This window comes from Oryza glaberrima, chromosome 1 (genome assembly GCF_000147395.1).
Source record: "Oryza glaberrima chromosome 1, OglaRS2, whole genome shotgun sequence".
Lineage (NCBI taxonomy): Eukaryota > Viridiplantae > Streptophyta > Magnoliopsida > Poales > Poaceae > Oryza > Oryza glaberrima.
Genome location: NC_068326.1, coordinates 36,622,668 through 36,690,967, shown reverse-complemented (window position 1 = coordinate 36,690,967; position 68,300 = coordinate 36,622,668). Strand labels below are relative to the sequence as shown.

At 41.3% G+C, this 68,300-nt stretch overlaps 10 protein-coding genes across 12 annotated transcripts in view; 6 read left to right on the top strand and 4 right to left on the bottom strand.

The window, feature by feature from the left end:
* Positions 1–3,429: 3,429 nt before the first annotated feature.
* On the bottom strand, positions 3,430–4,227 carry LOC127764184 (uncharacterized). The gene is made up of 2 exons (XM_052289025.1): positions 3,981–4,227; positions 3,430–3,845 (listed from the first exon to the last, which is right to left on the bottom strand). Exons 1-2 carry the CDS (start codon positions 4,225–4,227, stop codon positions 3,430–3,432), a joined length of 663 nt encoding a protein of 220 aa, XP_052144985.1.
* Positions 4,228–10,108: 5,881 nt separating this feature from the next.
* On the top strand, positions 10,109–25,728 carry LOC127763995 (THO complex subunit 2). 2 transcript variants are annotated; one of them, XM_052288810.1, is made up of 34 exons: positions 10,110–10,373; positions 10,498–10,623; positions 11,605–11,646; positions 11,777–11,836; positions 11,939–12,001; positions 12,199–12,279; positions 12,746–12,820; positions 12,911–12,958; positions 13,058–13,126; positions 13,273–13,406; positions 14,009–14,084; positions 14,804–14,994; positions 15,135–15,215; positions 15,368–15,566; positions 16,032–16,220; positions 16,302–16,382; positions 16,475–16,594; positions 17,803–17,862; positions 17,988–18,115; positions 18,263–18,359; positions 18,442–18,573; positions 18,650–18,753; positions 19,155–19,332; positions 19,442–19,593; positions 20,028–20,634; positions 20,726–20,830; positions 21,564–21,719; positions 21,790–21,870; positions 21,975–22,050; positions 22,132–22,397; positions 22,557–22,787; positions 22,893–23,609; positions 23,817–24,106; positions 25,301–25,728. In XM_052288810.1, the coding sequence occupies exons 1-34, from the start codon at positions 10,224–10,226 to the stop codon at positions 25,368–25,370; spliced, it is 5,235 nt and encodes a 1,744-aa protein (XP_052144770.1). In that variant the 5' UTR covers positions 10,110–10,223; the 3' UTR covers positions 25,371–25,728. The 2 variants fall into 2 exon arrangements, with proteins under 2 accessions (XP_052144762.1, XP_052144770.1); XM_052288802.1 differs by having other exon boundaries at positions 10,109–10,373; positions 22,557–23,609.
* An 888-nt stretch (positions 25,729–26,616) lies between these two features.
* Positions 26,617–29,336, bottom strand: LOC127760146 (uncharacterized). Its single transcript, XM_052284365.1, has 3 exons — positions 27,343–29,336; positions 27,091–27,254; positions 26,617–26,893 (listed from the first exon to the last, which is right to left on the bottom strand). The coding sequence occupies exons 1-3, from the start codon at positions 27,567–27,569 to the stop codon at positions 26,853–26,855; spliced, it is 432 nt and encodes a 143-aa protein (XP_052140325.1). The 5' UTR covers positions 27,570–29,336; the 3' UTR covers positions 26,617–26,852.
* Positions 29,337–31,228: 1,892 nt separating this feature from the next.
* Positions 31,229–33,138, bottom strand: LOC127760145 (glycine-rich RNA-binding protein 4, mitochondrial-like). The gene is made up of 5 exons (XM_052284364.1): positions 33,009–33,138; positions 32,315–32,453; positions 32,160–32,228; positions 31,957–32,063; positions 31,229–31,663 (listed from the first exon to the last, which is right to left on the bottom strand). The coding sequence occupies exons 2-5, from the start codon at positions 32,439–32,441 to the stop codon at positions 31,514–31,516; spliced, it is 453 nt and encodes a 150-aa protein (XP_052140324.1). The 5' UTR covers positions 32,442–32,453; positions 33,009–33,138; the 3' UTR covers positions 31,229–31,513.
* A 3,056-nt stretch (positions 33,139–36,194) lies between these two features.
* Positions 36,195–39,641, bottom strand: LOC127784857 (selenium-binding protein 1-like). The gene is made up of 7 exons (XM_052312265.1): positions 39,325–39,641; positions 38,439–38,634; positions 38,108–38,335; positions 37,548–37,779; positions 37,353–37,460; positions 36,968–37,240; positions 36,195–36,675 (listed from the first exon to the last, which is right to left on the bottom strand). The coding sequence occupies exons 1-7, from the start codon at positions 39,449–39,451 to the stop codon at positions 36,391–36,393; spliced, it is 1,449 nt and encodes a 482-aa protein (XP_052168225.1). The 5' UTR covers positions 39,452–39,641; the 3' UTR covers positions 36,195–36,390.
* Positions 39,642–42,822: 3,181 nt separating this feature from the next.
* Positions 42,823–48,940, top strand: LOC127760271 (uncharacterized). Its single transcript, XM_052284502.1, has 14 exons — positions 42,823–43,113; positions 43,614–43,968; positions 44,052–44,086; positions 44,171–44,249; positions 44,352–44,430; positions 45,138–45,218; positions 45,299–45,429; positions 45,795–45,848; positions 46,192–46,357; positions 46,744–46,963; positions 47,259–47,357; positions 47,507–47,632; positions 47,801–47,852; positions 48,369–48,940. Exons 2-14 carry the CDS (start codon positions 43,663–43,665, stop codon positions 48,513–48,515), a joined length of 1,575 nt encoding a protein of 524 aa, XP_052140462.1. The 5' UTR covers positions 42,823–43,113; positions 43,614–43,662; the 3' UTR covers positions 48,516–48,940.
* A 596-nt stretch (positions 48,941–49,536) lies between these two features.
* LOC127779619 (AP-4 complex subunit epsilon) lies at positions 49,537–56,462 on the top strand. Its single transcript, XM_052306449.1, has 11 exons — positions 49,537–50,406; positions 50,932–51,117; positions 51,211–51,426; positions 51,522–51,632; positions 52,074–52,271; positions 52,373–52,504; positions 53,019–53,075; positions 53,162–53,278; positions 53,723–53,800; positions 54,592–54,735; positions 54,971–56,462. The coding sequence occupies exons 1-11, from the start codon at positions 49,804–49,806 to the stop codon at positions 55,976–55,978; spliced, it is 2,850 nt and encodes a 949-aa protein (XP_052162409.1). The 5' UTR covers positions 49,537–49,803; the 3' UTR covers positions 55,979–56,462.
* A 3,972-nt stretch (positions 56,463–60,434) lies between these two features.
* LOC127759913 (glycine-rich cell wall structural protein 2-like) lies at positions 60,435–61,995 on the top strand. The gene is made up of 2 exons (XM_052284127.1): positions 60,435–60,516; positions 60,969–61,995. The coding sequence occupies exon 2, from the start codon at positions 60,971–60,973 to the stop codon at positions 61,625–61,627; it is 657 nt and encodes a 218-aa protein (XP_052140087.1). The 5' UTR covers positions 60,435–60,516; positions 60,969–60,970; the 3' UTR covers positions 61,628–61,995.
* Positions 61,996–63,937: 1,942 nt separating this feature from the next.
* On the top strand, positions 63,938–65,635 carry LOC127759838 (glycine-rich cell wall structural protein 2-like). 2 transcript variants are annotated; one of them, XM_052284057.1, is made up of 2 exons: positions 63,938–64,096; positions 64,216–65,635. In XM_052284057.1, the coding sequence occupies exon 2, from the start codon at positions 64,278–64,280 to the stop codon at positions 65,082–65,084; it is 807 nt and encodes a 268-aa protein (XP_052140017.1). In that variant the 5' UTR covers positions 63,938–64,096; positions 64,216–64,277; the 3' UTR covers positions 65,085–65,635. The 2 variants fall into 2 exon arrangements, with proteins under 2 accessions (XP_052140017.1, XP_052140016.1); XM_052284056.1 differs by having other exon boundaries at positions 63,939–64,096; positions 64,212–65,635.
* A 1,542-nt stretch (positions 65,636–67,177) lies between these two features.
* LOC127759634 (uncharacterized) overlaps positions 67,178–68,300 on the top strand; it is a 1,754-nt gene continuing 631 nt past the window's right edge. Inside the window, exons 1-2 of the mRNA XM_052284003.1 lie at positions 67,178–67,230; positions 67,465–68,300. The exon at positions 67,465–68,300 is cut by the window's right edge and continues 631 nt beyond it. Of these exons, the coding sequence (XP_052139963.1) occupies positions 67,537–68,300 (764 nt within the window). The 5' untranslated portion in view covers positions 67,178–67,230; positions 67,465–67,536. The remainder of the gene's footprint in view (positions 67,231–67,464) is intronic.

Sequence of the window (68,300 nt, the reverse complement as noted above, 5' to 3'; positions counted from 1 at the left end):
AAAATTTCTCTCAACAATTAGACCAGAAATTTCTCCCAATAAATTACCATTTTCTCCATCCGGTCGTAACACGTTTTTACAATCGATATCCATCAGCAAATTATATAACTTTTAGTGTCTTATAGTAAAATTCATCTTTCATATATTATAGTTCAGGATCAAAAGCAAATGTCTCAAATTAAGTCTAATATTAGGAGTATGCGCTACAAAGCAACAGAAGCCATCCCATCTGTGCTCTGGTAGACTCCCCAGCAACAATGGTAGCATATGCATCCTGGACAACAAAAGGAGAAAGACACATGCTAAATGACATTCCCGATAATAGAAATAGGAGAAGGGGGGAGAGAGTGGTCTCTTTGTAAGAAAAATGTTAAGTTACTCTATAGTCTGAGCTTAAAGCTTTCATCCTGGGTTGTGGCAGACTTGAGTGCTTGGATTTGAAATTGGACTTCGGAAAATTTAGAAAGACTGTGTTAAAACCCGAGGGATTTTAAATTGGACACACCTCCATATATTTCGAAACACCGGGTATGGAGTGTTATCGACCTTTCACTTTCTCCAAAAGTTCCCTCTCCAGAATATTACGTGCGTGACCATATATCCTAGCATCCTCCCTCTCTTTCAATCATCAACTGTTATGGTATATTCAATTCCACCACTTTATATATAATCCCTACTCTGTGTTTTTCATCTGTGTTCCATATATGTATTTCTCAAAGAAAGCACCGTTACGGAGATTGAAGGGCACAAAATCAAATGCATTCAATGGTGAATGCATCCGTACATTGTAATATTTTTCTTAGACCATGTATTGGTATCCCTAACAAATTCTTCCCTATTTGTTGTACTCTCTATTCACTGTTTACATCCCATTGTGTATTTTACATTTCCATTGTGTATTTTACATTTAGATAATTAATGGGTAAAATAATATATATTTTTTAGTGTAGGCTCCCATGGTCACGGGTGGTAATGGATTCAAAACAGGGCGGATCCACTATATAGTTACTGGTGTCAGATGACACCAATGATTTTTGCTAATTAAACTACTAAATATGCTTAGAACTAATAAATCACTCTTACAGTTAGGCATTTGCACCATGGTATGTGAAGAGTGACCCAATGCTATTTTTTTTTAGCACCACCTATGTCAAAACGCATGGGTTTTTTCACAACCCTACGTAGCCCTTGTTTTTCTATGTAAAAAACAAATAAAAAATTCAGCGCATCCCATTTTAAGTCAAACTCTTCAGTTTTATAGGCTAACATGTTGAGCCTTTTACCAGCCTAGCACCCTCCCCCCCTCCCACCCTCTTTATGCTTGCATGTTGTATACTATAACCAACGTCATACTCATCTCGATCATCGTTGAGTGAGCCTTTAGCTATTTCGTAGTTTCGTAATATAATAATATTATAGTGGACTTTTTATTCAAAGTTTATATTCTCCTTGTAGGTCTTTTTAAACAAAATGGTGGGGGCTTCAAATATTCATATGCGTAAATCCAAATGACATCCAGCTAGTACACGCATCGGTTACCTTTAAAAAAAGGAACAGCATTGACTCGCTGGGATAGAATTAGCTATACCCACCAGAAATCCCATGTATCTGCACAGACTAGCATAGACTCCATGCGTGCATCGATTATGCCTGCTTTTTACATCATCGTATCTGCAAGGCTAGCGCTACGTACGCAACGTACGTATATACAAACAAACAAACAAACAACAATCAATTCAGTTCATTCATATACTACCTCTCATGATTTTGAATTTTGAACGCTCGCATATTTGGCTATTTAATTTGCAGAGGTCAGGCTGAATTAATTCACATAAACCACATTCATCCAAGAGTGTGTAGTTAGCTGTTTGCATCGCCAAAAATAATTAAAACACCGTGTTAATATTACTCCAGCTACCTAGCCGCTATAACCTGTAAATTAACAGTTTGTTGCGTTTGCGTCAACTACATGAACAACCAAACACTGACGATGTGTGAAATGAATCGAGCAACACACGTGACGTGAGATATCTCCAACCGAGTCACGCGGCGACTGCGGCTACACGTAATGGGGCCCACATCTGCATGGACACGTAGGCACGCACGAGGCCCAAGAGAGTGTACACCCGCCACGTGTCACCATGCATCCGTGGGCCCCACCACCTGGAAGCAGGGGGCAGGCGCGCGTGGACCCCACCGCGCACGATGCATGCAACGGCGTTCACGTTTTACGCCCTGGCGATACAGCCATACAGGCGTGTGTGGTGGTAGGCGTGAGAAGCGTACGTATTTGGCCTCGGTATTGTACTACGTACATGGGCGATACTTGTACAGTTGTACAGTACTGCTTAGCCTTTTTTACGAGAATACTTGTAGTCAGGCGGATCCAACGTAAGTGCTAGGGACACAATCCGTCTACCTTGTTAGAGATGAAGATAAATAAAAAAAGTAGAGGATTTTTTTTTCGAACGAATGCGTATGGGATTAGAGGAGGAAGAAGAAGAAGAAGAAGAAGAAGAAGAACCCTCCTAAAAGATAATATTGGATATGCTCTTGGTTGTATTTGTAGATGTATTGAGGGGGCTGCAATATGTATGTGACAACTTTTTCATGTTTCTATAGTGTTATCTTCGTACAAAAATATTTTACTTTTGTATACGAATGTGGACAGTGTGTGTGTGTCTAGGTTTGTGTAGAACACTCATTTTTGGGACGGGCAGTAAATATTTTAAATCATTGGGTTGTAGTATTCCGGTATTTCAGTGGCGTGGCAACTTTTTTATGATGTAGGCTCTTAATTGCAATAATGTTTTGCCATTCTTGAACGTGCTCATCTATGCGAAAATCGTTCATTTCTGTGTTTCCATTGTTTCTCATCAGACGGGATTATTTGTGTTTCACTCACTCTCTCTCTCTCTCTCTTAACTGCACTTTATGTATTTTCCATTCTTGGTCACATCGGTGAATTATGTATATACCGTTTATGGGATCTCTTATGATTGGAAGTTCCATTTCAACCGTGATAGTTAGATCTGTCCGATGGATATTCATATAGGCTATAGAGAGAGAGAGCTCATCATCATAACAATAGACTCAAAATTTTCTTAAAAAACAAAGATGCAGTTTTCATATTATTGATCCGGGAGATCTAGAGCTATTACATCGATCGACGATTACAACTGATAATTTAGAAACATGAAAGTAAACTTGCGAAAATTAAAGATAAACTTGACAGTCAGACTGAGACAGCAGTCAACTGCAAGTAGCTAAGAGCGAAGACTGGAATTGAAAACGGACACACTGCATCAGATCAAAGCTCTCCCCGGACCATGCGTTGCTCGCCGCCGCCTCCGCCGCGCGCCGCCGCAGACGCCACTCCGCGGTCGTCGTCGTCGTCGACGACGACGGCTGGCCACCTCCGCGGCGAACCTACAGATGGGGACCGCCGGCGCCGGGAGGAGTCAGCTCCATCTCGTCGCCAAGCCACGGGTAGCCGGTGACGTTGCGGCCTAGGTCGGTGCCGCCGGCGTGGAGCAGGAACTCGGCGTGGGTGAAGGGCGCGCCGTGGCAGCTGCACATGACCAGGGCGCGGGCGCCGCTGATGGCGGCGGCGCGGGCGGCGGCGTCCTCGCCGTCGACGAGGGTGCGCGTGGACGTGAGCCTCCTGCAACGGAAGCCCGCCACCGTGCGCCCCCCCGGCCCTTCCCCCGTGGCCGTGATGACGTCCGGCGGGCTACCCACCATGTAAAACACGCGCTCCACCACCACCGCCGCCGGCTGCTGCGGTGCCGGCGGCTCCCTCTCCGCCTCCTGCACCACCGGCGGCGACCTCGTCCGTGCCACGCCTGCGTACACACAAACACACAACAAATTAAAACATCAGATCTCCGTCAAGAAAACTCAAAGCACGACACATCAAATCACAGATCTACCGGAAATGAAACCGAAACATGCATTCGATCGAGTTCGTTCTTTCTTACGGCGGGGTCGGTTGGTGCGGCGGCGCCCATAGTCGGGCGGCGACGCGTGCATCCGCAGCGAGCGGGTACCGGTGCGCGGCGGCGCCGGAGCCGGGGGCGTCAGGACAATCTCCGGCAAGTCCTCGTCGTCGGACGTGTAGTACATCGGCGACGACGCGCGCATCCTGAGCGCGCGGCGGGGCGGCTCGGCGGCGGCGACGCGCCTGCCCCTCCTCGCCGACGACGACGACCCAGCACCCGGCGCCATGGCTAACACAGCTAGCGATCAAAAAAAACCACGCGATCTCTCGCTCTCGCTACCGTTCGCAAAAGCTACCACTACGTGCGTCTCTCGTTCTCGTTCTCGCTCACGCTAGCGATGCAGGGGCCGCAGTGTGTGCGGCGTGAGAAGGGATGGATGGCTCTTGGCACTGGCCCCCGGGGGCCTATTTATACGCGAGGGCACGGCCTCCTGAGCCGTTGGATCCCTCCTCGTCGATCCGACGGTGGAGGGCAGCTTCACGTCGGGCGTCCACCACCTTGGCTGACAAGTGGCGTCTATCTTGGTACCTTCCACTCATGTTTCTGCACCTGTCCATGGACCTGGAGATAAACATCGGATTCTGCTTCCAAAGATAGACATTAGACATATGCAAGTATTTTTATTTATTTTGTTAATGTTTATGTAGGATAAAGAGATAGTGATAATATGCCTCATTTACCTTCAAGAATCACCAGTAAGGATGCCTAGGGGATAGACATGCATGTAGGTCTGGTTTTTCCACCAAAGAAATGGTGCAAATATTTCCTCTATTCATGTTTATGTTTAGAACTGATATGCTTCATTTTTATCTCTGAGAGTATTGCCACGAGAAGACAACACCTAGAGTCACCATGCATTAGGCTACGAGCAAACTCATTAGGCTACGTGCATGGTTTGTCGTATATAGATTCGGACAACAAACCCTAGTCCGTACATAGCCGTTACGTTGAGCGGGATATTGTATTTGTCCAGATCTCTATAGGCGTTACTCCAACTTGCACGGAACAATTAATTAGTAGCTACCCTATCATGATGACGTGAGAACCGAGTACGTACAACATGTAGCGCGGGAAAATAAGTGCTAATGATTGGCGAAGGGCCTCTATTAAAGAAATACTAAATTGAGATAATTAATTGTGGTGTCGTCGTGCAAGATTTTAAAATTTAATGGCATTGTCTAAATGCGGAGTAGGGTGTTCAGGTTTTGTCGTTATACGTAATAATATAGCCTATGAACATGTTGATAGTTTATCTCAATGTTTGCGCCTATGAACACGTGGCGTAAAAATGTTGATTTCTTTTCATTTTTTATAATTTGTAGGGAACAATGAATCATGATTCGAATCACAAATTATTCTCCTAAGATCTAGCCACCCAAGATATATATGAAAATAGACTTAAAACAAACTCACCAATACATATATCATCTATCTATAACTGACATGCCTCAACAATATCTCAAATTTTATATTCCTTTCTTCCCTGTCCCCTTCATCCTCTCCCTTAATTTCTTGGTTTTCACCTATAGCAACATTATACATTTCTTTTTCTTTTTCTTTTTTTTGGGGGATGCCTGGACAAAAAGAACATAAGCCTGCACGAAACCACTTGTCCTAAATAAAAAAACTACTTTGATTTTTTGTCTGACTGATGATCCTGTGATCCATGATTACCTCAAAATCCATCGCCAAGAAGCAATCAGATTATCAAAGGGCTGGTCCAAAGGAAATTAAAGGACTTTCTTCAACCTCAAGCTTGCTCATGCGTATGTCATGGGAGACTCCACAGTACAAGTCATCTCACCACTTTAATTTACTTTCCACCACAAATACCACATCACCAATATTTGTCACATGCAGAACTTATTTAATACTATACAAAATACTAGTTTAGCTGGACCATTATGATTGCCAGCACAACAACCATAGCTGATCACTACCAGTGGTTTGAAAAGCAATATGTGGTTTCATGTGAACACCCTACCTGTAGCGTTTATGTGGCATAATCGGATATTTATATGGTATAATCGACCGCTTATGCGGATTAAGCGGTATAAGGTTACCGTTCCTTGTATGCGGCCATGTATACCTTTTTCAAAACACGGATCACCAACACATATATGTGTCTAGTCCACTCAACATTGTATCGAGTCAAATGGCCATTTCCTCAATATAGCTAGAGTGACATGGCCTATTGAACATAATAAATTAAATAATTCTAATAATTAGAAAATCATAAAGATTGGTCCCCACAATCAGAAACATTTGTCTATTCCTAGATATATGTTAAGTCACTCTATCTTTGTGATTCTAGCCATTAGATAGATAAGATCAGAAGAGTTGAAAAATGCTGCCTAAAATGGGTGACTAGTGGAGTAGAGTGCTAACTGCCAACAGCTTTAATGGTAGCCAAGGAAGAAGAGATTTGGGACTTCTCCTCCTGTGGCCTCCTGGGCCTCCACCAGATAATGAGCTTTTGGGCACCATAGCGCGAGTGGGCCCACGAGTAAGAAGGCCCATCGGTTCGCGGTACGATTGGTTATGGGCTTCCTAAGCCTGGAAAGCTAGTGGAAACAGGACATAGCCTTATGGGCTTCTTTACTCCCTTTTGGGCCTATTAGGCCACCTTCTAATGCATGTCTTGTGCGGACCCATGGGCCATAGTTCATGGCCCATCGACGTTTGCAGCAAAAGGTTTGAAGCCTGTGAGCCCAGTATGATCGTCCGTCCATTTCAGTCCATAAATTGCAAAGTGGGTAATTCCCGTTATTATATGAGACAAATATGCCAATGATTATAACCTGTGAATTCAAGTTATTCAACTATCATAATATATGATCAAGTTACTGATGGTTATAGGCTGCGTTAGCAATTGGTTTAGTTAACCCACGAGAAAAATCAGTAGGCAATAGCGGTATCAGAACTCAGCATCACCTGTTTGCTAAAGTTACTTAGGCTGTGTTTAGAATCATATGTTCCCAACCATGCACAGTGCATGCAATAGCGGTCTAATTAAGTATTAGCTATTTTTTTTTAAAAAAATGGATCAATATGATTTTTTTAAAGTAACTTTTGTATAGAAACTTTTTGCAAATAACACACCGTTTGGTAGTTTGAAAAGCGTGCACGCAAAATACGATTGAGAGGGTTGGGAACCCAGGATTCCAAACACAGCCTTAGGCTCTGTTCGACAGAACTTAATGGATTTGCTTTTCAGCGGTGCACAAAAATGAGAAAGAGTAATTAGCATATAGTTAATTGAGTATTATAATAACAGAATTAAAAAATTTTATTTATTTGATTTTTAAAATAAATTCTTATACAAATAGTTTTTCAAATAACATATATTTAGCAATTTAATCAGCCCCGAGCAGAGCATAAGTAACCAGATTGAAAAGCTGATCCAAACTCAACCTTCGCCAATATCAAAACATATAAGAAGGGCTTCATCATTTGCTCTAAAAAGAATCAACCACTATCAAAATTTAAATTTTAAAAATAATTTTGGAGATGAATTTAGAATATTTTCATCATAGTTTATTTTTCAGTATTGACTTTTTTAAGTCAATAAGGACACGTGTATAAAGATTTTACCCACATTTTTATCGCTTATAAGTGTTATGACTTTTAATCAATTATTCGCCATCCGACAGGGCTCTAACTCAAATTTCATTGAAGATATCAATTAGCTTTTGTTTATAGTATCACTTACCATATAGTGATGGTCTCTACTCGTAATAGAAACTATGATAAGTAGAAATAATTCGAATCGTTAATTTATGAATTTTATCATAAAATAGAAGGAAAAGATTGTTATAGTCTAATTGTTGTGACGATATCTTTAAAAAAATGTTGTAAACCGGTAAGCGGTAATTGAGGCAACGACATAGATATGTTATATTGATGAAATGTTTGATTAATTATATGAAATCATCATAAAAATTGTCTTGAGTAGATTTCGCAAAGCTACAAACACTTTAACCAAAGTATCATAAAACCACTGACATTTTGACCAAATTATTATAAAACCACATATCTAAGTCAATATATCACAAAACTATAGAGCTAGTATAAAGCTACCATATGAATTAATAATTAATAAAAATATAAAAATTGAAGATGTTTTCGCCAAAAGTTTGGAACGTCATCCGTGTTTGAGTTAGATTTTGAGTTGGTTGTATGTCGTTCGTATCCGATTCGACGTGAATTAGAATAACTACTATATATATAGCCATTCCTAGCCCAACCGAACCGCCCCACACCATCTCGCCGCCTCGTCCCGTGTGTCGCTGCCTCGATCAACGTCTTTTTTATCTCCTTTTTTTTTCTTTTCCTTATTTTCTATTCTCACAATACTCTATAAAAATTGAAGATGTTTCTGCCGATTTTTCGGTACATCATCCATGTTTGAGTCGAATTTTGAGTTGGTCGATTTTTTAGTTGGTTGCATGTCATTGTATCCAATTCAACGTGAATTAGAATAACTATTATATACCCCTTCCCAACCCAAACCTCCCCCTCCTAGCCCAACCTAACCGGCCCACACCATCCTGCGGCCCTGTCCCGCGTGCCCCTCCCCCAATTGATGTATTTTTTCTCTTTTTCTTGTTTTATTTATCCCAGTAATTTGAATAATCAAAATTTTAATATTTGGTCGATGGTGTATAGAAAAAAAAACATGCGCCAACTTATAGAATAGTCACCCGATCAATTTGTGAGGCTATGAAAACGTGTGCATAAGGGATCCTTCGCATGATGACGCATGAAACAAGTGCAATCGGGTTTAATGCTATATATGATTTTTGACTTTGTTTTACTATTATTCTGTTTGTTTTGTTTCGGTTTGTTGTTTAAATTGGCAGAATTTTTATCAATTGCGAAAATGTTTTCACCTATTGCAATGCACTTGCATTTTTGCCTGTGAATTAAAATTTCAAGAGTTTTACTTACAAAGTTAACTTTCCAAAATTTGTAACAAAATTACCATGAAACTAAATCTTTAGCCGTAATTTAATCACAAAACTATAATATTTATAGCTTAACATTACAGCATTATTTAAGATTTAAACTCTAAAACATACTTCCTCCGTTAAAAAAAAGTAAGTCATTCTAGAATTTTCCATATTCATATTGATGTTAGTGAATCTAGACATATATATCTACCTAGATTCATGAACATCAATATAAATGTGTAAAATGCTAAAATGACTTACATTGTAAAACGGAGTAAGTATATTTCTATGATAATTTAATATTAGTTCCGTAGTGTTTTGGCACATAGCTTCAAATCCGTAGTATTTTATAGATAAACTATTATTCGTAGTTTTGTAAAAAAATCTATTTAACGATCTTTATCGTATTATCTCCTGGAACACGTACTTTGCATTTCCCGTTTTCCAGCCCACAAGACGCGAGATGGGAGAGAAAATTGCATATGTACCATCGCATAAAACTGGCTTCGCAAAAATACCATCACTTAAATGGGCTTCGCTAGAATACCATCCTCAACTGAGTACACTTCGCCATTTTACCATTTTCATTATTTCTTCCATTTTAAGTTTATTTTATCATCTTTGCATCTCTTTTTGGACTGAAATACCCCTAAGTCATCAACGCTGAAGCACTTACGTGCAATGATCTGATCTGCAACGGAACAAGTTTATAATTTAGCCTATAAATTCTCAAATTATATGCTAAATGTTGGAGGATTATTTATATGCTAAATTATAAACTTGGTCGGTACGTTGCAGATCAGATCCATTTTAAGTTGGGAGAGAAGTGCTTCAATTTTGCTGACCTAGGGGTATTTCAGTCAAAAAGAGATGCAAAGAAGATAAAATAAACTTAAAATGAAAGAAATGATGAAAATGGCAAAGTGGTGAAGTGTACTCAGGCGAGAATGATATTCTAGCGAAACCTATTTAAATGATGGTAATTTTGCGAAGCCAGTTTTATACACTTGTACATATGCAATTTTCTCGAGACGGGAAAACCCACAGCACCGTATCGCGTTCACAAATTTTCGCGCAGACCTCCGCCTCCGTCGCCGTCCCCCCCCCCCGCCCCCCCCCCCCCCCCCCCCGGCGCCGCGTCTCGCTCTCGCCCCACCGCCGCCGCCGCCGCCGCCGCCTCCGCTCCTTCTCCCCCTCCCCTTCCTCCTCCCCTCACATGAAACCCTAAATTCCCCAAAACCCTAACCCCGTCGCTGCCCCCCACGCCGCCATGTCGCCCCCTCTCCAGGCGCCCGACTACAAGCACGTCACGGAGGAGTGCCTCCGCGAGTGGAAGGGCCAGCCCGCCGCCGCCGCCGCCTTCCGCGTCCCCGATCCGGTCCCCATGGCGCGCTTCCTCTACGAGCTCTGCTGGGCGGTGGTGAGCTCCCCCGCTAGCTCCTCGGCCCTCGCCGCCGCCGCGTGATTAGGTTTCGCGCTCGGCGAGCTGGGTTTGATCTGGTTTTGGTTCTCGGGTGCTGACTGGGTGCGTTGGGCTTGCGCAGGTGCGGGGGGACCTGCCGCCGCAGAAGTGCCGGGTGGCTCTGGACTCGGTGGAGTTTGTGGAGGAGGCGCAGCGAGGGGAGGTCGGCTCAGTACTCGCCGACATCATCGCCCACCTAGGGCAGGATGTAAGTGATACTCAACTCCTTTGGTTGCCGCACGGGGCTCGGTGAGCTTCCAGTTGTTCAGTTGAGTGAATTTGATCTAGTCAATATGTGAGAATTCGAGATTGATGGGAGTTACTCTCCATGCAAGACTGTGTTGAATTGGTCACTTTATAGTGCATACGCTACTTGTTGTGCCGGCTGAATTGACAATCTGTTTGAATTATGATGTTACTGATTTTGATGATAGTAGTTTCTTGCTAGGATGTAGTAGCCATGGTTAGGTTTTGAGTCGATGCCATGGAAAAAAGGTATTCCACTGAAGTTAGTGCAGGAACTTACCATATCCATGGTCTTACTGGTGAACATGAAAGTACCAGTGCTTGGAAGAACAGAAACGGGCACTATAATGGTTTGAGAGTCAAGGAATACGAAGGGCACTATAATGGTTTGAGAGTCAAGGAATACGCTTCGGATGTTCACAGATAGCCCAAATATATCTTAGCTTTAAGCACTTTTACATATGAACGTGCATTATAGCTAGCAGCGTATCCCCTCTCTTTGCAGTGATAGTGTAGATCTTCGATGAGATTATGTGGAAAGCAAACAACAATATTCCAAAAGGACTGCTCATGTTCATCATGTATTGCACTATATATCTTGAATCTTGATCAGTTACTAGAGCAAAATTGAACTGATCTTGTTATATACCAAAAGAGATGGAGTCATTAAGATGCAGCTAAGTACTTTTGTTATTCCACAAGTGCAAATGCTTTCTTCCTTTCAGTCTTTTGCTCCTATCCTTCCACTCCTTATGTTTCCCTTGCTATATCTATACGGCCTTCATCCCTTGGCCATTCTTTATTATTTGTGAGGACTAAAGTTTGAGATGTATCCTTTTCAGAACTATGCAGCTCTGCTTTACCCCTGAAATTTTTGTACTCATATATTTTTTGGAATGATTGAATGTCGCCTTAGTAGTTGAGCTGACTTATCTATGTGCAGGTTACAATCTCTGGTGAATATCGCAGCCGTCTTGTCAAAATGGTAACAACCCTTTAGGATGCTCTTAACTTGTTCATAATATTAGTAATGCAAATAAAACTTTCTTTCTTTTCTCTCATTTCGTTTGCATTGTAGTGTTCAGTAATTCCCATCTGAATGCTCTTCCTTGTAGACCAAATCATTTGTGGAGTCGTCATTGATTGCGCCTAGGCTCCTTCAAGAGCGATGCGAGGTAAGTGTTGTTTTCTGTTGCACTAGGGCACCGCATGTTTGTTGCTACTAATTTCAAGACTGACGCAAGCTATCTCTATTTACTGTGCTTTCATGCTTGAAGGAAGAGTTCCTCTGGGAGGTTGAACTGAGTAAGTCAAAGGGGCAGGATTTGAAGGCTAAGGAGGTATGCTTTCACATAATAATACAATGGATATTCTTTTAGCGAATGCTTCTATCATTTTGGTGTTCATTCGGGTTACTATTAATGCCTATAGTTTCCAGCAGTGGTTCATGAACACTACTCTCCTCCTAAATTTTGTGTCAACTTTTTTTTCTTTATCTATTCATTTACTATATGTCTGCTTCAATTATTGGTTATAGGTCAGGGTCAACACACGTCTCCTTTATCAGCAAACTAAATTCAACCTTTTAAGAGAGGAAAGTGAGGGCTACGCCAAATTGGTACGTATTTCTATCCGCCAAACCTCTTATGTTTGTTCTTATGATGAACTGAGTATTTTCTTAGGAAACTTCAGAAATCAGAACCACTATATTTTCTGCACGCTGTTTGAAAGGAGTAACAGAATCTAGAAAACTGTGTTTGGTGTGTGTCCAGTTTCTACACTCCCTTAAACGACCTAATTATTGTTTGACCTTAGTTATACAGGTTATAGTTCATGAGGTATCTACAAATAAATTAGTTTGTTTTGATGTTCAATTTGTAACTGATCTAAAACAGTCTAGTTGGATCAGAAAATAGTGGATAGCACAGTATCCCTATTCTTTTGCAGCAATTTTTTTGACACATGTTCCACTAGAAGGCACACTTGGATTTTTTTTTGACACATCTTCAGTTAATTTCTGTGATGATTTACTGAAGTTCCGTTGTTTTTAACCTTCTTATCATATTTGCTTCTGGATTGTTCAGGTAACCCTCCTTTGTCAAATTGGTTCAGATTTGGCTTGTCAAAATTCTTCTTCAGTTACTATGAGCATTATAAAGGTGTGCTCTAGAATATTCCTTTCTTCCTCCTGTACTGTTATTTAAGCATTTGAGCATCTTTGTGATATAACATTATGTTTTTTATGGCAGTCATTGATTGGGCATTTTGACCTGGACCCAAATCGTGTGTTTGATATTGTGAGTTTTGATTTGCTGTCCACTTTTTTGTTATGCATTGTACTGTGTGAAAGCGTGTTACCGAAAGCATGTTTTGATGTTATTCTTGTATTCTGCTAGGTTCTGGAATGTTTTGAGCTCTATCCGGATAATACCATCTTTTGTCAGCTTATACCTCTTTTCCCTAAGGTATTCCTTTATCATACTTCATAGAGTATACTTCATACTTCATATGGTTATATTCCTTTTAATATAATAATGTAAACCTCCTCTAAAGATTATTAGCATACTTCATACAATATTTCAGCCTATTTTACTACTTCCTTTTATTGCAGTCCCATGCTGCTCAAATATTGGGGTTCAAGTTCCAATATTACCAACGATTGGATGTCAACAGCACTGTTCCACCTGGGCTTTTCCGGATAGCAGCTTTGTTGGTCAAATCTGGTTTTATTGACCTTGATAGCCTGTAAGTTTACTAAATCTCCTTGACTTCCTGATGGTTACAGTGATGTTAGACATCACCCAAAACAAAATCTGCAATTTGTATTCTTTATAAAAATATCTACTATGCTTTAAGCACACTTTTTTTTTAAAAAAAACACATACATCCTCTAATAAGGTTTATGTCCATGTAAATTAATGTATGAATGTAATTAATGCCTTCGTATTGGGATTTACTCTCCAACTTTGGACTCTACTTTTTCTTCAGTGTTAACTCTTTACATTGGCTCCTGTTCTTTAATAACAAGAATTTTTTTAATTTCCTCTGATTCTGTGTGGCACTCTACCATTATCGATTTTGCTCAAAATGTATTAGTACAGCTACTGGTGTGTTAAAGGTTACACTGATTATGGTTTCAAGTTATCAATTTATCATTATGATTGCTCATAATGTATTAGTGCGGCTACTGGTGCAATCATGGTTTCTAGTTATGGATTGTTTTTACGTTCCTGATTCCTACTACACTATATGAGCATGACTTTTTTTTGACACAATATATCTGCTTGGGAATGGCCTTTCAACTCCAACTCTCATGAGTCATGACTTATATCTGAATTGTATTGCAGCTATGCTCATTTACTTCCAAATGATGATGAGGCATTTGAGCATTTTGACTCCTTCGTCACGAGGAAAATCGATGAGGTTAATATTCATTTTGTCCTCCTGAAGTTCATGTTTTTGGAAATATTTGCTATATCCAGGCATTGTGAAAGAAAGTTGTATGTATGCCATCTCATTACAGTATTAAACTCGAAATGATAAAAGTACAAATTCAATTGATAGTGCGACACCAAGCCCCCCCCTCCCCTTCTTTTTATTTTGCAATTTTGCTATGTAACAAAATTAAATCCCACTGTTTTAAAAGAGGAAGAAAGACAATGTTGTAAATCATGATTCTGTATATGCAGGAAATAACACCATGATAATGCATAACCTTTGGGATTAGGATAAAAAAACGATCTGGGGGTACAGGGATTAGAGGATATATGCAAAATGAATGTGTGGGGAATAAAATCGAAAGTAGCATTTTGGATTGACAGATATGTAGATGTAGGCTTTATTGTGGTGTATGGGTATTTATCTTTAAATATAGGTACCTTCTGTTAACAAGATGTAACCCTTATGTAGCAAAACAACTTTGGTTGTGGAATGGCGGAACTTTATTTTTTTGTAGCTGAAAAATTTCAAGTTGAGCATGCAAATTTGTTCATACATTCCGGTGAAGTCATTTCAGAATCTATCAGGTTAAATGGTTCTGTAATTGAAAATAATCAGGATTTGTTTCTTTGTACTTCAGCACTTTAATGGTTGTGGTGTATTTTGCAATTTCTGGAACTTAGCCCTCTCTTTCTTAATTCCAGGCTAGTAATATAGGCAAAATAAATCTTGCTGCCACTGGGAAGGACCTTATGGATGACGAGAAGCAAGAAATAACTATTGATTTGTACACAGCATTGGAGATGGAAAATGATATAATTGATGAGCGAGCCCCTGAGATTGAAAAGAACCAGAAACTTGGACTTCTTCTTGGTTTCCTGTCAGTTCATGATTGGTAATGTTCATGTGTTCCATCAATTTATTTTGTCTGCTTGCTATTTGGTTAAATATATAATTGCATTTAGCAGTTAATACATCTATCCTTTTTCGTACTTATTATACTTTTGGTAACTGAATTCTACCATTGTTTGGCAGGGATCATGCACAACTCCTCTTTGAGCGTCTTGCACGCCTAAATCCTGTTGAGCATGTTGAAATTTGTGATAGTTTATTTAGGTTTGTCAACTTTCTCTGCATATGCAAGCAGCCTCAACATTACTTGTAGTTCTCTGCAAACAGGGCATATGATGGTGCTTGATACATATGCCCTTGTATTACAACACATTCCCTGGTTAATATTATTCAATTTTGTTTTTTTGTTCATGCAGACTTATCGAAAGGAGTATTTCTTCAGTCTATGATATAATTTTCCAAACACATTATAAGATGCCTCGTAACCCTGTTTATATGATGGACACATCACCTTCCTCTTCACAAAGTTTTTCGGTTGATCCGCCGAAAGAGTTTTTCCAAATGCTTTCTGCTTGTGGACCATACCTTCATCGTAACACACAATTATTTCAGAAGGTAGTGTTGTTTATTTTCTCTGCTAATATTCTCATAGCAGTTCATGCTTGAACATGACATGCTTCCGGCTTCTGTTTTTGACTGGAGATTTTCTCTAATACCCCTATCACATGTATTATTTGTCTTGCGTTGTTAAAAATTTGTGTAAACTAGTTATCATGAGTTCTTTTATCCAATCAATGGTTTTATGGTTGCCATGAGGCTTGTGACCAGATTTTTGTTTTCTGGCTTGCATTGTTGTAATAATTCAATAAGTAAAAAACACCGTTCTTGTTGCTTAACTACTACAGATAATTTATAATGTCTTGTAGCTTATAGTGCAAATGGGTTCTATTGACAAGTTGTTGCATATTCAAACGAACTATCCTATTATTAAATGTTTCCATTATGCAGTATCACCTGGAGTATCTATTAACAAGTTGTTGCATGTTTTACCTAATGTAGCATTCTCCATGTTAACTACAGGTTTGCAGAGTACTTAAAGCGTACCATCTGTCAGCAAAAGAGTCAATCCGTACAGCAGGTGTAATGTCTCCAGACTCGCGAATTGAAGAAGCACTTGGATCGTGCTTGCTACCATCATTGCAGCTTATACCTGCAAATCCTGCTGTTGATATGGAGATATGGGGAGTTCTTTCTCTTCTTCCTTATGAGGTTCGTAGTATTGTTCATAGTTTGTTTATTTGCCCAATTCATTTGTAAACAATGTTTTACAATTGTGCCACTCATTTTTAGACCCGTTATCGCTTATATGGTGAATGGGAGAAGGATACCGAACAAAACCCAATTGTCCTTGCTGCAAGGCAAACTGCAAAGGTTGATTATTTATTCCATGACTGAGTTTTCTTATGTTTCCCCTATAATTTTATCTTCACCTGTCAATTAACTGTCCTTATTTTTTTGATTAGTTGGATACCAGAAGGCTCTTAAAGCGGCTTGCTAAGGAAAATCTGAAGCAACTTGGCCGCATGGTGGCTAAACTTGCCCATGCAAATCCAATGACAGTACTTCGGACAATTATCCAACAGGTATCTTGAATGAACAAGTGCATATAGTTGCTACTCCCTCCATTTCATATTATAAGTAGCTTTGTCTTTTTTTCTGGTCAAACTTAAAGTAGTGAAACAAAACATATTACCAAAATATATTCAATGTTAGGTTTAATGAAACTGATTTGGTGTTTTAAATGTTGCTAAATTTTTCTATAAACTTGGTCAAACTTAAAAAAGTTTAACTAGGAAAAAGTCAAAGTGACTTATAATATGAATCGGGGGGAGTACTTGGGATAAAGTTATTCAAAATATGTATATAACATTGCAGTTAAACACAATGTTTTTCTTTGGAAACATGAGATGTAACTACTTCCATTAGACCGGCGACTGTTGTGATTTACTTATTTTAGTAAATGATTTATTCCTCCTTGTTCCTTTTTTACTTCTCTGGTTTGGAGCTAGCTGACCCATGCCACATCTTCTTACAGCTTAATCCTAACTGCATTTATCCCCACAATTTTTTTTACACCAACAACCTGTGATTAGCAAATGCGAACTTCTAGCATTGGCACCCTTCACTAGCTCGTTGTGCATTAGATGCTCTTACTTTGACAATTGCCCTCTTAGCAGTGACATTTCTAGGTCTATGATAATCTCATACTGTTGGTATGCACTGGACCCCTCAAATAATTCCCTTCCAGAGGGGGACATTTTGAACTCTTTCATGTTAGTCTCTGTGAATTAGCACAATCGTTATTGATTGTAAGTTTGTAACTATGCCACCAAACTTTTTTAGGAGTTAATTTTTCCAAAGGAACAGAGATCTTTTTATTGGGTTAATCTATATCTAGTGATTTTGGAAGTTCACCTTACGGTGTTCTTTTCTCCCCTTTCCTAGCTTCTACTCAATCGTTTTCTGCGCGCATGCTTCCCAAACTGCTAAATTGTGCCCTTTTTTTTTTGCAAAAAAAAAGTTATATAGGAAAGTTGTTTCTAAAAATCATATTAATCCATTTTTCAAGTTTTTTAGCTAATATTTAATTAATCATGCGTTAATTCGTCGCTCCGTTTTAGGGGGAAGTGTTCCCAACCATCATAAAAGAACACACCCTTGATATCCCTTGTTGCTCTTTTTTTGGATGGGATTTATTATAATTGCTTTATTCCAGAAATTCCTGATTATTTTTTTATCATTTTTTGTGCCTCTATTTTTTCTCCTCTATAATACATCTCACAACTTTCAGGTTGAAGCATATAGGGACATGATAACTCCAGTTGTCGATGCTTTTAAATACTTGACTCAGGTATATGCCATGTTTGTGCTGTATGCTTTGTGACTTTGTGTTACTTGTGTCATTTTATTTTATCTATGTACATTCTGGTTTCTATGGGTTCTGTTTATAGCATTTTCTTGTTTGCTTTGTTGCAGCTGGAGTTTGACATCTTGCAATATATTGTAATTGAACGCTTGGCTCAAGGTGGCCGTGAGAAACTTAAAGATGATGGTCTTAATCTATCTGATTGGCTTCAGTGTCTTGCATCATTTTGGGGGCACCTGTATGTATTAACTCCTGAACTATACATGCTGCATTTTCACACATTATGTCTTTCCTTTCTCAGTAACAGGATTATTATGTTTTTATTGTTGTGCAAGCATGCCATCACTGCTGATGAACTCTTTTTTGAACCAATACATTTTAACAGGTGCAAGAAGCATCATTCGGTGGAGCTAAGAAGCCTTTTTCAGTACCTTGTTAATCAGCTGAAGAAAGACACAGGCATTGAGCTTGTTGTACTCGAGGTCTACTACTGGCTACTGTCAAGCTTCCCCTTGCTACCTTGGAATTGTATGTGTCTGAAGTCTAATATGATCACTCCTGCAGGAACTCATTCAGCAAATGGCAAATGTGCAATACACTGAGAACATGACTGAGGAGCAGGTTGATGCTATGGCAGGGAGTGAAACATTGCGGCTTCAAGCTTCATCACTATTTGGATCAACAAGAAATTCTAAGGTCATGAGGCAACATTTCTTCATTCGCAATGCCATGTTGAAGTCCATTCACTAAAGAAATATATTTTATTTTGTAGGTTCTGACCAAGTCTACAAACAAATTGAGGGATTCTTTGCTTCCAAAAGAAGAACCTAAACTTGCCATTCCCCTTTTACTGCTTATTGCTCAGCATCGATCCAAGTAAGGTTTTATTTAACATCTTGGAACATCGTCTGCAATTCTTTGTTGTCCTGCCCATACGCTGCTCATTAGTTATTACCTGTTTTTTGAACCCTGGTGGGCACAAATTGACTCCATTTCCCTTTTGCCCTCAACTAAGGTGGACTTAAGTCTGTCATAATTATGCAATACAATGATTGTAATATAAATGGCATGACATACTAACAAGATATGTACCAAAATCTTTGGAAATATTTTGTTTCAGATGCTGATAATATGCCAAGAGAGCATCAAATGACTAATCCTTTATTATTTTTAATTGTGCGATTGCTGTATAACTTCATGTGTTTGTCCTGGTGATTGTCATATCCAACCTTTACTTTTGGTATCAATATTTAAACTTGGTCTTGCTATTTTCTCAGGATTATAATTAATGCTGATGCCACATATATCAAAATGGTCAGTGAGCAGTTTGATCGGTGCCATGGAATACTACTTCAGTATGTTGAGTTTCTTTCAACTGCAGTAACTCCAACAACTTACGTTCAACTAATACCTCCGCTGGAAGATCTGATTAATAAGTATCATATCGAGCCTGACGTAATACACTCCTTACCATGTGCCTCAATTGTTTTTGTGCATGGGATTATCCTATTATTTGTTTCACCTCTACTTGAGTGAGCGTACTAATACTTTCACTTCAATCTAGGTTGCTTTTCTTATATACCGACCTGTGATGAGACTTTTCAAAAGCACTAATGGAGGTGACACCTGTTGGCCTTTGGATGACAATGAAGAAGGGGAGTCTGTATCATGTGATGATCTGATATTGCATCCTGACACATCTCATAAGTCAATCATGTAAGTATTTTATGAACATCTATTGATGAGTTTGATGGCCTTTTACTCAGTGTAGAGATTGTAATTCACATTATACCATAAACCACAATCCTTTAATATCATATGACCTAAAGTGATGCATACACTACATTTTGTTTTATTTTCAACTTCTGTGTTACTGGCTTACACACAAGATTCAGTCCACATCTTTCAATAAATGATTATTAACCTCACTAGAAGCGTAGACATAATAAGAATGAAAAAGGTTAAAGCGAGACAATGGATGACCTTGGGGTCCCTGGAAGGTTGGTAAGAACTAGTTTGTAGTAACTGTACCGTAGTCCTTATATAAGTTTTAACTTGTGAATCCTCCTTGGTCAACTGTAGTTCACACATTTCTCTTATTTGGCATATAATGGTATTTTACATACTCAATGTATTCTGTTTTGGTGCAGGTGGTCTGATCTTCTTAGCACAGTCCGGAACACTTTCCCAGCAAAAACCTGGAATGGTTTATCACCTGATTTATATGCTACTTTCTGGGGGTTAACACTATATGATCTTCATTTCCCCAAAGATCGTTACGATGCAGAAATAAAGAAGCTGCATGAAAATCTTAAACAACTGGAAGATAATTCGGATAACTCTAGTATTGCAATCTCACGACGCAAGAAGGACAAGGAGAGAATCCAAGATTTGCTTGACAAATTGAACAATGAATCACATAAGCACCAACAACACATTGCATCAGTGCTCCAAAGGCTAGGTCGTGAAAAGGTTAAGTGGTTAAATTCCAGTCCAGATGCTCTGAAGATCAACATGGAATTTTTCCAGCGCTGCATATTCCCTCGCTGTGTTTTTAGCATGCAAGATGCTGTGTATTGTGCTATGTTTGTCCAAACACTGCACTCACTCGAGACTCCATTTTTCAACACGGTGAATCATATCGATGTTTTCATCTGCAAAACTCTACAGCCAATGATTTGTTGCTGCACAGAGTATGAGGCTGGCAGGCTGGGAAGGTTTCTTCATGAGACACTGAAGATGGCCTACCGTTGGAAGGTATTTGGTTGCCACATTCTTTCAACCATAGTTTTATTGGATAGTTTTTTTGCTGGTTTTTTAATGCTTCTATTCACGTCACCTTTTGCAGAGCGATGAATCTTTATATGAGCGTGAATGTGGAAATAAGCCAGGTTTCGCTGTGTACATCAGATATCCAAATAGCCAGCGTGTATCTTATAGCCAGTTTGTTCGAGTATGCTACACTCACTCCTTGCAGTTATACATGGCATAATTATTTTTTTCTGTATGTTTTGTCACCTCCAAGTTCCAATTATACACAGCTAGTTATACAACACATCTAACAAAAAGATCTTGGTTTGTTTATAGACCATTAAAAGATAGCAAACTGTAGGGCTAATACTTGCAGTGGTGTCTTTCATATTAAGACAAGTGGGCAATGACATGGAACCCCAGTATGGGATGTGGTCATATGGTAATCCGTGGAAGTTCCAGATTGTGCTCCCTGGGCCCTTGGCTGTACATATGCAAAAAACAAAAAAAAAGTTTTCAGTTTCAGTAAATAATCCAATGTGGTTCGTCAATGGCAAAACCATGTTTAGATGCTAACATTGTACCTCTCATTGTGAGTAACTGGATGAGGTTTGTTTGGAAAATTTTGAAGGCATTGAGTTCTTCGATTATAAGAACTTGCCCTCATTCAACCTAAATCATATGTTTTCTGATACCTGTTGAATGATTTTCCTATGGAGTAGTTATTGGCTAAATTTGCAAAATATGCACCAGAAACTTATTGATTCCAAACTCGGGAGCTTATGCATGATGCAGCATGTGGACTGGTCTTCTCTGATTTTTCTGCATCTTCATTTGCACCTCCAAAATCATGAGAAAAAAAATGAGCCAACATGCAAAATATTAGTCATAATTCACTTTGCCATTTTCTGTATGTAATATGTTTTGTCTGACAGGTTCATTGGAAGTGGAGTGGAAGAATAACTAAGGTGCTGAACCAGTGCATGGAATCAAAAGAATACATGGAAATCAGAAACGCCCTTATTGTGCTCACAAAGATATCTAGCATTTTTCCTGTGATACGCAAAAGTGGAGTCAATCTTGAGAAACGTGTAAGTACCAATAGTAGTCGGTATTATTTCTGCTCTTTTGTCAGACTTCCTCACCAGTACTTTTTACCAGGTTGCTAAGCTGAAGGGGGATGAAAGGGAAGATCTGAAAGTTCTGGCAACTGGTGTAGCTGCTGCTTTGGCAGCCCGCAAGGTAAAATATTGTGCTACACCTTTGTAATTATTTATTCAGCCTACTAGGAGGCACCTGATTTTATAGTCATGATATGTACATGTGGTATGCTGGATCTTATGCAGAGTTCATGGCTATCTGAAGAAGAGTTCGGCATGGGTCTCCTTGATCTTAAGCAAGGGCCAGCAAAAATTGTGCCTGGTAAATAGAACATACAAAAGGTGCACATCTTTGGTTGAAATCATTAGGTTAAAGGATGAATAATTTTTGGATCTCCTGTAGGAAATCAATCAGCAGATCCTTTGACAGCAAAAGATCAGAGTGTTCGTGCAAAATCCATTGAGGGTAGGCATGAACGGTCAGAAGCTGCCATGAAGCCTGATGCTCAACAAAAGAAAAATGTCTTGGCTACAAATGGATCTGATAACCAAATGCCATCTTCTTCTGCACAAGGAAAAGTTTCAGGGGTTATACGAGGTTCTGATGAACCTCCCAAACTTCTATCTGATGAGGGAGTTAAGGTTTCAAAGCCTACTGCAGAATCTGAGGTACGTATTTTTTTACCTGTTTATCGTATAAATGATTTAAACTATTGTATAACTAGGGTAATTTATGCTGCTTTATTTTGTTTGGATGCAAAGCATTGAGCAATTTAATGCTACGCATTTATCCTGTCAATCAACTTCTAATTGTTTTTGCTACAACAGACAAGGGTGCCCCAAAAGCGTGTGGCACACAATGCTGGCAAGGTATCTAAGCATGATATGGTAAAGGAAGATACAAAATCTGGGAAATCTACAAACAGAGGTGTTACTCAACAAGGCTCCTCTGTTCCTGTTGATAAAGAAGTATTGTCTCAGGCTGCTGATGGTGTGCAAGATACCACCAGTAATTCTTTGGCTGCTAGCAATGGTAACTTACATATGGCTCCACGGAAGGTATCAGCATCCTCCCAAAAATCAACACTGTTGGCTACACATACTGGTGGAGCAGCTAATTCCTCTGGTGAATCTACTGACTTGATTGACTCTAATATGAAACAGCAAAAGAGGTTTGTTCCTACTGAAGAACAAGATAGAGGAACTAAACGGAGGAAAGGAGAGAGTGAAGGCCGGGATGGTGACTTCACAGAACACACTGACAAGGACAAAAATTTGGACTCGCGATTGGTAGATAAATTTCGTTCCATGGATCATGAGAAGAGTGCTAGCGAGGAACAAATCCTAAGTAGGCCAGAGAAATCAAAAGAAAAGGCTGATGACAAATATGACCGGGATCCTAGAGAAAAAGCAGATCGAACTGAGAGGCGTCGAGGGGAAGACATCGAGAGACCAACAGACAAATCATTGGAAAGGAGAGAGCGTTCTATTGAAAGAATGCAAGAAAGAGGGACAGATAGAGCTCCTGATAAAGGAAGAGAAGACAGGAATAAGGAGGAGAGAAATAAAGTTAAGCATGCTGAACCATCCATAGATCGTGCACATCCTTCTGATGAACGGTTCCGAGGACAAAGCTTGCCACCACCTCCACCCCTTCCAGCAAGTTTTGTACCCCAATCAGTTGGTAACAGGAGAGATGAAGATACCGATCGAAGGGGTGGTAGTACTAGGCATAACCAACGATCATCTCCTAGGCGTGATGATAAAGAAAAGTGGCACTTGGAGGACAATGCTGCGTCGCTGCAGGATGATGGAAAGCACCGGAGAGAGGAAGATATTCGGGACAGAAAGCGTGAAGATAGGGATGTTTCGTCAAGCAAGGTAAATGTGTTAATCATCTCCATCTTCTGTTATTTGTGACCACTCTTTGCTCTTGTTCGGTTTCATAAAATGATCGTGTTGTACTAAGTACTTGTCGTTGTCACTTGAAAGCTATATCACTCGAATGATTTGGCTTCAAACTAGTGTGCATGAAGGCTTCCCAAGAGCATACTTGATTTTCTTGCTAACGCTTTGTTGTTTTTACAGGTAGATGACTGGGATAGGGACAAAAGTAGTATTGTGAAGGATGAAAGTGATCCAAATAGTGCTTCCAAACGGCGAAAGATCAAGAGAGATCAGTCTGGTTTAGAAGCTGGGGAATACGCACCTTCTGCTCCACAGCTTCCCAGTCATGGAACCAGTAGCTCACAAGTGTTTGAAACACGAGAGCGAGAACGAAAGGGGGCAATTTCACAGCATCGGATATCCCATGCTGATGACCTTCCTAGAATACATGGAAAGGACTCGAGTAAGACAAGTCGTAGAGAAGCTGACCAGTAAGTTTAGGAAATAATATATTCTCTCCAAATAAGCATAGCACATCTTCGTACAATTTGCAACATTACATTACTGTTTCAGTGCATATATTCTAAAGTTATGTGAACCACATAATGAATTTGCTGGAAGGATCATTTTTTATTCATAGCGCAAAGCTTCAAGTCTTATATTTTTACCATTCTCCCTTAAAACTAACTGCCGTGGACACAATTATTCCTTTTGGCTCTTTTAGGAAACATAGATCACATATTCTTAGGGACTGGAAGATAGATCCTATAATGCTATTCCCTCCGTCCCATAATATAAGAAGTTTTAGAGTTTGACACGGTTATTAAGAAAGTAGGTAGAAGTGAATGGTGGAGGGTTGTGATTGGATGAGTAGTGGAGGTAGGTTGGAAAAGTGAATGGTGGAGGGTTGTAATTGGTTAGGAAGAAAATGTTGGTGGAGAAGTTGTTATATTTTGGGACGAATCCTGAGGGCTAAAAGTTGTTATATTTTGGGACGGAGAGAATATATATTTAGTTATTAGGCCTATTAAGGAACGTAGAAAGGGAAGTGCACCTTCCCAAATGCATATACCATGTTGCAACCACTGAACTCTAAAACCCTACTTCTGTGTGGCATATGCTGTGTTGCTGATCGATGAGATATTTATGTGGATGCCCTAGTATGATTGTGTGCACCACATTGTTTGTCATCATCTAAAAGGTTTTTTTTTATCATTTTATAATGTCGATTTGTTTCATATAGGAACTCCATTCAGATCCCTCCTGTTAACCTTTCTACATTTGGCACATCAGATAAAGACACCTATACACAAATTCTTCTGTTTATGGGTGTCTACTGTTCGATATAGACAGTTTTAGAGTAATGCGTTGCCATGAATTGATGGTTCATAAATTTTTGTTTCATTTTTGTAGATAACTGGATATTTAGATTTATGACCTATATGGTGGTAATCTTTGATGCTATATTAAATCATACTATATAAGAACACATTACTAAATATATTATGCAGCTTGCCAGTTGCCACTTAACAAAAGAGTGCCTGCTACATATCTTTTTTAAATCGCGCATACCATTTAATGTGATGTAATATCTCTGCTTGAGCTGTAATTTATGGTAAATATCCTTTTTTATGCTTGCTCTTTGTTAAATTGCCTATTCCTGATTAAGCTTGTTTAAACTGCAGAGTACATGAGAGAGAATGGGAAGAGGAAAAGCGATCAAGAACGGAAACTAAAAGGAAGCACCGGAAGTAGGATAATTGTTGGAATTTTGTTAGATGCAAAACAAGTCATGAATTCTCCTGAGCTTTACAAAGAAGCACATGATCAGCAATGTACAACATCACATATTTCATCGTATTAACAGGCCATTCAGAGGTACATGCTGCACAGAATTTTTCGAAATACCTTGATTGAAGGTGCAGTTTGGTCCTATCGCGTAACACGAACAGAAGTTGTGGATACATGACATTTGTTTAACTCTTATGTATTCTGTTGTTTGAACAATTTGGAATGCAGAGTACAGACTTAATGGCCTAACCTTTGATCTTGTGATGTAAACTTGGATGAGCTGTTCGCCGTCCAGCTATTATGTAACTCTACTAACCGCAGATATGTTCGTTGTAGGAAGAATTTTGATTGCAATTTTTGCACTGTGTAGGAATAATGCTAGGGGACAACAGGCTTGCACGGTTGTACATACTACAGTTAACAATGTGTGCATGATCCTATTTTTGTACGTGAGCGGTGTTCCTGTTAGTTTTCGCCATTATAATTTCACTCGTTCCTTGCATGCTGTTGTGGTTTTGTTTCTGCTATTGTTCATAGTGTGTTTTCCCTGCATTTTTTCTATACGAAATAGCTGTCTACGAGGTAAATTTTGAGTTTTTTTTTTATTGCGAGAGAAGTGATCAAGCAATTATGTGGTAATTGAGCCATTACTGAATCTGTGTCTGCCCCTGTCTATTAGTGTCTGACATCCTGAAGTATTTCATGGGTTAGCATGTTTATTACATGGCATTTAGGTTAACATAATTGGCTGTTTGGCACCAGAAATATCACTCGGGAATAAAATTTTCGGGTCTAATTTTCGCCTTTGGATTCTACTATAATTCAACTTATATCGCAAAGTGAGCTTGGCTCAATTTACCGCGGGTGGACGTATTTACGGTAATAGAACATCTATAACATATAATGACTACGCTAATTTTAAGATATGATGGCTTGATCTATTGAATGTGCTTATACTGATAGTGTACGTGCAAACGCGTTTAAAGAGGTAAGTGTGCGTATATATGTGAGTATTTACGTTCATACTATGTTAAAAAAACAATTTACTCACAAAATATTAGATATTTTGGGTAGATGTGACGTATCTACTACTACAAAGCTAGCTTCACATCCATCAATCCTTTATATTTCTTTTATATTTTTCTTTTATATTTTGGGACGGAGGAAATACTTTTTACTCTCTAGCTTGTAAAACAGTACGCACCCTTCATCCTGTAAAACCGGATGAATTAACATCAGTATGCGTTACACATCAGAGTAAAAACTCTGGTAAGACCAAAAGTACATCAAAGCTGCCACTACCCCATCCCCCACCCATTCTCGTAACAGTTATCGTCTTCGCTTCATTTCAAATATTTCTCGTTTTTCCCTCAAAAAAAATATTTCTCGTTTCTTTAAGCTCTGTGTTACTCCACGGAAACACGAACACGACCAGTATGGCAGTATCTACTTCTTCCGACCCTTGTTCTTCTTCTGCTGCTGTTTAGCTGCACAAACGAGAGAGATGATCAGATATACTCAGATGCATAGTAATACATATGCCTGTGAGGAGATGCTACAGCAGAGAGCAATTTCAGAGAAAGAAAGGATAGCAATTCAGAGATTCTTTTTTTTTTTCGCGAACGCTAGCAATTCAGAGAAAGAAGGAAGGAGATGATGAGATGAGATGATGAATGGTTATTACCGAGTCTCCTCTTTGCGTCGGATTTGGCGAAGAATTCCGCCCACTCGTCGGTCAGAACAAAAACCGGCTCCTCCTCTTCCTCCTCCTCCTCCCCGACCAAAATCACCTCCTCTGCTTGCTCCAGATGCAGCGCCGCCGCCTCGTTCGTCGCCTCCCCCTGCGGCCTGCGCCCATCAAGGAAACGGTAACTATTCATCACCCCCTAATCCATAGGCTAATTAATTTAATCACCGAAACAAGCAGTGTGCGTACCCGTCGTTCGGCCCCGCGCCGGCGTGCAGCGGCCAAGGAGCCGCCGGTGTCGTGCGGTGGGCGGCCGGAGCCGGAGCCGGAGCCGGAGCGGGAGCGAGCGGGTGGGGGGTGATGTGGCCATGATTGTGGGGGCAGAAGCGGATGTGGACGTGGTGGTGGTGCCGCGGATCGAGGTGGAGGTGGAGACGGTGGTGGTGGTGGTGGTGGTGGTGGTGTGAAGGATCCATGGCGTCGGTGAGCTCTCTCTGACTGAGGCTGCGATGCTCTCCCCAAGTCTAGGGTTTAAGGGCTCACGGCTTTGGGAAAGAAGGGAAAGGAATAAGATCACCTTGACTCCTTAAACTGACCACCAAATCTAAATCGTATCCCTCAACTGTGATACCAGAAATCTTGACCCTCAAACTTACAAAACCGGTGCAATTTAACTCCCTCGATAGTTTTGGAGGGTGGTTTTTCTAACGTGGCGCATATGTGGCAGTGTTGACCCGGTCTTTGTGCCACGTGGTATTGACGTGGCGTTTATGTGGCATTAAAATAAAAATATATACACGGGGCCCATTTATCATTCACACACAAAAATTATGGGACCCACTAACATGTAGGTCCCACATATCATCCTCTCTTATCCCTTCTTCCTCCTCCCTTCTCTATCTCTCCTTTCTCTTTGTGCGTGGGGAGGGGCGTCCGGATCGGCAGGCGATGGACGGCGCGTGTGCGCACGCCCGCTGCCGCCGCCGGGGAAGGCGGAAATGGCGTGGGCGGCGGAGAGAGGGAGCGAACCCTACCACGAGGCGCCACCGGCGGACAGCGATCAACATATCTCCTCCTCCACGGCATGGCGTGGTGGCGCCTCGCCAGAGTGCGCGGCGGCGTGTAGGCGTAGCAGCTCAGCTCAGGCTTCGTCCTAACTCTGGATCCCAATCCCCCATGCGGCGTCTCTACCTCTACCAATCAGGTCAGCCTTTGATCCCCATTTGCTCGTGCTCTGTCGGCGTGGAGCAGCAAGTGCAAGAAGCTGGGCAGGCTGGCCAAGATGTCCAGCGCTGACGTGGAAGGGGCCGAGAAGGTGGAGGAACTCCATCTTGTGATGGAAGAGTAGCTGCCTAGCTAGATGCTGCATGGTTGATTGGTTTCAAGTAATTTCATGGGTCTTTTGTTTTTTGAGACAGTCCATTTTGCTCAGTTTGATGTAGTGATGTTCATGGCGTACAGAGTCTGAGCAAAGTCTGAGGACTTCTCTCATTTTGCTTAGAGAGAATTAATCCATTTTGTGCAGAGTCTGAGGACTTCTCAAGCAGATGATTTTAACCAAACATTTTTAATGATTTTGTGCAGAGCCTGCCGCCAGCTCATGTAAGGGCGGGAGAGAGAGAAATAAGGGAGAGAGGAGGAAGAAGGGTAGTGAGAGAGAGGATGACATGTGGGACCTACATGTTAGTGGATGCCACAATTTTTTTTGAATGACAAATGGGCCCACATATATTTTTTTATTTTAATACCACCTAAGCGCCACGTCAATGTCACGTGGGATAAAGACCATGTCAACATTGCCACGTGTGCAGCCACGTCAGCGAAACCGCCCTCCAAAACCACCAAGGGAGTCAAATTACACCGGTTTTGTAAGTTTAGGGGTCAAGATTTCTGGTATTGCGGTTGAGGGATACGATTTAGATTCGGTGGTAAATTGAGGGAGTCAAAGTGATCTTATTCCGAAGGGAAATATGCCATGTGGCCCAATGGCCCAATCTGAACCCGTTCCGCTGCCACCTGCCCCAGTAGGGGTGTAAGGGCCCATTCAGATTGTAGCCAAATTAAACCTTATCAAATTTTAGTAATTTGATAATATTGCCAAGTTTTGACCGGATTTATTATGTATTTACTGAAGTTTGGTAAAAAAAAACTAAATGGATGCACATATTTGAATACTTTACCAAAAAATGGTATGGTTTGAAATGACATTACTCTGTATAATCCCTAACGGCTTGTTTGGCAACTTGAGGGAAGGGGATTGGGAGTTTACATAAGGGAATTAATAGTGAGATTAAGATGGGAATTTGATTTTTCATGCCAGTCTCTTGTTTGGTAGAGGTGGTGGAAATTGATAGGGAGTTTAGTTGGAGATTAGGTCATTAATGAAAACGGATGGCTGAGATTTGTTTAGGCGAAGTAAAGGAGAAATTCCCTCCCAATTACCTGCCCCTACCCAGGTATTGAAAAGGAGGGAGTTCATTCCTCAATTCCCCATCCCCATTCCACCAAAATTCTCATGTCCCCCAACCAAACAAAACAGTTAATAGCATCATCCCTCTAAACTCCCAATCCCTTCTAAAAACTCCCTCCAACCAAACAGGTTGTAAGTGGACTCGCTCATAAACCCACTTATAGAGCAGATAAGTGGGTTCATGGGTCAAACCACTTGCATCCCTAATGCTCAAAACCGTCTTCTTTCCTCCGGCAGTTGCCGTTGTAGGTTTGTTAAAATGTTATCGAGAAATGAAGACGAAAATGTGTACTTCCTCCCTCGTAAAAATCGTAATTGTTAGATCCCATAATAGGTTATACTTTAGGGGTTAGGGAGTAAAAACTAAAAACATACCGGCTTCAAATAATATCCACCAGATATCATTCACAACTTTGATCGCTCGTAATTAAAGAAAAAACAAAATTGTATTATCTCAAAGTATGTTGTATTGATAATGTGTGTTGTGCCATAAATACAAACATGCAACTTTCGTTAATTAAAAGTTATTAGCGATCAAAACTGAAACAAAGATGGTGAACAACGGAAGTATAACAAAGAGTTTGTGCGAAGGGCTCAGTATAACAGAGAGATAGGTTATAAAAAAAAACAGAGAGATAGAGATGAAGTAAGATGAGAATTGATAAGTGAGAGAGAGGGTGCGAAGGGCTCTGTATGACAGAGAGGTAGTGATGAATTAAAACGAGAAGTGATAAGTGAGAGAAAGGGCGCTAAGATAACCTTATAGACTGCGGATGTAGCTCTAAATTCTAATACAGCTAGTGGTCAGGGTCATTTCTTCCATTGAAGCTTATTTGAATTGGAGAAAATTTCAGGAATTTTGAAGGTAAGGTCATGCTTGTTTTAACTTAAAATTATTATTATTGTAATCTTGATGAGCCAGATTTATGAGCTGTTTGTTTATTTAAATTATTGAAAGCATAGATTACTGGGTTTGAAAGACATCTATAATGCCTTTAACTAAGACATCTATAATACCCTTAACTATTTGTTTCTCTGAATTATTGACATCCATAATGCCCTTAACTAAGACATCTATAATACCCTTACCATTAACTATTTGTTTCTCTGAATTATTGATGAAGGCATAGATTACTGGGTTTGAACAATTTCTATAATACCAAGATTTCTATAATACCCTCAACTATTTGTTCGGATGGATGACAGAGGTAGGTAATTTCTTTAAGTCTTTAGGAAATTTTTTTGAAGTCTTTAGGAAAAATCGATCTTAAGCAACCCAATAATCTTAATAATCTTTTTTAAAAAACATCTTTTGAGAAGATTAATATGGGGTTCTAGATTATAATAATCTCTCACAATAATCTATCTAAATTATAATAATCAGCTGAATCAAACATGGAACTGTTTATGTGAAAAATCCTGTATTAAAAAACAAACTAAACTTGCTTTTAACATCAGCAAGTAGTTCATATTGGTAAATATGTGCACATTGCCGAAATTTTAGTTTAAACGGCAAGTAAAAGCCAAGAGAGAACATTCAGCAGGAAAAAAAATACAACGGACAACAAATGACAGGAAGCAACGCAGAGAATACACATCACGTTGATCAAATGTTCACGGACGCTGCTCAGGCGATTTGTCTTGTGAACGAATGCTCGATGCAGATCAAATATGAAATAATAAGACTTGCTGACACACTCGAGTAATGACCCTCTACACATTGCAATAGATATGAAGACATGCATGTGTTCTCAGTTCTCACTCACAAAAAAGCACCATTCGCATCCTAGGCCTTCACGCCAAGCATATAAAGTGCAATATGAAGATTTAATCTTCACCTAGAATTTCAACGACGACGGATACTAAACGGTACAAAAGTAAACAATAATAAGGCTTCACATAAGCCACATCAGGTCCTAAGCTCATTATTTAAGCAAGTCAGTGCCCACTTTAGTACTGCCCTCCATAGCCTCGGTTGCCATCACCATAGCCTCCTTGGTTGCCATAACCACCGCCACCACCACCATACCCGCCGCCACCTCGGTTCCCTGGAGGTCTCTCATTCGCGAAGTTCACGCGGATACTCCGTCCCTCAAGTTCCTGCAAGCAATGGAAATGCAATACAAAATGAGGCCTAGCAAGGGTACATGTCTGTCCTCAACAATTTAGGCACAACTAGACAGAACATTCATCGGTGAGGCAAAACCAAAAAAAGAGAAAGTAAAACACACTTCCAGAAAAGCATGCATCTCAAAACAAACCGTATTCACATGTTATAGAACTGAAACATATTCCACAACATTCTAATACACTTACATACTCAAACTAACACAACGATATAGGACAGTAGCTCAAATTGAAAAGGAGTAGCAGTGGATCTTGTCTTGACTCACCTTACCGTCCATGGCATCCATGGCACTCTTGGCATCATCGCCATTGGCAAAGCTAACAAAGCCAAACCCTCTTGACCTTCCAGATTCTCTGTCATTGATCACCCGAGCTGCAACACGTAAACTATAACTGATTAGATCCCGAAACAAGTACAACATTGACCACATCAGAAAAAAGATGTATCCACATTATTCAGAAATTTGACCTTCAGTCACATCCCCGAAGCTGGTGAATGCCTCTCTCAGCGAATCGTCATTAGTATTCCAAGAAAGACCTAAGAGACAAGAGGGAATAAGTCAATGTAAAAAAAATGCTACTTTGCATACCATCAGAATCAACACAACAAAACAAAAAACTCACCACCAACGAAAAGCTTGGTGGACATCAGACGAGCAGCATTGAACATGGCAGGGGAAGAGCCGGCCGAGGCACTGCTTGTCAAGCCACTGTGCCTGAGGAAGCTACCGAGCTTGTTGAAGGCCGCCATTGAGGATTAAATCTGCGAAAACCCGTAGCCGCGCATTGTTAACCATCAGTACACATAGTGATTTTTAATCATAAGCAGCCAAACAATCCAGGGCCTACGGGGAAACCCTACCATAAAAAATGGTTTCCGCCGATTATTCATCTCACAGCGGTCTTCGACCAATCTAATCTAAACCAACCAGGACCAACTACAAACGAACCACAAATCATAACAAATCAAACGATTTGACCAATTTCATGCATGGATCTAAGCCAAATCAGAGGCCGAAAATCGCATAACTAGTTACAAAATAGCTAACCAAATACAGAGAACAAATCCCCACCTCCACCTAGCGGTGGAACGAGTAGAATCTATCAACAACAAACAAATCCCACCTCTACCTAGTGGTGGAACGAGTAGAATCCATCAACAACACGCATGTACATATGAACCAACCATCCCCCCCCCCCCCTCCCCTTAACGACCGATTTGACCCCGAATCCAGCGAAGGGGGTCAATGGATCATCCAGATCCGTCGGGGAACGAGCATCCGGAATCCAAGAGGAACGAGGCGAGATGCCGACGTACCTGCTGCGGCGGCGGCGGGGAGGAGGGACGAGGAGAGGAGGGAGGCCGACCTGAGGGTTTTACAGAGGCGGAGGCGGCTAGGGTTTTTGTAGGTAAAGCTCCCCCACTTGGCCCAAAAGAAAAAATATCTCTTCCTTCGAATGCGGCCACGAAAATATCTAAGCCTCAACTATCGTCAACAAAATAAAATAATAGAAAATGCTACTCGTACCAAAACAAACCCACCCGCTCGAAATGGGCCTTATTTATATGGGCCTCAATTCTGGCCCACATACTCGGCTAAGTTGAGGGAGGTAAAATAGACTTTTCAGCAAATGGGCCAAAATTAGTTTATGATTATGAACGTGCAGTTCAATTAATTTATTTACAGAAATAATATATAATTTTTTTTGCTATTTTTGAGCAAGAGCATAGTAGCCTAGGCAAGAACACGTGATGTCACGCCCTGGCATGGCGGGCGACGAACAGGGCGGCGTCGAGGAAGGTGGCCGTGGAGTTGGACGCCGTCTGCTTGGCCACCTCCCACGCGAACGCCGCCACCTCGCCGGCGGCGGCGAGCAGCGCCTCGGGCCTGCCCATGGCGGCCTGCACGAGCGCCACCGCCGCGGTGCCGTTCGACGCCGCGGCGTCCCTCCACGCGCCCGCCGCGGCGTCCGCCGCCGCAGCAACGGCGTCACCGGCCGCGGCGAAGGCGGCCGCCACGGCCCTCTCGACGGCTTCCCTGATGGCGCAGAGGAGGAGGCAGCCGAGCTGGCCCGGGAGCTGGACCAGCCTGAGCAGGAGCACGACGGCCACGGCGGCGCCCTTGAACGCCACCGCGGACGAGCAGGTGATCGCCGTGCTCAGCCCGGTGATGAGCAGCTTCGCCATGGCCACTGCCATCGATCGTCTCTTGTCTCTGTCGTTCTTTTGCCTGAACACGACGTGTTCTTGAGATTTCTTGATGAAAATTTGTCGAACACGAAATGTAAGCTCTTGAGACTGAGAAGGGGGAGGAGATCAAAGAGGAAGAGATATGAATTTGTTTGGTCGATTGGTTTTGCCACTTTGAGTGGTAGAGCACGCATTAGACCGGTCGTTTGCGACGTTTGTTTATGACAATGTACTACCTCATGTAGAATGGTTCAGAGTTCAGTGTTCTAGTGTTCCTCTCAAGCTGTCTTTGCAGTTTGTATCATTATTGAATGTTTATTATAAATTCAGGTCAACTCCAACAAATATAGGCTTCACGTACGATCCTTTTCCTACAGAGTAATAAATCTTTTAAAATAACACTGCAAATCTGTCGGATTGGGTTCGATTTACTAGGCGGGTGCTTTTCAGAAAATGTTGATTCGGAATTCAGATCATATTGCCGCTCTGTTTATGAAAAACGATTAGTATTGTTCAAGTTTAGATATAAGATGTCGTATAGGATAGTTGTTAATGCAATCAAGACTTGTTGCAAAAGTCGCCTCCTTGCTAATCATAAACTGTTCTGCTAGAACATCAGATGAAAGAGAACCAAGATTATGTTTGTTGCTGGGAAATACTATGTCAAGACGATGACAGTTTTCGTTCTGGATTTTGCATTTTTCAATAACCCTCCGTGGCTGGCGTCGGCAGAAGTCAGACCATGCCATTGGTAGTTTTTTTCTGTCTGATTTTATTTCGTTAAAGAAATCCTTGTGATGGCTGGACATGACTGGTTCAATGCGTTATTTAAATTCGAGATGATAGGGAATAAAAGCCCTAGTTGTACAATTTTTCAAAGAAGAAAGAATCGGCACTAGTTGCATCCATAATTCATGATCGAAATCAACCTGCAGGGGTATTCAAGCCGTCAGTTTCTTCTTGCCTTGACAGAAGTAAGGTGTGTAAGAGGCTGAGATTTCAGGCTCTCTACGTGTAAGAATATGTATGGAATGAACATGAAGTTGCAATGTGTGTAAGATAGAATTAAAGTTGGACTATGTCTTATACTCTATCCTAAATAGATAGGCCCACCTGTTCTAACCGTAAGGCCGTAAGGCAATAGTAGCATAGGTGCGATTACGGCTGCGGTCAATGGTCTTGGACTACCGTAATCAGTGCGTCGGAGATGTAGGCTGCAGTTGAACTCTGTTATCAGATATCGTGCCCTCACGTCGTCATCGGTTTTGGATCTTTTAGATGTTTCTTCTGTGTTTGGTTACATATGTTGATTTTTAGGGCTGGTTTTGTAACGCTGTATAATCTAGCATTGTACCATTAATTGATTTAAATTTCATGGATATATCCTCACCTATTCCGACCATTCTATAAAAAACAAACTTAGTCCAATATATGTTTAGATTCATAGTTTTAGAATGTGTCATATTTTATATAGTTTGTTTTTTATAGAACGGATTGAGTAGCTTTTTTTAAGTCCAAGAACACAGCTGCGGTTCATCTAGCCTATCGATTTGATTAACTTTTCTACTCAGCTGCAAATTCTGTGACAGTGAAGAGAACACCGATCAACACTTCTACTCAACTCTCGACATGTTTGATGAAACAGTATGGTCAGACATGTCTGTTCATTTATGCATTATAATCGAAATTTTCTGACATAGACAATTGTTCAGGCTTTTGCATCCAACACATGGACTACTTGATCAAATAGGAACTAAATATAGCTAGTCCCTTTACCATCGGCGATGCGGCGGCCGCTCCGTCCAACCTCGCTCTACTTTTAAGGTGTGATAATTAAGGATTCGCCACTCGCAGTCTATAACATATGGGCTCTCATGCGTATATGATAATATGGGTCCAGTGATAAATTCTTAATTATCATTTGTAAGAGTGATAAATAGTTAAATATCTCTACACTTTCATTCAGAGAGCTTCTTTAACACCTCCAACCACCGATGGTGCCAGGTGAAGAACTTTGCCTAATTGCCTTGTCCCTTATCAACTACTACTACTAATACTGTGCAATTTTTTTTTCTTAGAAAGGATTCATGCTCGAAATCGGCCTGCAGAGATTTCAGGGCATGAATCCTTTCTAAAAGCTAATAGGGCATCAGATTCATCTTGATAAAAGCAAAGCCTTTTGAGTTCTGAGAACTGACAAGCCCAGTTCAGCAAAGGTTGGCCAATGCAGATTGTTGTAACTGAAAAGCTACAGGGCCATTTCAACAGCAAATTATTGGAGAAATTTAATCAGATAGCTCAAAATCCAAACACTAGCAGAAAGTGCACCATTGGATACATCTCTTTATTAAGCTAATGTTACCAAATGAGCATGGAGTGAATGTTCTAGGTATTATGGGGACTTGTTACCATCGAAATTACATATAGACCACAGCAAGCATACAGTCTTAGTTACAGTGAATACACAGGATGAATCAACACCTGAGTGTATGCAAATCCTTCAAGATCTTTATATCCATATATCAGAGGTGCAATCTCCACCAGGATATCTCATCTCATGGGCCAAGGAGGGACCCTCTGGCTCAGCACCAAAATCTACAAAGAAGTTAGGGTTGATCGATAGTCCTCCTTTCTCAGTGTCGACGTCGATCTGCAACATGTGGGAGCCCTTCTTGACAAGATCTTGGCCATAGAACTGCTCGTCCCATCGGCTGAAAAGAGAGTTGGTCACATATATCCTCTTCCCATCCAGGCTCAGCTGAATCATCTGTGGCCCACCTCTAAGTCGATGACCCTGATACAAGATGGTTCATATGAGTAATATTTAAGCGACTAAAATTTGTTCTTCAGAACAAGTACACACAATTCCAATGCAGATGAAGTGTTCTTCAGAACAAGTACACGCAATTCCAACAGCATGATAGCAGGTGGATGTAAGTATAGTAGCTTGATACTTTTTAGGTCCATTTTGGTACTTGATATCTTATCAAATGAACCAGATTGAACAACTACAACAAATTATAAGTACCAACAATTCTGGATAATATTATGAACTGAGAATTCCAAGAGGAATGAGATATAATTACCTTGACCTGGGGCACACTGTACTGCTCTTCTTTGTCATCCTCAGTTACATACACAACCTCACTGCCCTTTTGAAGAAGGCCTCCTGCCCATACTTGTCCAGCCAACACAGGCTTCGCAGGGTCCTCGATGTTGTACTGCCTGATATCACCATGAAGCCAGTTGACCAAGTAGAGATAGCGATCATCCAGAGAGATAACAAAATCAGTTATCAGTCCTGGCATTTCAGGCAGAATCCAGTTGCGCACTTTCAATGGTTTTATAGATATAGCAACCTGTCATGTCATGTCATGCAAGCATAAGGAGAGTAAACAACTAAACAAATTGGACAAATAGGGCTTTATACAAGAAAATAGCAAGAACATTGGCATGGAGTTATGGACAAACCTCATGGCTCCATGATCCATCTGCAGTCTTGAAAAATCTGACCATGTTGCTTGTCAGAGCACAGCCCACATACCCAGTATCCTTTGATGGATCATGTAAAAACCTCACCTGCACAGAAGAAAAGCAGTGATATATGGTTATTTGATATGTTGACGGCTTGATGCATCCCTTTTAGTCTCAACATTTGATACGCACCTCAAGTGGAAGAAGACCTGTACTGCCTAAATCTAGTGTCTGCTTGAGCTCACCACCAGGCCAGTCATACACGTGCAGATGTCTTCCATAGAGACCATCCTGCACATGCTGAAGATCAAAACCAGTCCTGAAAGCTGCAGGTGCTCCCCATGATGAACTGATCATTGTCTTGTGACGAGGTTGATACCAATAATCATAGCCAAACAAGGGGCTGTGACCTGGCTTTTCCCAACTGCGAGAAGGGAAATACTATGGTTATCTTTCAAAAGTCATGCAAATATGTGTAACATAAATTGACATTTCATGGAACATATCCTGGAATGGGCATTATGGAAATGAACATGAAGATGGAATTTGTCCTTAAATTGACATCCATAGTAATAGTCACAAGTATCGATGAACTTCTATGCTCGTAACTTCACAATACTGATGATTTTGCTAGGTTGTAAAATATGGATGAGGTGGTTTTATGTTGATAGATTACCCACTATAATTTTGTCCACATTTAACATACTATGGTTCTGCGTCAAAATGCACAGAGTTGTGATAAAGGAACTCACCGTCCTTTGACATTGAATTCAGAATCCAGCAGGAGGAAGCCATTGCCAGCAGCATTTCCCTCCTTATCCCCAAGGCAAGAAATCATTATCTCCCCAGATGCCAGGCAATGAGATGTATGAGGAAATCCAAGCCCTGTCTTCTCAGCAATGTCCTCAGCCTCGACCACCTTATGCAAGGCAGGCGCCCTTGGGTCCTTCAGCGTGTCTACGACATACACACGGCCAGACCTGCAACAGACATTGGAGCAATTTACAAATCCAGTTCGCTGTTTAACATCAACAGATACGAGGATTCATCCATCCATCTAAATATAGCCACATTAACACTCACAGCAACGAAGGCAGAATCAAGAAACGGCGGCTAGCCGATGGATCACCATGGCAAGAACTGCAAGCGTTCCATCCAGAGTGATGCAGCTCATCGCCGACATGGGTGACTGGGAGCCTGTGGATCACTTGGGAGTATGTAGGGGAATTGGGGTCCACGTCCACCGTACCCAGGTAATCCGGCTTGTTAATTCCAGTACCTGTTCATGTTGATTCATAATCCATCAAAACAAATTCATGACACCTGCAAGAAACTCTGACCTATTCTTTTGTTCAGACTGTCAAGAATAAACCATGTAAACCTTAGCTTACATACAGGGACATATAGATGGTGTTTTCTTCTGCCATGGAGAACCAACATTTTGTGGTGAAAATCCAATCAATTTGGTTACTCATCCACTAAAGTGGCAGGAATTAAATTAAAGCGCGCACACACTCTAATCCTTTGTCTTCATCACAACAAATACTAGGTGGTTAAAAATTGCCTCAATATGGCCCATGGGAAAGTTGCGAAACACACTGTTCAACTGAATTCCGACAAAACTGGAGATCTAAAGCAGGTTTAGTACAGTGTAGAATATTAGTACTGACTCGAATTCGGGCTAATTTTATGACGGGTCTCTTTCACCCCAAGCACTCAGTATTAAAGAAATCCCTTCCAGGATTAAACTAAGAACTGTGTCCATCCAATCCAGGTGATTTCAGTTGTCAGTTCTTGAGCACGCGTGGTACTACTCTACATCAGCAAAGTCTAATTGATAAATTAATCCTCGATTAAACCCCCCAAGATCTGTGGGGAACCAGTAACGCAGAATCGCAGACGTCTCCATTGCTCCATGTAGCTAGTGGGATAATATGTCCACTGTGTTGGGATAGAAATCTTCGCTTACCGTTGTAGACGCAGGTGACGTAGAGGAGCTTCTCCCTCGGGCCCTTCTCCATGGCCTCCAGCGGCGTCGCGTACCCTGGCCCCGTCGCGCCACCGCAGCACGCCGCCCCGTTCGCCGCCGCCGCCATCGGCTCGCTGTGCTCTCAGATCACCCTGAAAACCTCCCGAAACAGGCAAGCTCTCGCTGGCCGGCGAGCCTCGGATCACCGGAGGAGCTCGCCGCTCGCCGCCTCACTCACCACCAGCACGGCGAGAGGGGAGAGGAGGAAGAAACCGAAGAGGAAGAAGAAGAACAGGGGGGCGTAGTGTTCGGAGCTGAGATGGTGAGCTTATATGGCCCACGGATGCCACGTGGCGGTCTGTGCGCCGTCGATGCGCGCTTCGCGATTCGTGCGGGTAAGGACGTGGGAAAGGGAGAGTGAACCTGGCCCCCACCGCGTATGGGCAGGATGACGTGGGGCTTCGTATCTGGACGATAATGCGGGCGGGTGGGTGGGATCCGGCCGAGAGGCCAAGAAAGCGACGAACCGGACGCACCCGAGGACGTCGCGAAATCCGACTCGTGAACCAGGTTTTGGCTGTTTGCGTGGGGGCCCAAAAAAGTGAGAACTCCTGTACTACCAACCACGCAGTACGAGAAAAGATAATCACAAGGCACGTTTGACGTTTCATCTCACCCTTGATCCGTGAAGCTACGCCGTGAAAAAGAATAAATAGAACAATAGAAAAATAATTTACAGTTAAAGGTTTACATATGTCTGCTTTCCTTAACTTTGTGAAAGCTAGTGCGAAAATATACTACGGCAAAAGAAACCAAATTCAACTTCAAAATCTAATTTTAAAACTTGTACGCAGTTGAGAGACATATGCATCCTCTTAGAGCTTTTATAGCGTATCGCCAGCTAGTATATTCGCCTACGTGTTGACAAAACGCGCGTCCCTACTGAGTCTCTCGTCCCCACACAAGGAGACGCATTCTTCGTCTCGTCAGAACACAAAGGTGCATGCGCTGTGGGACTTGTTGCTCCGACTCGTCCCTTCATGCCACATCAAAGAAACGATTTCCTCGCACTTGTGTTGTGGAGCTCGTGGCTCTGACACTGATTTCGTAGCTTTAGACGGGCAGAGGCACGCATTGTATATCTTGCACTGCTCCCGCACTTATACCGTCTCAAAATAAGTTGTTCGTACCTGTAGTCAAAATTAACTTATGCATTTTGATTTGTTATATGCACGTTGATTCAACAGTTCTGTCGGCTTTCACAGCTCAGGTCGTTTCTCTCGCTCTTGCCTCTGATTCATAGGGATGAGATAAGATGAGCTAACCACGTCAGACAACCAGTACCACATGCCAAAATCCGGATCACGATCGCACCAGATGCATACTTCTACATCGATCTGATCCTGAGCTGTCCGGATGTATCAGCAGACCATACGCTTTTCCATTTTTTTAAAAAAACTTAGACCATATGCATATGCTACGTAATTGAGGTTGCAAAATGCTTTGTTTTGCTTCAAAAATAAATTAGTACTAGTTTAATGGTGCACTGATCGCATGTTGCTTAGCACGCAAAACGAAGTTTGTTTTATTGCATAATTACTTAAGTATTAATTATTTTTTTTAAAAAAAGGATTGATATGATTTTTTAAACAACTTTCATATAGAAAGTTTTTACATAAATCACACCGTTTAGTAGTTTGAAAATCGTGTGAGGGGAAAACGAGAGAGGTGGGTTGGGAAAATGGGGAGAAGAACACAACCTAAATTGCTGAACTTAAGAGAAACACGGTGGAGGTTTCAGAAACGGAACATGCGCTCATCCGTTTTTATTGGCATCAGCAAGCATGCGTACAGTGCGGATGGATTAAAAATGCATTATCTGTTTAGCGTGGCAGGATGATCAGATTAACTGGCAGGCTGGAAAGCTGACCTGCGAGAAAGATGATAGATGGAGCAGCAAGTTTTCTGGTGATATATGGGGGATGACAGAAACAGTTGACTTGAGATTAGGCAGATATCAGAAAAAAAAAGTTGCAGAATCACAGCTTAATTAGACTGAGATCTTATCAGGAATATTAAATTATATCATGGCCCAATAATAGCAAAGATATCGTACTACTAATATACATCCATGCTGCTGCTAATGATATTTGTTTGGTATTCTTCGGCCCATCCTACCATACATTTTGGCAATGACAAAAAATTGCTTATTGCCATTTTTTTTTACAAAGTTGTTCGTTTCGATCGCTGTTATAGTAAAATCTACCGTGTTTCTGTTCGGGTCACGACTTAATAGGCTGTGTTTGGAACTCTTTGTTCCTAACTCTCATTTTTGTTTTTCGCGCACATGTTTTTCAAACTATTCGGTGTGGTTTTTTCAAAAAAGTTTCTATACGAAAGTTGCTTACAAAAATCATATTATCCATTTTTTAAAAAAATTAGTAAAAACTTAATTAATCATGAGTTAATAGACCGTTCTATTTTCCGTGCACATAATTTGGGAACACAACGTTCCAAACGCAGCCTAAAGCTGTGTACTGCATTCATTTTTGGTTGCGTTTGGAGATGGAGGTGGACAACTTCCCGCATATAAAATGGAGCGATCTGTTAACGTATTGTGGACGGGGATACCTGTGGACCGTGTTATGAGGGTAACGGGGCTATGAGAATCTACATGATACAACATCAAGCACACAAAAAAACAAACATTATGCTGGTTCAGGGCTTCAAGCCCCTCGTAATATAATAGCGCTAATCCAGTTTATATGAGATTATACAGGAAACCACAGAATACAAAAGGGAACAATTGAACTCCGAAATTACCGACGAGATCCTTGTCGAGAGGAGCTCAATGAGATCTACTGGTGAATAGGCTTCAAGTCCTCCGGATTGCTTATGCGGTGGTGGGTGTCTTGTCTAAGATTCGATCTATTGTACCTCTTGGGGATATGTATTTTTACCGCAAATCACCTTAATCTCCAAGTATAACTCAGAGACAACGGACTTCCATATGACACACTCCTTATCGAGTAGTAATTTGATATTCCCTACTCTTAACGAGTAAAATACGCATGAACGGAAACGAGTAAAGGTTGAGAAACGGGTGTCGAACACAGTAGCGTTCCAATGTTCTTACAGGACGCGTGCAAATGTGCAATTCAACCACGCCAAACAATTTGATTCGTTGTCTTCGTGTTTTATTTCCCCCACGTTGGGTTCGGACACAAAAGTTACAAACTAAACAGGCCAGAATCGTTATCAGTCGACGCGAAGTGTCCTGTGGGCTGTGGCAGCCTGGCCGGTGAGCTAGGCTTACTGGGCCTTTTTAAATGGGCAATACACTGATGGGCTTTGTAGCTGTTTGTTTCAACCCAATTGGGCTCCGGTGTACTATGGGCCACTCGGGCTCAATTGGTAGAGGTCCTGAAATTTTTTCACAAAGCACCCTAGTATTTACGACTGTTACCGTATAATTTTGCAAAATGATCCCTGTTTTGGACTTGGAATTTCACTAGAGCACCGGCGGCGTGGTTGCGGGCGGCGGCGCTGGTTCGGCTCCTTCGCTCGGCTCGGCTCCGCCACCGAGCCGGAGGCTAGGGTTCTGCGAGGCGGGAGGCGTACGCGGCGGCGGCGACAGTCGACGGAGCTTCCGGAGCAGGAGAGCTCCGACGGCGCACGCTCCTGCGGCTCCTCCTGCTTCCCGTCCAATCTCGCGACGCCCCCCGGGCAGATTCGAGGACGACCGGAGGCGGCGAACGGCGACCCCCCCGCCGGATACCGGCAGACTAGGTGAGATTTGGCGACTCCTCCACCAAATCCCTAGCTCCCCGCTCGGAGGCTTCCCCCTCCGCCGTATCCTCGCTGGCCGCTGGTATCTGGCCTCCTCCTCTTATGTTTCATGAATCACACAGAAACTACTGCTAGTGGAGTAAGGTTCAGGGCTTTTTAGTGTCATCACTGATGAACTCGTTTACAGATGTCTTAGATATTGCATTTGAACCTGTTGTTGTCTTCTCATGAAGAAAAACCACTCCGCTCTTAACTGCTAATGGGATTGAGGGTTTCTTAGTTCTTAGGTTATTGTAAGTATCTGGTCAATAACGTGGCGCTCGTGCCATATATGTAATTTTGAGTGTCTTAAAAAAGAAGAAAGATCTAGTATAATGGTAGCACAAAGATGTAATAAGATTATGTGGAATCATGGGATGTGGGAATCTGATTATAGTCCCTAATAGGAAGAAATGTGAATCTAAATCTGATATCGCTGCATCGGTTCCCTTGTTTTGCAGGTTTTCTTTGTTAGCATAAGCTTGTGAAAATTTAGCTTGTTTCTTACTTATGGATAACTCACACGAACAGCCATTACCCCCTGGTGTCGGGGCATGGCCGCCGCCACCTTCCATTCATCCTGCAAAATTTCAACCTAATCCACAGCCTTATGCAACACCTTATGGCGCTACACCCAACAATGGCAGCAATCACAATGCAGCGAGCTACTCTGCTGCTGCACAACCCACCATGCCTTTCCCTAACATGGATGCTGGGGGTGCACAATCAAATCAGACAGCTCATGAAGTTTCCAACCATAATGATAGTGCAGCAGACATTGAATCTGCTGTCCAAGAGGCTGTTCTTCGTGAACAGGTATTCATATCTTCCACATGATCTAGATTATACATGCAGTTACAGTGCTGTCTTATTAATCAGTGGTTACATCTGATAACTAGGACATTGAGACTCAGCAAGTCATACAAAATCAAAGGTTGGTTTGTTTTCTGTTGTTTCCATTTTACTTTGTGCTGGTTATCTGTATCTCTTTGATATATCCGTGAAATTTTCCACTCAGACAAGCAAAAGCAACAATTGAGCCTACGCAGTATGGAGAAGACCTCCTTTCAAACCGCCGCAACCCTAATGCATTGAAGGTTCACAGTTTACTTGTCTTTTCCTTCTGTGGATTTTTCTCCTTCATTTATTTCTCATGACCCTCATTTGTTAATTCAATATCGTTTTCTTGGATTTTTCAGGAGCACTTACTAAAAATGACAGCCGAGCATCGTGCAGAGATGGCAAACAAAAGGGGGAAGCCGCTTCATGCAGATAATGGTATTTCATAGTTATGTTTCAGTGATATATAATTATTATACTGTCTTGTCTATTTTCACCCTTTTCTGCTTATGTTTTGAATTCTAAGGGGAAGGGGAAGAACTATTGTACACATAGAGAAAAATCTTATAAAATCATTTTGGTTATAATTAGTTCACTGTATTATGTTCCGTACCATTCCTTGAGAACTTTATGCTATGTAACCGCAGTGACAGACTGACAGAGCATGGTGCCAAAATAGGGATGGTCAACTGTTGGCTAGGAGTATAGTTTAGTGACTCTGGTTTCATTTAAGTCAAAACTATGAGTAAAAGAATAAGTTCTAGATAGCACAAGTATGACTTGGTATACTAGTTTGAGTAGAATCTTTGCATCTTCATGCATACTGGAGTGACAACTGATAAGATACCACAATAGAACACTTCTTCTTCTTCCCTCTCCTTCTCTCTCTCTCTCTCTCCTGGGAAACAATAGAGCACTCTAATTTAGTGATAGATGTTTAGGGAAGAAGTGCTGCTGATGTGCCAATCTCTTAATATGATAGAAAGGGCTGTAATTGGATAGAAATAAAATGATTACGCTACATGTCTTAAAAGGATTATCAATAGCAATGACCCTCTGCCACTGTGTACCTGCTGTATTACATCGTTTACACTGAGGATGTAGTTGACCCTCTTTGCTAACCTGATGATTATGCATGCTTCCAGGCAATGTTGAAATTGGCAATGGCTATGGTGTACCAGGAGGGGGTGCTTATTATGCTGCAAACATGTCAAGTGGTCAAATGAGTATAGCACTTCTCTCTAAGTTAGTACTGCTTTAAAATATTTACAAATGGTTGGGTTTAACTAATATTCTTTCCTTTCAGATAAACCCAAGGATATAGCTGATAAAGCAAAAGGTGCTGATGATCTCCCTGAATTTTTGAGGCAGAGATTAAGAGCAAGGGGTATTCTTAAAGATGAGGCGACAAATAATAGTTTCACGATTAAACAAAATGTAAGTTATAATTCTTAAATTAGTTGTTTCCGCAACTAAACAAAATACAAACAGGACAGATGCATATAAGCTGTAAACTGATCTTATTATTCATGGTAGAATCAATTGATATCATGCAGTATCATATGTGTACAAGTAACATAGATGAAAAGAACATTTCCTGGCAAACCTATCAAAACTGCGTAGTAGATTGAAAAGAGATGAATTTACTGATGACTACAACAGAATCCAGCAACGTGGAAAGTAGTTTGTACCTGTTGATTATGCTTTCACTGATTTTATATACTTTAAATAGTACTCATTTTTTATCTAGCACATTTTATGTTAATGTATCATTTGCCTTGTGTTTGTGCACCGTTTTGCAGGTGGATTCTCCAGTAGGGCAGATAAAAGCTGCCCAAGAGTTGCCTCCTGGTTGGGTAAGTAAACAATCTTATTCATATATTTTCTGTTCTGTTATGTGGTTAACTTGTCCACTTGATATGTTGGTTGTTGGGCTAGTATATCTTGATTTTCTTTGTCAAATGCCTGTGCATTCCTACGCATTTCGGTTTCCCATAGCATGGGCACTCAACTAGTTCTCTAACTTGTAATTCTAGACATTAGTTTATTACTTTCTGTTTGCTGTGTATACCTGGATGGGCTATTATATGTTTTATCCTTTAACAGCTCTTTTTTTATTGGTGCTGACTGTATTTTGATAGTAACAGTGGCTACAAGTGTTGTATCTTATGTTTTAAGGGATAACTTATTTGGTTTTAGGTTGAAGCAAAAGATCCAACAAGTGGTGCTTCTTATTTCTATAATCAGAGCACTGGAACGACCCAATGGGATCGCCCTGGTGCTCCTTTGAACACCATGCAACATCAAGCTCCTCCATCCTCGTCCTTGCCAGAGAATTGGGAGGAGGCACTTGATCAATCAACAGGTGCTATAGCATTTCTATAAACATCTCTCTCTCTCTCTCTCTCTCTCTCTCTCTCTCTCTCTCTCTCTCTCTCTCTCTCTCTCTCTCTCTCTCTCTCTCTGTAAGAGTGAAAATGTCACTGTTTTGTTTCTAAGCTTATGGCCTCATGAGTATGTTTGGCTCTAATGGGGCCCTGTGTCTGTTAAGCCCCAGCTTCTAAAAGATAACAAAAAAAAAGTAATGCATTTGGCTCATAAATGATAGGCTGGGTTGGACCAATCAATGTACCCAGCCAGCACTGATTATTATTTATATGTTTATCGAGCTAGGCTCATTGATATTTTTTTTAGGGCAATGCTTATACACTTTTTTTATTGACTTATTGACATGGTTTCTGCGTGATTTAGGCCAGAAATACTATTACAATACAAATACACAAGCAACACAGTGGGAGCCGCCTACTGCTGTGAACCCAGGTGTTGCGCCTCATGCTCCCACCAATGCTGCTGTTGAGATGGCTGCTCAAAATACAGATATTTGGAACTCTCAAATGCAGAGATGTTTAGGCTGTGGTGGATGGGGTGTAGGTCTTGTCCAGCCATGGGGTTATTGCAATCACTGCACAAGGTACTGTATCTATCTGTAATTTATCTTTTTTGAGTAACTTCTGTGTTCTGAAGTTCAGGTGATTTATTTCTATCATATAGAAGCCATGATGTTGCCTGAAAGCATACCTACTTTTGGATCCACTCAATATGGTCTAAATTATATTCATGGTTTTTTTTGGTCATTGGAGATGTAATGCAGTCAATCTCCAGAATCCTGATCTAAGATTGCATGTGTTGTTTTTATACTATAAATAAACTAATTTGGTGCTTCTGAAGATTTTAGCTTAATGTTGATCTGTGAATTCCCCTTGCAGGGTTCAAAATCTTCCTTTTCAACAGTATCCATCCTACCCAAACAATACTACACACTCAAGCAGTAACAAAAATCCAGGGAATGTAGCAGCCAAGGACAGGTATATGAGATTTACATTATGCTTCTTCAAAATGTTGTTTGTCCTAGTTTATGTCACCAACAGATTCCCAGTTTTCTATGCATTGTATACCTGAAGAACAAAAGTATTGCAGCATGTGTATGGCTATTGAGATTGTGCTATATGTGCAGATCAAGCGCAAAACCTCCATTTGGCAAAGCAAACAGAAAAGATCACCGCAAAAGAAATCGCCCTGAGGATGATGAGCTTGACCCGATGGACCCAAGCTCTTACTCAGATGCTCCACGGGGTGGCTGGTACATGATCTTTTTCATCTTGGTAGTTAATTATGCTTCGTTTGAAATTGACTATCTTCCTGTCAGTTGGAGCTAGGATGTGCTTTGTTTTTAGCTTAATTAATTAAGGAAGAACACAGGGATATTATATCAATTGTCTCTGATACAAGTTAAATGCTTGTTTTTCAGGGTTGTTGGCTTGAAGGGTGTGCAGCCACGGGCAGCAGATACTACTGCAGCTGTATGTCATTTGATTGCAAAACTTTCTTTATCATTTGAAGTTTGATTTCTTAATATATTTTCAACACCCTTTAACTTTAACTGCAAATGTGGAGAAGTACACCATCTGTGTAGGTAAACACTACTACCGCATGCACATGCTTTCTCTTTTGTTGGGAGCAAAGCTTACCACCTCCATGGTGGCAACTGGCAAATGCTGTAGGAAGTCTTATACGATAGGATAATCTAGTGACCAACCTTAGATTGTGTTTATGCTTGAAGCCCTAAGAACTGGGCTGTATCTGCTAACTATTGCGGAGTTGCATTTTCTGTGCAATTTGCATGTTTTGTACTTTTGTTTATTTCTATGGGAAAACCGGAATTATTATGCATGAGGTATTTACAATATCATGTCTGGTATCTAGTATCTACCTACAATACCTTATGAGTTATGATTTTTACCCATATATAGACCAAACTGTGGTAGTATCATATCATACACAGAACAATGAGGTCTTTTTTATTGTTTAATTTACAGGGACCTTTATTCCAACAAAGACCATATCCGTCACCTGGTGCTGTGCTGAGGAAAAATGCAGAGGTTGCATCTCATGGCAAGAAACGTGGTATGGCTCCGATCACCAAAAGAGGGGATGGCAGTGACGGTCTCGGGGAGGCGGATTAGATCAATCGTCGTAAATTTTCCTTGCAACCCAGTGGACTAGCGGTCATTTTGGCTTTGGCAATGCTGAAACATCGGTGCACTGTCGTCCAAAAAGAAGCAAACTGTCAGCAGTAAATCACTCCAGTGCAGGAGAACCCAGAGCTGAGTGCATTGTGAGACTGAGCTTAATAAGATTCACATCCTAAATGTGCCCATGGTGTAATTCTCGTGAAATCTGCAGAAGTTTTCGGTGTAAATTTTTGACAGGGTGAAAGAATTCGCAACAGGAATAGTGATGTAGAGCTAATGTGTAATTTTTGGTATTAACCGAAACAGTTCTGTTGAATACTAGAATCTAGGGGTTGTTTTGTGGATAATACGACCTGTTAATGCTACCATCTTAATGGAATTTAACGTATTAATGCTAGAATATGTAATTCATGCTATTTCATTTCAGTACATTATTACAACTGAATAGTTTTGTATTAGTTCGAATTCTGCTAGTCAAGTGAAGCTTGTATCCGAAATGCATTTTAACACTTTTACTTAAACTTTATTACGCATTGCTGCCTTCCTTAAAAAAAAAGATAAAACCCAAACTGCAATGCGAAACGCACAAATTTAACATGAAACCAAAAACTCTGGAACAAAGTTACAAAATTCTCCATCAAACAAAAGGACACCTATGGAAGGGTGAAGATTACACTACAGTACAAGACCTCCCTTGCAAAGCAAAACAACTGGTGCTTCCTCCGTTTTAAAATAAATTTATTTTTTATCCATTTGACACATCAATAAAAAAAATAGAGTACTGTTATTTTATCAGATCCAAATATAATTATTCTCACTTTACTTACTCTAAATGTAATTATATTTTACTTTCACAAAACTCTAAAATGATTACTTTTAGAGTATTTTATCCGTTAAAAAACCCCATTTCTAACTATAGATGTGAATATACGCTACATTCCCATTCATACTCAGAAATGAGATTTTCTTTATAGAGGGAGTAGGTAGTAAAACGAGAGAAAAAAAAGGAAAAAAAAAGAAAAACGAGAACTAGACTAGACCTCCTCCTCCTCACTAATCCCGATCCCGATCTCCCCCTTCCTTCCCTACACCGAAAGCCCGAAACCCACCTTGCCTCGCCGGATCCAGATCTCCACCGCCTCGCCTCGCCGCGCCGCGCCGCCACCAACCCACTCGCCGTCGCCGTCGCCGGCGGCGGATAGGCCCCACATCACCTCGGCCTCCCCGAGCAAACCGGCGGGGGACGCCCCCGGGCAACGGGCGGGCGAAGAGGGGCGCAATGGAGCAGCTGCGGACGATCGGGCGGGAGCTGGCGATGGGGTCGCAGGGAGGGTGGGGGCAGTCGAAGGAGTTCCTCGACCTTGTCAAGTCCATCGGCGAGGCGCGGTCCAAGGCGGAGGAGGACCGGATCATCTCGCGGGAGCTGGATCACCTCAAGCGCCGCCTCGCCGACCCCGACGTGCCCCGCCGGAAGATGAAGGAGCTCCTCCTCCGCCTCGTCTACGCCGAGATGCTCGGCCACGACGCCTCCTTCGGCCACATCCACGCCGTCAAGATGACCCACGACGAGTCCCTCCCGCTCAAGCGCACGGGCTACCTCGCCGTCTCCCTCTTCCTCGACGAGCGCCACGACCTCGTCATCCTCGTCGTCAACACCATACAGAAGGACCTCAGGTCCGACAACTACCTCGTCGTCTGCGCCGCGCTCACCGCCGCCTGCCGCCTCATCGGGGAGGAGGCCATCCCGGCCGTGCTGCCCCAGGTCGTCGAGCTGCTCGCGCATCCCAAGGAGGCCGTGCGGAAGAAGGCCGTCATGGCGCTCCACCGATTCTACCAGCGATCCCCCTCATCCGTCTCTCACCTTGTCTCCAACTTCCGCAAGGTCCAAACTAAATCCCTCCCATTTCGTTTCCCAACTGAAATGAACGTAGAATAAGTCGTCCTCAGTCATATATTGTCTCAATTCTGAAATGCACACTCGGCTACAATCATTATATCAGTCCTACTATGGTTCACATTTCTGTGTTTAATTTGTATATATGTCTGTAATTGCATATGGTGCAGCTAGCTGTTTTCTCCAATTACATTTTCAGCCACTTATTTAACCCAGAAATGTGACTTTTGCTTTGTTTTGTTCATGCCAATTTAAGATAAGTTAGCTAGTCTTAGGTTCTGTCTACAAGAGTTATGGATTCGATTAACACCAAACATGCAAATTTGTTTACTATTTGTTTGTGTTTCCATGTTAGAATACCAGTGTTTATTGTCTTAAATTGTGTCTTCGTATCTACCTTGAGCCTCAATTGGGATTTCCAGCAACTGTAGCCTGTAGGGTTTCCCAACTGTTAGTGAAGCACATATTTGTTTCTCAGAGAGATGCTTAGTGTTGATCGCTATTATTTTGCAGAGGCTCTGTGATAATGATCCTGGGGTCATGGGTGCAACTTTATGCCCCCTCTATGACCTGATTTTGGAAGATCCAAATTCGTACAAGGATTTGGTTGTTAGTTTTGTTAACATCCTCAAACAAGTTGCAGAGAGGAGGCTTCCTACTTCCTATGATTACCACCAAATGCCTGCACCATTTATTCAGGTATGTGAACTCTATTGAGCTTCAACTTCCTATGTTTGGAGTCTTCAATTGGCACCATCTTATGTCATTAGATTTTACTGTTCTTATTTGCAGATTAAACTATTGAAAATACTTGCGGTGCTGGGTAGCGGTGATAAGCAGGCAAGTGGAAATATGTACATGGTCTTGGGTGACATATTCAGGAAGGGTGACACTGCAAGCAACATTGGCAATGCAATATTGTATGAGTGCATATGCTGTATTTCATCCATATTCCCGAACGCTAAGATGCTTGATGCTGCAGCTGAAACAACATCAAAGTTTCTGAAGGTGCACACAAAGTTCTTATGTGAGACATAAGTGATTTTCATGATGTTGTGTCCATAGGAAATTAACCTGCTTCATTAACTCTTTTATGTTTGCAGAGTGATAGCCATAATCTTAAGTACATGGGCATTGATGCTCTTGGCCGGTTAATTAAAATAAATCCAGATATTGCAGAAGAGCACCAGCTGGCTGTTATTGATTGCTTAGAGGTGAGGAATATAGCAAAATTCAGCTCTTGCGTGTTCATGGAAAATATTGGGTTTTTAGTATGTTGCTTCCATGCATATATTCCTGTTGCATGCTGCAAGAGAATGAAGCTAAGACTTTTTTACTGAAATCATGCTATAGTTGCAGAAATTAATTTTACGAAGAATGCTGATTTGTAATTCATTTCACGTTTCCCTGCAGAAAGACCAAAATTATGTTAGCTGAAGAAGCACTTATAATTTTCAGAAGATTATATTGTGTTGTTTGATACAATATCGCTGACCTAGTTGCTGGCTTGTTCTGTTCTTATGGCATCAGTTTTGTGGTTTTAATTTGCTACCTCAGTAGATGCATGTCACTGTGTCATCATCTTTAGTTGGATGTGTTATACTTTTCACACTAGCCCTTCTTGTTTCTCACTCAGTGCGGTTTCTTTTGAACAGGATCCTGATGACACTTTGAAACGCAAGACCTTCGAGCTTCTTTACAAGATGACAAAATCAACAAATGTTGAAGTGATTGTTGATCGAATGATTGAGTATATGATTAACATCACTGATCACCATTACAAGACAGAAATTGCATCTCGTTGTGTTGAGCTAGCAGAACAATTTGCACCTAGCAATCAGTGGTTCATCCAGGTGACAGCATCAGTCTATGCATGTTTGTTGTTGAGCACTTAATGTATTTTCTACTAATATTTTTAACAGAAGATCCTTTGGTTCTACTAATTATTTACCAGACCATGAACAAAGTCTTTGAGCATGCTGGAGATCTTGTCAACATCCGAGTTGCACATAATTTAATGCGACTTATTGCTGAAGGCTTTGGAGAGGAGGATGAAGGTGCTGATAGCCAACTAAGATCGTCAGCTGTATGTACTCTGGACTAATCTTAATTCTTTGCTGACATGTTCCCCTTGCTAAACATAAGTATTGTGAATAAACACCTTATACTTTAATTATTCTCTGTGAAAGTGCATCTAAGCCCCTAATTATTTTGGTGGTTAATGACAATCCAATTAGTGAGGACTAATGCTTGCAATTTAGAATGTATGAAGGAATATTAGTCCGGCATGAGTCTATTCGCCCCCCCCCCCCCCCCCCTCTAGGCCTAAGTGACCCTTTCACTCTGATTGGTTAATTTATAATCGAAGTAAGGGGAAAAGCTTATGTTATCCTCTGGTTACGCATGATGAATCAACCTGTAAACCAGATGTAAATTCCCCACCTACCATTCAGATATGGACTAAAGTGAACCAGTGCATGTATCAATTCCTGCTGTTTCAACTTGAAAAGTTCTCATGGTGAACTTGAATTTGATGCATGATTCTTAACTTAGTTCGCTTTCCCTGGTATGTTAGTTTACACTTTGTTTTCCCTGAACAGGTAGATTCCTATCTACGGATTGTTGGGGAGCCAAAGCTTCCTTCTTCGTTTCTGCAGGTGATTTTAATTTCCTATTTTCTTCTTATATCATACTCCGTACCATGTTTTCTGTGGTAGATTATGTTGATTCATTCTACTTTCAGATAATATGCTGGGTTTTGGGAGAATATGGAACAGCAGATGGGAAATATTCAGCTTCATATATTATTGGGAAGCTGTATGATGTGGCAGAGGCCCACCCAACTGATGACACTGTCAGGGTATGCTCTTGTAGTTTAGCTTTTGTTCCACTGTTATTACATGTGGCCCATTGCTACTGTGCATGCTCTGTGTTGAAATATTGTAATATAGATCCAAGTTGATCATTACTCGACATTTTCTTGCGCAGTTACTATGATCAATTGCCATGAAAATCAGAACTTGTAATTTGAAATGTCTCAGGGTACATTGTTGTTGGGTAACCCAGTAATCCATTTTGTGGGTAGTTTGATCCATTAGTCCAATCAATTATAGTAGCCTATAATATATATATCCAATTATATATTATATACTGTTATAATCTGGACCCACCTTGATCAACTGTATAGATCTTTTGTTTTCTCTGATTAATGTTCTACTTCCTTATCCTTGAGAAAATCTTTTTTGTACATCTAATTGATTTATTGACATGTCCTGCTGTTTGTTATTCGGTGTTCCTATTCAAGGCTTATGCAATCTCCGCAATTTTGAAGATCTTTGCGTTTGAAATCGCTCTTGGAAGGAAGATCGATATGCTACCCGAGGTAAATGAAAATCTTCACTGTTTGGATTATCTCACTTGTCATTTTTCATGTCAAATTGTCATTAGCTTTCAAGCCAAACCATTGTTTATTACATATAGCTTCACATGTGCAGTTGTGCACCGAAAGAGGGAATTATTTTTCATGAGACTAAAGTTACATGAAAGCTATACTTGCACTAACTGAAAATTATGCTCCTCCCTAGGATTATATGTTTATCAGTTATCACATGCATTTCATACCCAAACCGAATTTGGTGCATTTTCCTTTGTTGGAATTTACATCTATAATGCTAGTTATTTAAGTTTATGAGCAAATATACTAATACAAACTTGGAACAGTCATCTCGTGCTGTTCAGTTTGAGCACCACTAGCTATAAAAAAAGTTTATGAGCAAATATCCTAATACAAACTTGGAACAGTCATCTCGGAAAACTCAAGATTATGGTTAACTTGCCATCTACCCTATATCATCTCTGTGTTTCATAATTCTGTGACAGCCTTTTTCTGTGAATAATTTCGTTATTTGATATAATGTTGTAAAGAAGCAAACCTTTACTTCTGATTTTTAAAACATCATTCACCACTGGATGATGTAAAGCAATCATGTTCCATATGACTGGAAAGCACAGAGACATATTTGATATTAATACTGTCCACATGATTGGGAGGTCCAGAATAGAAAACATCAACACTATTGCTTACCATGAAGTTGCAAAACTCTCTTCCTGTAGAATTCGTGTACTCTATTGTTTGTAGGTAAATCTTTATAAATCATCTCCGATCCTTTGCAGTGCCAATCGTTGATAGATGAATTGTCAGCTTCGCATTCAACAGACTTGCAGCAGCGTGCATATGAGCTACAGGCTTTGCTAGGTTTGGACAAACAGGCTGTTGAGAATGTAATGCCAGCCGATGCAAGCTGCGAAGATATTGAGGTACTGCTATCCCTTTCTTGGAACCAAGCCTAATGCATGAAACCTTGATTTTATCTGCTTCCTCATATGCATAAAATCCTGGTGACAGCACAGAAACAATCTGGCACTTACATATATTTTTAATATGTTGCACTATTTCTACATAAGCACACAACTTTAAAGCAAAAGTTATAAATTGAACCAAGTGTAAGAGTAAAAGGGCAACCTTTTCACGGATACTAAATTTATGTTGCAGATCGACAGAAACCTCTCGTTTCTAAATGGTTATGTGCAGCAAGCCTTTGAAAATGGTGCTGCACCCTACATTCCTGAGAGTGAACGCTCAGGAGTGGTAAGTGTTGTCAACTACAAGGCCCAGGATCAACAAGAGACATCTGCCCATGCTCTTAGATTCGAGGCCTATGAGCTACCTCCAGCAGCTTCACAGGCCAGTATTTCCCCAACTACTGACCTGGTTCCAGTTCCAGAACCAAGCTACTATAAGGAAGATCACCAAATGTCAAGATCCCAGCCATCAGGCGATTCTCTTTCTGGTGAATTTGGTCTCAAACTTCGTCTTGATGGAGTTCAGAAGAAATGGGGGAGACCAGCCTATTCCTCATCTACGCCTTCAAGTTCAACATCTAGTCAACAAGCAACCAATGGAGGCGTTAGTTCTGAGGTGGGAGGGTCAACAAGTTCACAGGCTCGGGAATCCACATATGGTTCCAAGAGACAGCAGGCCACTGAAGTTTCAGCGGAAAAGCAACGGTTGGCTGCTTCACTCTTTGGTAAAGCTGATAGGAAGGCCCAGGCTGGGCGAAAGACAGCAAAGGAGAGTTCCTCAACTGAGAAAGTAGCTACTGCTAATGCAACACCGCAGCCAGCCAAAGAGCAAGTAATCCCTTCTGCCCCACCACCTGATCTTCTGGATCTGGGAGAGCCAGTTTCACCAAGTCCTCCATTAGCTGATCCTTTCACACAGTTAGAAGGTCTTCTCGGACCAGCATCAGCCTCTCCTGTGGTTTCTGAAACCCCAGCTTCGAGCACTTCGAAAACACCAGATCTTATGTCAATCTTTTCGGATGATGTACAAACTGGAGTGACCAGTGGATCCACAGAACCATCACTCGGGGTAAATGTGGTCGCTGCAAAGAAGGGCCCTAGCCTTCAAGATGCCTTGCAGAAGGACGCAGCGGCCCGGCAAGTTGGTGTGACGCCGACAGGGAACAACCCTATTCTATTCAAGGACTTGTTAGGCTAGAATATACAGCATATGTTCAGCGTGCTCAAATTGGGTAAGTGGAGTTTGCCTCCAAGATGGTCTTGATTGCCTGATCGGTGAACCAGTAATGAATGATGCTGTTCGATCAGCACAGGGCACATGAGGGCATGAGGTAAATTTGGTTTTGATTCACAGGACACGACCTTTTACCCTCCCAATTGGGAGAAGGTAGGTTTGGGATGAGATGTGGATGGTTGCGGGTCTTTTTCCTGTTGCGTTTTTCACATGGTAATTTCTTGTCGAGACTTAGTGTACATGTGTTTATTACATGATGTGTAATTTGTACATGATGAGACCGTGGTCCAGAAGCGTGTGCCGGCGCTTTTTTTCGGTTCATCTGGCAGGGAGTATATGTTTTGAGATTTACCCACATTGGATATACAGTAGCTGCTGGGCACTAGAAACTTGGTTGCCACTTCCTCTGAAACTGGCTGGAATAATAAAATGTAAGTTTTTTCTTCCCCTTACGCTTTCATGTTTGGCGATACGATTTCCTTTCCAAAGATGGATTAAATCAGCCACGTGTTGTTTGACATTGGAAACCCCCAAAAAATAATCTGCTATTTTTATCGTTTCGCGTGGAAATTCGGTGCGAGATTACCGTGGAACTTGGAGTATATGCTATCCAGACGCTGGACTACTGGAGGTGGTCTTCATTTTTAACGTGTTCCTTGATTGGGACTGAGAGACCGGGCTTTGCTGGCGGGCGTCGAACTATCAAAGTGCGGCGTGTTGGCTTGCAGGATACCGTGATGACTAGTAAGGGGGCAAGTGGTTAATCCGGCTTTTTACTAACATTCCTAGGGCCTATTTGAAGAGCTTATTGTAGTGCAATTCCTTTTAAATCACAAGCTCCACAAAGCAGTTTAGCTTTTTGTTTAGATTTTAAGAAACTATAGTTGTAGAATCTAAAAAATAAACTTAGCAACTACGAACTAGGGTTTTTTAAAGTTTTTCAGATTCTCAGAAATTAGATATCAGCTTTTTAAGAATCTTAATCTCTCCAAATAAACCCTGCTTGGCTAGTTGGCTGGCTGCAGTCTGCAGCACTCCCTTCTGAAGAATTTAGAGCTATTACCTGTAATTCACCCACTCTCTTTTTCTTACTAAAAAGACACAAGTTATTATTATACAGTTGCTAAAAAAAAACAATACAGGGTTAGGCGCGTACCAAATTTAGCACGAATCTCAAAGCAGATGGACGGCTGATGTCTAACATGGAAATGCCTTTCCGGTATGGCGTCAGCCTTTACGCACGCATCACCGCGGGCGTGCAAGTGCAAAGCTACACGTATAAATATACGCACGGCACATATGCACGCATGATTGAACGCCTTGCCTGCAGCTCGAGAATACAATACGTACTACACCGCACACGCACACACGCCATCGTCGTCTACTATATATAAATTATTAAATCACGTTAATTTCCGGTAGTTATATATTATCCATGGTTTTCTTGGGCAAGTCAAGGTCAATGGACGGCTAGTGCTTGTCTCATTCTAAGAAGTTACGGCCTCAGCACTACTGTACACTCCATTGGGCAATGGCAAAGTTTCCATGATACCAACATCATCTTCACTCACTACACACAGCATCCAATCAAATTGATCAAGGTCCTGATCCATATGCCAACTTGGACTGATAACAATCTAAAAGGTGATGTAATTAAGTGGAAAAGAGTACTAAAAAGGTAAATAAAAAGTTACTGAGCTCGAAAGCAACATGACAAAGGTCAATAATATAATGTTATGTCGCTGAAAAATGTGGGTGCATGCATGCAACTTGTGTTGCCAGAACCTTTGATTTCTTCAGAGAATTGTTGCAGCTGCAGGTGGTATGTAACTATGTATTGTGTTTGCACATTTTAGAATTGCATCTAGCAAATCATTCTTCACTGGTCAATGTCGCCACTGATATACTCATCCTTATCCTACCTGCCCGCCATTTTGTAATTCAAATCTCATTGTCTTTAAAAAAAAAGTGATTCAAATCTGATCTGGTAGGATAAGCATGAATTCTGAGATGCTGTTTATTTTAGAGGGACAGAGATGAAGATCCTGTTAGGTACGCTTCTTGTCTCCTTATTGGATTCATATATCTTATGAATTTCTGCATGTTGGTGTAAAATTCTCATATAAACATTTCCTAATGACAGGTCTAAATCTGTTTGAATCCCCTCTGAATATAATATACAGTGGCCATGAATATCCCAATATTAGGTAGTTGATCCATCGAACTTTCTAGCTAGAAATAAAGAAACAAGTAATCGTACAGTTTAGAAACGTTTTAAACTTGCTTATATCGGAGAGATCAATAATATCAATTAGTTGGGTTTTAATGAAATGGTTATGGTCATCTACTTAGCTTAACTTATCATGACGATAATCCAACTTTGACCAGGGTTTAACGAATGAAAGAACGGAGAGATTACGTTTAATTTTATAGAAAGGTTGCGATAATAATATAAATGTCGCTACTATACTAAAATTGTCATTTTGGCACGTAGCAATCGCTAGCAGGTAATTTCATCTACTTTTCTGAATAAAATTTGGTTCAAGTCAAGGGTCAATCGAGCATGGATCTATCGACTTGGTTTGACGTGTGAACCAAGTTAGCTAGATGCAAGAGGTTGTAGAGACAAGCCAGGATTTGCTACTAACTTCACGCTCAAGATCATGGGTTAATTAACACTATAGTATCTGTTCCTGTCAACATTTTATTATCATACACACCATTCGAGCTGCCTGCATGCCAATTGAAATCATTTACCACATTAATTGTTAAATTCAGACAGTACATGCAAGTGCACGTTAATTAATTAAAGCTACAAATTAAGCCAGGTTAGGTACTTAAGTGAGCTATGGGCGTTCATTAGCTAGACCGGTCGATCTGATCGATCATGAAATATATGGTTGTGAAAATGTAGCTCTAACCTCTAAAGTAATCCAGATCAGACTGATGTGGCATGGATTTAATTTTGATGGCTCTTTCAGTGTCACTGTTTAGCTTACTCTACAGAGAGAGAGAGGCTGCCGAAATTGCGTACGTGCACACGGTTTAATGCATGCGTGTCTGAGAAGTCCACAGCTCTCACTGTACTCGATCCCTCCATACTGGTAAAGGAAATTGTTTTGGAAAGTGATACGGTCTCCAAAACATAATTTTGACTTCTTATTTATACAAAAATATTTATTAAGAAAATGATATATTTATATTTTTATGAAAGCATTTTTCAAGACAAATCTATTCATATATTTTTTATATTTTCAAACTCAACAACTTAAGAGTTATTCATAATTTATATTTCTAACGTTTGACTTAAACATTGTCCTAAACGATTTTTTTATGAGTACTGGGGGAGTATACTCGCAATTGATCTGAGCTCTCTGCACTAGTGCAGACTACTGTCTGTAATTATTTAATTAATTAATGCAGTGACTAGTTAGGGATTGGCTGTTTCATGAAATGATACAGTTCATACGTCCTCTTGGCTGCTTGCAACTCGCAAGCACACGTATATCCCTAGAAGTCAGCCTTGCGTATACAAGATCGTGACACATTTTCTACTTTCTAAGTACAGTATGAGACCTAGCTTGATCTGACCGTTGTTGGTTTCATTAATTTCTGATCAAAGGTTATCGCTTGGTGCAGAGATTAATTACCACGAGGGTTAATTTTTTTTTCTGGTGAGAGTAATTAATTAGCTAGCTGGGTGAACAGTGTCAGTACACACACGCACAAATCATGAATCTATCATTACTTGATCATTGTTAGTGGCGAATATTAACTGTTAAATGATCATATAATTAAGAAGATCAATCATTCATTGGCAGAATTAATATGTGTTAATTAATTTTAACTTTAGTTACATTCAGTGGCGAATCTAGAATGAAAATCGAGTTGGGGCTCTTAGATCGCAATCCATAACACAAATTTAACGCTCATAAAATTTCAAATTAGTACTGAAACACCAAAAATGAAAGTAAAATGATTTGTAGTGTTAATAATAAAGAATAAATTAGTTGTAAGTTTATACCTAAAGCCTAAATTATTGATATTCATATTTTACTATCGCCTATACCCTATATGCTACCAGACCTGATTGGATAAAATCTGAAGCTATGAAGCTTGGCCGGCTTCATCGTAGCAAACCAGTTGGTCAGTTTCTTTCTTACTTGCTCCTCTACTGCAAACTGTTGTTCCTGCTTGCTCTAACACACTGTTACCTGTTCAATTGGAGCTGGGGCTTTAGCCCCAACAGTAAATTCGCCCCCGGTTACATTAACACAAAATATGGTAATCATTGTGGGTGGCATTCAAATATGACGCAGATAATTTGAAGTTTTTTCTCTATAGCTAAGACGACAAGTGTCTTCTTTTTTTTATTGCAAAACCGGAGACTCGAAGTGTGGTTGACTTGAGTGTACTAGCTCTATATAGAACGCCCCTTGGCATACTGCAGAGGCTGCCTTATATCGGATCCATTTAAGTGTTATCTCCTCCACAAATTAAAGGTATCTTATCCATGATCCTCCTTTTACTTTGTTTTATGTTTCTTTTTCACTTTTTACTGTTCTAGCGGATTATGTTCATCCATGCAAGCTTGAAGAACTACCATATCAGGCACAGTTCATCCGTCAACCACTAGCTAACCAGATCGACATAATCAAATTCGTCAGACACAGTTCATTAAACTCTAGCTGATCAATAATTCAAGAATACTTCTGAATATATCTGAAGTATCCGTTATAGGAGTATATGATAATTGGTTCTTTAATTCGTTTGCAAATCCGTTCATGTATACCGTCAGCTGAATGCAATATATCACATACTAATTACATGTATTAGCTGCAGCCACCAAATACATATACTATATATAAAACAACGCAACGATCGAATCTCTGAATATTCTTGACATGTACGTGCAATTTTATTAGCTTAATTTGTTCGATCGACCGCTGGATAGGTATGTGGAACAGCAGCGGTAGATCCTTCAGCGGCAGCAGCTACTCCAATTCCTCCACTGACACCTACGGATCAGGAGGACGGCAGCAGCAGCAGCAGCAGTATGAAGCGGCCGCCGCCGGCGACAAGACGTCGGCGAAGCGCCAGCCGCCGCCGCCGTCGCGCCTGAAGAAGACCAGCGGCAAGAACGACGACGCCGCCACCGCCGCCGTCGTCGGCTACGCAGCATCCGGCGGCGGCTACGGCGGCAGCACCAAGGCCAACGCCGGCGCCAACTACGGTGGTGGTGGTGGTTACGGTTACAACGGCGGCTACAACGCCGGCAGCGTCACCCTCTACGGCGCCGGCGTCGGTACGCCGTACTACGGCGGTGGCGGCGGCGGAGGTTACACCGGTGGTGGATCCGTGCCGTACGGCGGCGGCGGCGGCGTGCCGGCCGGGTACTGGACTCCCCAGAACGGCGCGAGGTCGCCGCTGTACATCAACACTCGCGAGGTCCACGTGTACGGGGGGCCGCATGGGCCGTACGACGGCGGCGACGGCTACGGCGGCGGCGGCGGCAGCGGCGAGAGGCGGCGCAGCGGCGGGTTCTTCCGCCCGGCGTTCGAGGCCGTCGGCCATTTCTTCGACAGAAGGTTCGGCTTCCACAGCAGCGACTAATTAATTAATTATACTAATTAATCGGTGACGCGCGTAATTAACACGAAACTTGTACTATTATCACATGCATATATACGTACATCAGACTATCAGTATACGTACGTACGTACCGTCTGCGAGCTCTAGTATACGTACGACCGTATTTACGTGCGTATACGTAATTATTAATTGCTCGCTTCTAATAAGTATTTCTTCTTTGCATCTGCATACGGCCGCAACGTGTATGTATGTGTTTGTGGTTAATTGGCTTTATTTTTATTTATTTTTTCTTTCTTTTTTTCCGACTGCAGTGTCGGTTTGTTTCATGTACTGTACTCTGTATATATTCATGTACTGTGTGAGATATATATGTGACACTGTGTGCATAAGTATGTGTGTACGGCATGCGTATATATATATATATATATATATATATATATATATATATATATATATATATATATATATATATATATATATATATATATATATACGTATGTTTGTGCTCAGTTAATGTATGTATGTGTGATTGCATCATCTTGTAATTAATCAGATTGTAATTAAATTCAAGTGTAATTTCTTCTAATTTAAATATACACTAAAAGTTACTCCAGATCATAAAATGGGGGACTGCAGGGCCGAGCGCAGCCAAGCCTGCAATTTTTAATTTTCTTCATAAGTTCTGATCATAAATGGACTTTTAGTCCGATCCTATGCTGTTAAAGCACACCTTGCTATATGCCAAATTTTGTCTCTGCTTGAATATGCCGTCCAGTGATTTGTAGTTTTACCAAGGACAACGGTTATAGTATTATTTCGTCCAATATTAGATATGATTGATGAGGCCGGCCAAGTGCAAGCAGCGCTTGAAATTTTTTTATACAACCTAATTTAAGCTAGTATGATTATCATCACATTACATCAACCACAAACTATATACATGTGATAAAAAAAAACCACAAACTATATATTAATGCTAAAACTAATTACATCTTACATAGTGTTTTCGTTCTAGACAATCAGTGTATATTTAATAGGCATTTATGGTTACCTCTGTTGAGACTTCCAATTATGATTTTACCCACTTTTCCAACTTTGTAACTTTGCTCTCATTTTTTGACTTAAGCTTGTTCCTGTCATTTCATTAAAATGACTTAATGGTGTTAAAATTCATTTCAAGCTTATGCTAGCTTGTCCTCACATTTTCATTTAAAAAGTGGAATTCATATTAAAAACAGGGGCAAAAGTCATGATAAAATGCAAGGGCATGTGTGAAATTATTAGTTAAAAATGATAGGAAAATCATAAAATTTAAAAACCAGTGGTAAATTAAAATCATGACCGAAATTTCTTTTTTTTAAAAAAAAAGGAAGAACGTAATTGTCCCATATATATGGGCCATTCCAATTAATTAATCTGACTAAGATATTGACTACAACTCATTGACTACAGTACATATCTGCATTTTTTTTACTACTTGCAGCTAGATCAAGTTTGCTAATTAAGGATAGTGTCTGCTACCTTCCAGGTTTCCGGCCAAAATTAACAGCCAAATGCCACCGTTTTTAATACCCTGTTGAAAAATGACCTTGCATATGTAACAATTAATTACTTGGATCCAGCTAGCTGAGATTGATCACTTTTACCAGATTGACACAACAGTGAACGTGCATGTAAATTAAAACTGCATATATATATATATATATATATATATATATATATATATATATATATATATATATATATATATATATATATATATATATATATGTGTGTGTGTGTGTGTGTGTCGCTGTACTGCCTTCCGTCTAGTAATTGCTAATTGCTACTGCTAACTGGGGATTATCTCTCAAGCTATAGCGACATATATATCTTTATCAAAAGATGTGATTCAAATTCAATTTTGGATATATACAGTATTCAGTCAGACTAAGTTAAACTCTTTGTCGCATGCATAACGTTTTCATTATTTCATATATATGAACTTTCATAGATGTTTCCTGTGACAAAGTCTACTTCTAAATTTGTATTAGTTAACTCTTTAATTCGTTTCGCTTTTCTGATTGCGAAAATTCGTTGCCCTGACCACCAAAAATCTACGCAGTGCGCAGTGCAATTAAGCGTGTAGGGATTGGTTGGTTTAGCTCAAGTGTTTTGCATATGCAAGTCTACACGTCAGATGTGATGCCATACTTCGCAAGTGGACTCGTAGTCTAATAATTTTGGAACCCTAGATTTGGATCATAATCAGGGCACAGCCGCCTTGGGTCTCATTTTATCTCTGATATATCCACGCGTAACTGCTGTTGGTGGGAAGTTTAGGTCTCATTAGGTGATGATTAAATTAAAAAGTGCCCTATTTTATATTGAAGTTGACGAGACTTTGATCTGATCGATGTCTTTGAGCTTCTATAAGATCAAGTTTTTAGAGGCATCTCTCTTGTGAGTATCTGCGCTTATCTGGCCTATCATCTGATCATCTACTGTCGGGTTAGTATGCATGCATGCTAATTCAGCTTGAGTTATTCAAAAAAAATTTCTCATTCGAGTTTATTTACTGCATCATATCTTGCTGCTAATCAGTAAATCGTTAATTACATGCTAGCTAGCTCGATCAGTAGCTGGGACCATAATTAATTTAAGTTAAGTTCAATCAAGAAGTCGAGAGGCGATGTCCTGGTGGAAGAAATCCAGCGGCAAAAGCAGCAGCAGCAGCAGCCAGTACTACGCTGGCTCTGACAGCTCGTCGTTCGCCGGAGGAGGAGGAGACGACCGGTACGGACGAGCCGGCAGCGGCAACGGCCGCTCGCCGTGGACGACGTCCGAGGAGTACCCGAGGTACACCAGCGACGACGACAACCGCAGCGGCAGCGGCAGCGGCAGCGACGACGACGACGACCACGGCGACCGGAACAGGCGCAGGGGAAAGAAGAGCAACAAGAAGAAGAGCAGCAGCAGCAGCAGCAGCTACAAGTACGACGACGACGGCGGCGAGAGAGACCGGAGCTACAGCAACTACGGCGGCTACGGCAACAACGAGGGCTACAGCAGCAGCGCCCCCAGCGGCTACAACCCCTACAACAACGGCGGCGGCTACGGCGGCCCTTCCTACGGCAACGGCGGCGGGTACGGCGGCTCTACCTACGGCAACGGCGGCGGCTACGGCGGCTCTTCCTATGGTAACGGCGGCGCCATCGTAGCCGGAGGCGGCGGCGGCAGCGCCCCTGCCTCCTATGGCTATGGCTCTAATTCCGGCTGGGGTGCGCCGGCGCCGCCGCGGCAGGAGGGTGGCTCAGGGTCGGCGCCGACGTACCTCAACGTCATCTACATGACGCAGCCAGGGTCGTCGTCGTCGCAGAACGAGAACTCCGGCGAGAGGAGAGACAACGGCGGCGGCGGAGGAGGACGAAACGGGCTCTTCGGTCCGACGTTCCAAGCCGTCGGCGGCTATATGGACCGTAGGTTCGGATTCGACTGAGCCTGATAGATTCCTAAATTGCTTCAATTCGTCGATGTCTCCTCTCCGTTCTGCATCTCGATCGACTCCATCGATATCTACTGCAACTCTGCATGCGCATGCATGCATGTGTTGGCACATACTTAATTCGTACGTACTCAAATTCTACAAGCGTTCGTTGGTTCAGTTAAGTTAAGTTATTATTCAGAAGAAATAATCACGGAAGGCCGCCAAATAATTTGTGGTAATGAGTGCTCGTGATTCTATAGTTTTGTTATTTTTTTTCAACTGCCGAAGAAGTGTAAACCAGTAGTACCGGCTTTCCTGCTTCAAGGAAAAATGAAGCTGCTAATGTACTATATAGTATATACACATGTGGGTAGCTAGCTAGCTAGTATTGTGTTGTATAATTGTACTAGCCGGAGACTGTTTTTTGTGTTGTACTCTAGCTATCTGTATGCTGTGTGTATGTTCAGTGTGCTGCTAGCTAGCTACTCAATATGCTTCCATACTACTGTATTTAGTAAGTGTTTCTTCTGTTCATACATATTTGACACAGTTAACTTTAGTCATTACGTTTGATCATGCATCTTGTTAAAAAAAGGTAATTACTATTTATGGTAATTACTATTTATTTTACTGGTCATAAAAATCAAATAGTTACGTTTGAATATCATGTTAAAAGTCGATCGACGGCGTCAATTTTAATTTTTACAACCGGAGGGAGTACCACATATCAGTAACAGAAATTACGTATGCCTTTGAGCCGTAGAAATCCGTCCAATATGACATGACTCGATCATGAGCTAGGTGCATACATCACAGTTGAATTAATACTAATCTGATTACAACTTATCTATCTACCTATGTAATTAAATTTTGCTGTAGACCATCCGGTCCAATCAGACGAAGAATGACCACAATTCATTTAATTAAACCACAAACGTTTCTGTAGCTTTTTTTTTTTACTAATATCCGGTTCAAGTTTGTTAAGATGGGGAGTTTAGTTTTTGCTGCCTTCCAGGTTTCCAGCCCAATCGAAAAATGACCATGCTTACAATGTAACAATTTGAATGTTGTTGAGAGATTAATCATATTGTATTTACCACATTGGCGCAAATGTACGTGCATGTAAATTAAACTGCAAATGTCGCTGTACTGCCTGCCATTCGGCCGGTAGTTGCTAACTGGGGGAGAGAGATCAATCAATATATATCTAGACCTGTATATCACTATGATATTAATTTGCTCTCTTGATTCTTAATAGAACTAAATGAATACCCCGTCAAGTTGCTGTGAAAAATTAAGTTACATAATATGTGCAAATAAGATATAATTTAATTATCAAAACTAAAACAATTTGAAATAATTTTGAGCCTAAAAATAATTAAGATCGCATGTTTTTAAGAGAGAAGAAAGAAGAGACAATTTGGATCATAGATCTTTCATCTAAAAGCTAGAAATAATTAAGGTGATATGGCTTAATGAGAGAAGAGAGAAATAGCATTAACTATATTTAGTGGGGATGAACTATATAAGTATATAGGATTCGGCCGGCGTTCCGGCCCACGAAAAATCTTTATGAAAATGTGATTCAATTCTGGATGATATTCAGTCAAACTAGGATTAATCAATTTTATCGCTATTGCAATTTGTATGAATGCTAACGTCGGCATATGCATGCGCGCAATTTCAGAGATATTTCCTCTGACACAGTCTTGTTCTAAGTTCTAACCTCTCTTTCTCTGATTGCGAATTCGGTACACTGGCCACGAAATATACGCAGTGTATAATGGATCGAAGTGTGCAGGTATCAGTTGATTAGCTGAAGTGTTTGAATACGCAAGTTTACAGGTTGACGACGTACTATAAGTGGGGTAGCTACTCGTAGTTTAATTATTTTTGGTCCATGGATTTCAATCCGAATCACTAATCAGCAATTATAAGCCATAGGGTTACGTATATTAATCTTAACTGTGGTTGGAAGGTTGTCTGTGATAATTAAAAAAGGTGTATTTTTGGGGAAGAAGACGAAGACTTTTCTATCTAGGGCGTTGACGTCTCTGCAGGGGCTTCTATAAGTTGTGAACATATACTTGGCCACACACTGTAGAGCCATCTTGCCGATTATCACACTAGCTAGCTATCTGCTTCCCTTGTCGATCTGGTATGCGTTCATGCTTAGCATGCATATATGAGTGTTTAAATTTCTCATTCTTTTCACTCTTTAATCACTGTTCGAGCTAGTTGATACTGATACATACAGCTCATATCATCATCAAGAGTTAGTTTGTTACTGAAAATTCTAGTTGATCGATGTGTATATTCCTAGGCATCTAATCGAGCACTTTTCATTTCAACCAAAGCATACATGCTGATACATGAACTTATTATCATCCAGGGATATATATCTAGACGAACCCTAGCTCGATCTTGAGTGATTAAGTTGGGGATCAAGCTAGAGATCGAGACGATGTCGTCGTGGAACAACCCGTACTACGACACCTCTTCCTACGGCGCCGGATCAGGCGGCGGCGGCGGCGGCGGTGGCAACAGGCGGTCGTCGTCGCCGCCGCGCGGCGCCGGCGACAAGAAGGAGACCAAGACGAAGGATTACCAGAGCTACACAAGCAACAACAACAACAATGGCAGCGACGACGACAAAGACAAGAACAAGCACAAGATCACCAGCAGCCACAAGCACAAGGACGACGAGAAAGACCGGAACAACCACAGCAAGGACAGCCATGGCGGCGGCAACAGCAGCAATTACAACAAGGACAGCTATGGCGGTAACAGCGGCAACCCCAACAATTACTACGGCAGCAGCACGGGAGTCGTTGCAGGTTCAGGCTCCTACTACGGCGGCGGCGCCGGCGCCGGCGGCGGCTATGGCGGCGGCAACACTTCCTACGGCGGATCATTGTCCTACGGTAAAGACGGCGGCTACGGCGGCAGCAACTCTCCCTACGGCGGCGGCAACTCTCCCTACGGCGGCGGCAGCAGCATCATCATAAGCGGAGCCGCACCTATTCCCCACAACAACTTCGGCGGCGGCGGAACCGGCTGGCCGGTTCCGCCGCCGCCGCAGGACGGCGGGTCCGGGGCGGCGCCGGTGTTCATCCGCGCGGAGGAGGTGAAGGTCATCTACCACCACACGCCGCCCGGCCACGGCTCGTCGTCGTCGTCGTACTCGCCGTCGCCGAAGTACGAGAGCGAGGGCGACAGGAGGAGGAG

Bases quoted from the DNA above. Each gene is read 5' to 3' on its own strand.
- LOC127784857 (XM_052312265.1), bottom strand. From the start codon at position 39,451: ATGGCGGCGGCGGCGAACGGGGCGGCGTGCTGCGGTGGCGCGACGGGG. The intron at 37,780-38,107 runs GTGAGTTCCTTT...CCCTTCTCGCAG, and splicing joins GAATTCAATGTCAAAGGACG to TTGGGAAAAGCCAGGTCACA. The intron at 37,241-37,352 runs GTTTGTCCATAA...ATGACATGACAG, and splicing joins ATGGATCATGGAGCCATGAG to GTTGCTATATCTATAAAACC.
- LOC127764184 (XM_052289025.1), bottom strand. From the start codon at position 4,227: ATGGCGCCGGGTGCTGGGTCGTCGTCGTCGGCGAGGAGGGGCAGGCGC. The intron at 3,846-3,980 runs GTAAGAAAGAAC...GTGTGTACGCAG, and splicing joins CCGCACCAACCGACCCCGCC to GCGTGGCACGGACGAGGTCG.
- LOC127779619 (XM_052306449.1), top strand. From the start codon at position 49,804: ATGGAGCAGCTGCGGACGATCGGGCGGGAGCTGGCGATGGGGTCGCAG. The intron at 53,076-53,161 runs GTGATTTTAATT...TTCTACTTTCAG, and splicing joins TTCCTTCTTCGTTTCTGCAG to ATAATATGCTGGGTTTTGGG. The intron at 53,801-54,591 runs GTAAATGAAAAT...GATCCTTTGCAG, and splicing joins AGATCGATATGCTACCCGAG to TGCCAATCGTTGATAGATGA.
- LOC127759838 (XM_052284057.1), top strand. From the start codon at position 64,278: ATGTCCTGGTGGAAGAAATCCAGCGGCAAAAGCAGCAGCAGCAGCAGC.
- LOC127760145 (XM_052284364.1), bottom strand. From the start codon at position 32,441: ATGGCGGCCTTCAACAAGCTCGGTAGCTTCCTCAGGCACAGTGGCTTG. The intron at 32,229-32,314 runs GTGAGTTTTTTG...CTTGTCTCTTAG, and splicing joins CACCAAGCTTTTCGTTGGTG to GTCTTTCTTGGAATACTAAT. The intron at 32,064-32,159 runs GTCAAATTTCTG...TACGTGTTGCAG, and splicing joins CTTCGGGGATGTGACTGAAG to CTCGGGTGATCAATGACAGA.
- LOC127759913 (XM_052284127.1), top strand. From the start codon at position 60,971: ATGTGGAACAGCAGCGGTAGATCCTTCAGCGGCAGCAGCTACTCCAAT.
- LOC127763995 (XM_052288802.1), top strand. From the start codon at position 10,224: ATGTCGCCCCCTCTCCAGGCGCCCGACTACAAGCACGTCACGGAGGAG. The intron at 10,374-10,497 runs GTGAGCTCCCCC...GGGCTTGCGCAG, and splicing joins ACGAGCTCTGCTGGGCGGTG to GTGCGGGGGGACCTGCCGCC. The intron at 11,647-11,776 runs GTAACAACCCTT...TCTTCCTTGTAG, and splicing joins GCAGCCGTCTTGTCAAAATG to ACCAAATCATTTGTGGAGTC.
- LOC127760271 (XM_052284502.1), top strand. From the start codon at position 43,663: ATGGATAACTCACACGAACAGCCATTACCCCCTGGTGTCGGGGCATGG. The intron at 45,849-46,191 runs GTAAGTAAACAA...ATTTGGTTTTAG, and splicing joins AAGAGTTGCCTCCTGGTTGG to GTTGAAGCAAAAGATCCAAC. The intron at 47,633-47,800 runs GTACATGATCTT...CTTGTTTTTCAG, and splicing joins GATGCTCCACGGGGTGGCTG to GGTTGTTGGCTTGAAGGGTG.
- LOC127760146 (XM_052284365.1), bottom strand. From the start codon at position 27,569: ATGGATCCTTCACACCACCACCACCACCACCACCACCACCGTCTCCAC. The intron at 27,255-27,342 runs GTACGCACACTG...TGATGGGCGCAG, and splicing joins GGCGCGGGGCCGAACGACGG to GCCGCAGGGGGAGGCGACGA. The intron at 26,894-27,090 runs GTAATAACCATT...TCGTTTGTGCAG, and splicing joins CGACGCAAAGAGGAGACTCG to CTAAACAGCAGCAGAAGAAG.